The sequence below is a fragment of the Triturus cristatus genome, chromosome 8, assembly GCF_964204655.1.
Source record: "Triturus cristatus chromosome 8, aTriCri1.1, whole genome shotgun sequence".
Classification (NCBI taxonomy): Eukaryota; Metazoa; Chordata; class Amphibia; order Caudata; family Salamandridae; genus Triturus; species Triturus cristatus.
This window is the reverse complement of record NC_140591.1, coordinates 659,439,130-659,511,218: the sequence shown is the minus strand read 5'-3', so window position 1 is coordinate 659,511,218 and position 72,089 is coordinate 659,439,130. Positions and strand designations below refer to the sequence as shown.

At 42.9% G+C, this 72,089-nt stretch overlaps 1 protein-coding gene across 1 annotated transcript; it reads left to right on the top strand.

Annotated features, from left to right (window-relative positions):
- The first annotated feature begins 47,890 nt into the window (after window positions 1–47,890).
- LOC146802519 (double-strand-break repair protein rad21-like protein 1) lies at window positions 47,891–50,163 on the top strand. Its single transcript, XM_085620444.1, has one exon. The coding sequence runs from the start codon at window positions 47,936–47,938 to the stop codon at window positions 49,664–49,666; it is 1,731 nt and encodes a 576-aa protein (XP_085476570.1). The 5' UTR covers window positions 47,891–47,935; the 3' UTR covers window positions 49,667–50,163.
- The last annotated feature ends 21,926 nt before the right edge of the window (window positions 50,164–72,089 follow it).

Sequence of the window (72,089 nt, the reverse complement as noted above, 5' to 3'; positions counted from 1 at the left end):
GAGTAGTGGAAGAAGTTCCCTATAATATCTGTAACAGTCCGATTCTCCCTATTCTGAAAAAGGACACGGATGCAAAGGTCTATCGGTTCATAATTGATTTGAGGGAGGTAAACAAGATCGTGATACCTCAGTACCCGGTGGTTTCCGATATCACGACGTTGCTTACCTTGGTCCCGCCTACGGCGACCGTGTTCTCAGTGATTGATTTGAAAAATGCCTTCTTTTCTATTCCCATTCACCCTGATAGCCGATTTCTTTTTGGGTTCACACTAACCAACAGATCTTATCGTTTTTGTAGAATTCCCCAGGGCTACACAGAAAGCCCTAGTATCTATAGTCAGGCTTTGAAGCGACAGTTGGATTCCTTTGTTTTACTCGAGGGGGTCGCCCTCATTCAATATGTCGATGACATCTTGTTGGCGGCTGACACCCTGGAGTTGTGCGAGAAAAGCACGCTATCCCTACTTTCCTTTTTAGCCTCCCACAATCACAAGGTCTCTAGGAAGAAATTGCAATTCTGTAGACCAAAGGTGACTTATTTGGGTCACCTTTTGTCTAAGGAGGGGCGTGCACTCACACCAGATCGTATCCAAGTAATCTTGGACACACCGAGGCCATCCACGCAGAAGGATGTGCGTGCATTTTTGGGCCTCGTTTCTTTTTGTAGACAGTGGATACTGGGGTTTTCACACACGGCTAAGCCATTACTAGCCCTCTTGACAAAAGATACGCCTATCCCAATCCCTTGGTCAGATGAGTGTGATGCTGCTTTTCAGCAATTGCGACAGGCCCTTTGTTCAGCACCAGTGTTAGGGACCCCTGATTATGCAAAACCCTTTTCGTTGTATGTGCATGAGAAAGATGGATGTGCATTATCAGTTTTAGTACAGATGCATGGTGATAAGCAGCGCCCTTGTGCATACTTTTCGGCTGTACTTGATCCTGTCGCCCGAGCATTGCCGGGGTTTTTCGCTTGGTTGCGGCGACAGCTGTGTCAATACGGCAGAGTGAAGGAATTGTATTGTCCCATAAACTGTTGGTGTTAGTTCCCCACGCTGTTGATGCCCTGCTTAATCAAACAAAGACGCAGCATTTGACCAGTGCCCGTTTAACGGGATATGAGTTGACGCTTTTAGCTCCTCACATTACGTTAAAAAGGTGCGTGACATTAAACCCGGCCACATTGTTGCCATACCCCGAGACACAGCCTGAGGCACAGAAAGCGCATGATTGTATTCTTGTGACTGAGGAACAAACAAAGGGTCGTATTGATCTCCAGGATACGCCCTTTTCAGATGTAGATGGAGAGTTGTGGGTAGATGGATCATGCCTGAAGCTACCAGATGGTACGACTTCAGCAGCATATGCAATTACCACGTTACAGACGATAGTGGAGACAGCACGCATACCACAGAAATCAGCCCAAGCAGCGGAACTGATAGCGTTAACACGAGCGTGTGAGCTTAGTACAGGATTGTGTGTGAATGTTTACACAGACAGCCGCTATGCCTTCGGAGTAGCGCACGATTTCGGCCTACTCTGGAAGGAGAGAGGGTTTCTAACGTCACATGGGGTGCAGATAATGCATGGGGAGTTAGTCCACAATCTTTTAACTGCATTGACATACCCAAAGAAAATTGCCATTGTTAAGTGTAGTGCCCATAGGAAAGTAGTTGATAAGGTTGGAGAAGGGAATGCGTTAGCGGATCGAGTAGCACGGGAGACTGCGATGCAGCCCGGTACTACTGCCATGTATGTAGTGAAGTCACAGGTGGAGAGATGGCATGATGCGAAGGAGGAAGTGCGAGAAATACAAAAGACCGCTTCTGACAAAGAGCGGGAACAATGGGCTAGCGAAGGAGAACTGGATGACGAGGGTTGCTGGAGAAATAAGCAGATGGATAGATGGAAATTACCCACGGCTTTTGTACAACCTATGGTCCAGATGGCACATGGGCTAGCACATGTTGGAGCTTCCGCAATTGTGAAATTGCTTACCCAAGTTTGGGAGCATCCAGAGATTGCTAGCACAGCAAAGAGGGTGGTGCAGACCTGTATGATCTGTCTGAAGTATAACCCAGGGAAAGGCACGCGAACTCCAGCAGGAGGATTTGCGACGCCCACTGCACCCTTTGAGGTTCTGCAGATGGATTACATCCAGCTTGAGCGCTGTAACAATTTGAAGTATGTTCTAGTGGTGGTTTGCGCCTTCAGTAAATGGGTTGAGGCGTACCCTACGAAAGACAATACTGCAATGACCACGGCGAAGCTACTGCTAAAAGAGTTTTTCCCTCGATACGGCGTCTGTAGACTTCTGTGGAGTGATAATGGCCCTCACTTTGTAGCAGATGTTATAAAGTATGTCTTGAAGGGCCTAGGCATCACCCAGAAGTTCCACGCCGTGTTCCACCCTCAGTCTGCAGGACTAGTCGAGAAATATAATGGTACACTGAAGCTTAAGATCGCCAAAATTCAAGCTTCAACGTCTTTGACTTGGCCAGACGCTTTGCCACTGGCGTTATTGTCAATTAGGTCGGTGCCACACTCCCGAACCGGCCTTACACCCTATGAGATTGTATTTGGACGCCCAATGAACATTTGGGGTCCACCAAGGCCTAAGGCTGTGTATGATGTACCTTGTGTGATGATGAGTGATTACCTGGCACAGTTAACGGATAACTTGGTTTCTATTCATCAACAGGTCCGAGAGGCGCTCCCTGATCGGTCTACTGGCGAAGGACATGGTCTCCGGCCTGGAGATCATGTGATGATAAAGGTTTTCGACAGATCGAACAGTTTGGAGCCGAGATGGGTCGGACCTGAGCAAGTCCGTCTTGCAACGAGGACGGCTGTGCGAGTCTCGAACAGGAAGAATTGGATCCATTCCTTGCACTGTCGAAAGGTACCGCCCGGATTGGTGGAGTCTGCCGTGCTGACCGATCAACGAGACATCCTAGCAGCAGAGACAGGTCGTGCTGCAGAGCCAAACGACACTGAGGAGCTCTTTTCGGACCACACGACTTCTGGAGGAAGGCGATATCATCTGCGACCAAGGAAGTGAGGTTTCCAGTACCGGGACATACTGTCAGAACGGCCCTTGGGTTAGTGAAACGGAGAGCCGATGAGGCAAGGGGGGGGGATCAGCCCTGCATTAGTGTAGTGACACCCGTCTTGGCCCGCTGGTGAAGAAATCAACCGCTGCCCAAGGGGAAGAGTTCTGACAGACTTTTAGTTTCAGGAAGATATCAGGGTATTGTTTCCTTTGACATGGAGAAGAAGAAAATTCTTTGTGCACTGGGGTTCATGCTAACAGTAGCTATCATTGGTATAACCACATGGTTTGTGGAGGAGGCAACTCCTGCCCGAGAGACACTTGTGTTGACGACTCCAGTGCCTGCGGAGCACTACTTTTACACATTGCCATACCAAGAGTTGAAGCATCGACAATCCTATTTGAATAACACTTTCATTCAGATGCTGCATCACACCCACGTTGCTACAAATGCTACGAACTGTTGGATATGTGGGATGATGCCAGCCCATCAGAAGAAAGGAGGTACGCCATTCATACCCCTTCCTTTCTCTCACAATGGCTCTTGTAGAGCATGGTACACTCTGTTGTTTGCTACTCGGAAACCGACAGTGGGACGATTGCTTTTCAGACTTAATAAAGAATGTCATCAGGACAGAAATGGATATCCACAAGCAAATGGAACAATTTGGGAATGGGAAGAGTACCGACCGGACAATGAATCCATTCCCTATATCTTCACGAATACCAGAGACACTGTGGGGAAGGAAAAATTTGTGATCCAAGTGGCCCAAGCCCAAGCGGACCTGTGTGTCCAGAGTGTGGGTTTTATCCCTGTTGGTGTCAGTGATTGTATAACCGTATTAAACATCGATGGGCTGAACAACAGCACCTTCCTAGCATCCCATAATACCTATTTCGTATGTGGAAATAAAGGTTATTACCGTTTGCCGGCTGGGTGGTCTGGGGTATGCTATGTATCATTCCTATTACCTCCTGTATTTCTAGCACCCGCGTCATATCATAAGGATTTGAAGTTGTTGAATAATGTGACTGTAAATAGATATAAACGTACTTTATCGATTGATGATGTGGATCAAACTGATACTAGCTTGCAACAGTATATTGATTTCAACTTAGGACTGTTTTTCTTTGTTGGAGCTGCTTTGAATAGTAGGAAGATCCGGAGATTAACGAGAGTGGTAGAAGCTGTGACTAATCAGACTGCTGCTGCTCTTGGGAATCTTACGGAAGAATTACAGATAACCAGGATTGTTGCATTGCAGAATCGTATGGTATTGGATGTGATGCTAGCTGATCGAGGAGGAGCCTGTAAAATTATTGGAAGCAGCTGCTGTGTGTTTATCCCTGATCATACGCCATCTGTTTATAGCGCTATTAATAAGCTGCATAAAATAGCAGCTGAAATCCACACGGAAAACGGCACTTGGTCCTTTTCTGGATGGTTTTGGGCGTTGGTTACTGCCTGGGGATGGAAGGTCTTAACTGGTCTCTGCATTATTATAGCAATTCTGTTCTTTCTCTGTATGTGTATTCAATGTGGACCATTGTGTTGTTCCGTATGCATTTCCTTTTGCATTCCAGATAAGAAAGCTATTTCCGATGTTGCCCGCCAGAAGGGTCTAGCTAAAGAGGTTAAAGGAATGATGATAATTGACATATACGATGATTATTCTTGGAAACCGGATGTCTTCAGTAAATGCTGAAAGGGGCGTCTGTTGTAAATTAAGGCAGAATGTGATTAAGCATTCACTGAAAACATTAGTGTTTCCCTTTTATCGTGTTTTCCTCATTATGTTGGCCGAAGTCCGGACTCCATTTTGTATTGACATGCTGCCACGTGCTCACCACGAGGAGAGTCCGACCTCTGTGTTAGTTGCTCTTGTAATCTGCCTAGCAACAGTTATAAATAGCTCTCTCTTGTCCATCTGGCGCATGCCCAGACTTGACCACATCTGTTATAATTAGCTTTGCTTGACCATGTGTTTTCGCGGGCTCAAGGAGTGTGATAGCTCCGCCCATGTATTGATTCAGTATCGAGAATGACCCTAAATGGTAATGTTCTTCGACTTCATGTGGTATCCACCCACTCATGAGCCCCTCTGTTGTGTATAAAAGGGGACTGTGTACGCAAGTTCTGTGTGCTACTCCTTGCAATACTGAAGAGTGTTGTGTGGATTGTAGGACCACCCTTAAGGGTTAATAAACGTTGTTTTTGTACTTTGCAGTTTCCGTGCCAACTTCCTTATAGATTTCGTTACAGAAGAGCGAACCCTTGTCTCTTGCGGGCCTAGCTGGGGCTTGTATTCATCAAGACCCTCTAATTAGTTCCATCTGGATTTGCCCTGAACCCTGCTGAGGGCTTTATAACCTTCCACTGGTCTTACCCATCACATTTTCCAGGAGATGTGGCTCCTCCCTGACCAGTTCCCTGAAAATACTATTGTCCTGAGCCTTTCTGAGGCCATGGTGGTGTTCTGAGGTGGGAGTGTTGGCTAATTATCTTTTGCTGTGAGAGCATGGCAATGAATCATGTTCCAGGTTTCACAAAATGACTGCACAAAATGTCGTGTTTTGCTCTAGAATTAGAAAGGCTATAGAGATATCTGCACATGGTAAAATAAATTGCTCCTATGTAAGTTTTTCTGTGTTTTTTGCTACTAATCTATATATTTTATTCATTGGACTTTTCAATTATTCTGCAGTAATGCTGGGTATGGTAATACCCGACTTACTATTTCCAAGCCTGGGATTTCCAGCTCTGGAATTACTGTGCCCAGTATTACGCAAGGTAATACCAGCATAAATAGGATACCTGGTAAGTTAAATACCACTGCACTTGGGAAATATGTGTAATTCTTGCTATTGTGTATGACATTTCTGGCCAACACTGGTAAATCCAGGTCCAATATTACCACACCCTTTTGCCTCAAAACATTTAACGAGGACCTGTATTATTTAGCTGCATGTAGAGTGCACATAGACCTTGTTTCAGTGAATAGGCAACACGCAGCTTGGTATGCATGGACAGACTTCAGGGCTGTGGCATATGTGCAAACTATACAAGAAACATTTGACACATGGAAAATGAAATCTACAGAGCTTGAGCCAGGTGGAAAGTAGGAGAGAATGAGAGGAGCTTGTTAGCATAAAGAGTGTAGAGATTTATGCATACAGAAAAGCAATGTTAAGACCTTGTGGTTCAAGTGCCCGCTTATAAGACAAGTGGAGTGAAATTACAGCATGGTTTAGTGGATTCATTGTATTGTGCCCAAATACAAGTCTTTCTACATGTGATTCAACCGCAATGCAGTCTGTTACCTGATTTCATAAGGTGCTTAATTACTGTGCAATAAATCCAAGTGAAACACAACATACAGTTACATCTCATACAAAAATAAAACTCAGAGCAGGTGGTAACCATTGCAAACCACTAGAGGAACACTGACATTTCCTAAAAAGTGTGATAGCAGCTAATATTAACATACAAAAGGCAATGTCAATTTTTAAAAACAAGTGCACACAAGCATTCATGTTTGCACCTATGCCAAAGACACTGCCTTGTTGAAAACTAAAACAGCGATGTGATTAAGCATTCACTAAAGACATGAATTCTCTCCAGTTAAAGCATGTTTCTTGTCTTATGCTGACTAAAGTCTGGACTCCATTTTGTATTGTCATGTCTCCTCGTGCTTTGCACGAGAAGAGTCCTACCTTTTCGCTAGTTGCTCTTGTAATCTGCCTAGTAACAGTCTATAAATAGCTCCTTTGTCCGTCTGGCGCATGTCCAGACTTGACCACATCTGTTATCAGTTAGTCCTTGTTTGACCATGTTTTCGCGGGCTCAGGAAATTGTTAACTCCGCCCACATATTGAGTATAAAAGGGGACCACGTACGCAAGTTCTTTGTGCTACTCTATGCAATACTGAAGAGTGTTGTGTAGGTTGTAGGACCACCCTTAAGGGTTAATAAACTCTGTCTTTGTATTTGCAGTTTCCGTGCCAACTTCCTTCTAGCTTTTGTTACAGGAGAGCGAACCCTTGTATTCTGCGGGCCTAGCTGGGGCCTGTACTCATCAATTGGCGCCCGTCACGTGGGGCTCATCGGCGACTCGGATGCTCGAAGGACTGGTCGTGACGAAGGTGAGGAATTTGGCCGGGGATGTGATCACTGCCAGCGGCGTTTTTTAGTCCTGGCATCCCGAGGTTTTCTTCCTTCCCTTCCGAGCTGACCATCTGGGTGGCGCAGGTCCACGACTGAGACCTCTTCTGTCGGTTTGCCGTGTGACAGCCGTTTGGGCGAATTTTGGAACTTGGCAGTTGGAATCTGGACACTCTTGATTGGTAAGAACCGTTGTACGGTACTTGCTCCGAGTTTTGAAGCCTGGGTTGGCTATTTGAGTTTGATTTGTGATGACCGGTCATATTTTGTATTGATTATTGTGAGAATATATGCGTTGCAACACATATAGGCAGGTAATGTGGAGATATTTCTCCGGAGTTGTTTAAATTTGAACGGCGCAAAGTTTAAGTGCCATTTTTGATAATACTGCATATTTTGCATTATTTTTGAGCATGCCTGCTTTGAGCGCACTCCGTAAGTGGTGCTGCTGTTTTGGAAACCGGTTAAATCTCGAGGAATCTGCTCCAGCCCCCCCAGAGGGGACTCCTAATAGGGATATGTATGTGAAGCATGGTCTTTCCTCTATAATGTACAGCACAGTGTGGAGGAAATATACCAAAAAGGATCCTGAGTTACGATGGCCTTTGTATGGATCGTTTGATATGCGTAAGATTGAGTATGTGGAACAGTGTATGTGTAAACGGCGCTCGGCAAGATATGTTTGAATGAGTACGGTTATGGGTGAAGGAAGTGCGTGAGCGAGAGAAACGTGAGAAAGCACTGATTGATAAAGAGCAACGGAAAAATGATCATGTGAGAGCACAGGAAGTGAAGCGTCGGGAGGAAAGAGAACTGGCGGAGAGACAAGAGAAAGAGCGTAGGTTGCAAGTCTCGGGTCAATATGCTGTCCGCCAGCCACTTTATCCTGTCCTTACTAATCTCGAAGATGATTTTCATTTATTAGATCGCTCTCCGCCCCCTTATGTTGGCGCGTCTGCCCCTAGGTCACAGGATTCTGGATCGGTTTTGGATAAGGTAGACACGCGGTCCATGTTATCAACTGAGCGTATGGGTGAGCTTCGGAAAATTTCTCTTCGTGCGCTTAAGGGCAAGCTATCTCTTCCTGAATTATTGGAATTTTTGGAAAGTTGGCAGGATAGAGAAAAGTTATATTTTGTTGAAACTTTTTCTGATGAAGTGATTACTGCCTTTCGGAAATATTCTGATGTTTTTGAACCTGATGATGTAGTATCAGACTCTAAAGCACTACGTAATGGTGTCTTTTCTCCCTCTAAGGTAACCGATGCGGTCCGACGGCTGTCTGCATTGCGGGACGCGGCATTTGAACTTAAAGAGAGAGCGCGCCAAAAGACAGGGGAGAAGGAGCAATCGGATTCACACGTCGGCGGAAAACAATCATCTATCTCCCATTCAGATAAGAGAGAACTAGTGCATGCTAAACCAATGCGAGAGGCAGCACCTTTGTATGTTCCTCCTAAAGGAGCAGGAACTAGTCTAGACATGTCTTCCCCCGATGCTAAGGGATATTTTGTGTATAATTGGGTTTATACTCCCTGGCATAGGACTGATGTTATGGCATTAAAGAATGCATTGCCCGACCCCCGCAAGAATCCAGCGGCCTTTTATGAAGAGGTCGAAGGGGCTTTGAATTCTTGTACTATGACTTTGGCAGATATAGATTTGTTCTTTGGGCTTATTTTACCACCGGATATGTGGCGATCCGTGCGGAAGGTGGATGATCAAGCCACTTTTAAGGCTAAGTGGTCTGAGATTGAGGATGAGGATAGGGAGAGAAAACCCGCGCAAAAAACCGCCCCAGCTTATTTTAGATCTTCCTGCTGCTATCTTGACCAAGTTGAAAACGATTATCCCCCCTAAAAAGATTGACTGGAATATGTTAGCCTCATGTAAACAGAAGGTTGATGAATCAGTTTCAGACTTCTTTACGCGCTTTGAGGAAACATTTCATGATTTCAGTGGTCAGTCGCTTACGGATGATACGGGTCGACATCTTTTTGTTGATAAATATGTGGCGAATTTATTACCGGGAATAGCAGCTCGATTGAAGGCGAGTGAAAGTTCTTGGTCCACCTCGTCTCCAGCATCCCTCTTGACTATGGCTCAGTATTATGAGCGTCAGGAACAAGAAGCGAAGGGGAATGAGGAGAAGAAATCGAAAGATTTGAAAACTAAGGTGATGCTAGCACAAGTGTATGGTCCGCCTCGTCGGGGTGTCGAAAGAGGTAGAGGAGGATTCTATGGTCCCCCTTCGGGTCGGTCAGATATTAATAGAAATCAATGTGCGTATTGTAAACAGCTGGGTCATTGGGCCAGGGATTGTCCGGTACTATATGCACCCCGTCAGGGACGTGGTCAGGGACCGTCGAGAGGTAGAGGGGGCTTTTCGAATTTTAGGGGGAACTTCAATGATCGTGCTCGCTTTGAGCCTACCGTGCAGCAACGAGATAGACCTAATGTATTTGATCGGCAAAATCAGTATCAAATGTCTGGGAACGATCGCCCTGGGTACCATGATTCGCAGCATGCATAGGATTGCGTTGGGTGGGGGTTGGAATCAGTTGAAGTGCCGGTTGATCAGAGGGGTCCTTATGTTTCAGCAAATGTTCTGGGTTCTACTGATCAGTTCCTAGTTGATACAGGAGCTACTCGCAGTGCGCTGTCCAAACAATTGGTTCCGAGGGCTCCCCCATCTGGCTTAATGGTTACATCGGTAGGGTTTGATGGTACACTCTCTCGAAGCCCTCTATCCCGACCCCTTGCATTTCGTGTTGAACAACTTTCTGCACCTTGTCCGTTTTTGCTTGCCCCGAACACGCCTGACAACATTATGGGTCTTGATATGCTTAAGCACTTCAGAGCTACGATCTGCTGCTCCCCTACTGGAGTACGTGTGATATTAAATGATAATCACCCTATGGCAGAACGGATGTGTGTGGTTGCAGTGGATGCTGTATTAGCTTCTCTCCCTCGTACTTTGTGGGTCACTTCGGATACTGATGTGGGACAGATGGTGATTCCGCCTGTCCACATTAGTGTCCAGGAGGGTGCGGTGTTACCACGCCTCCCTCAGTATCGTATTTCCCAGGAGGGGGAGGAGGCACTCATACAGATTGTGCAGGATTTGATTAAGGTGGGAGTAGTGGAGGAAGTTCCCTACAACGTCTGCAACAGTCCTATTTTACCCATTTTGAAGAAAGATACTGATACTAGGGTTTATCGTTTTATCATTGACTTAAGGGAAGTGAATAAGATAGTGATACCTCAGTATCCAGTGGTTTCTGATATCACAACGTTACTTACTCTGGTCCCACCAACGGCGACCACATTTTCAGTTATCGATTTGAAAAATGCTTTCTTTTCAATTCCTATTCATCCTGATAGCTGATACCTTTTTGGCTTCACTTTGAATAACCGCTCTTATAGATTTTGTAGAGTCCCTCAGGGTTATACAGAGAGTCCTAGTATTTACAGTCAAGCATTGAAAAGACAATTGGATTCCTTTGTTCTGCCTGATGGTGTAGCCCTTATACAATATGTCGACGACATCTTGTTGGCGGCCGACACTCCTGAGCTGTGTGAGAAGTGCACGTTATCCTTGCTTTCCTTTTTGGCATCTCACAATCACAAAGTGTCGAGGAAGAAATTGCAATTCTGTAGACCAAAGGTGACTTATTTGGGTCACCTTTTGTCTAAGGAGGGGCGTGCACTCACACCAGATCATATTCAAGCAATTTTGGACACGCCAGTACCTTCCACACAGAAGGACGTGCGTGCATTTTTGGGTCTTGCTTCTTTTTGTAGGCAATGGATATTGGGGTTCTCACACATAGCTAAGCCATTGTTAGCACTTTTGACAAAAGATACCCCAATTCCTCTTCCCTGGTCAAATGAGTGTGAAATTGCCTTTCAGCAATTGCGACAAGCCCTTTGTTCAGCACCAGTGTTAGGGACCCCCGATTATACGAAGCCCTTTACATTGTATGTACATGAGAAAGATGGATGTGCATTATCAGTTTTAGTGCAGATGCACGGCGACAAGCAGCGCCCTTGTGCATATTTTTCGGCTGTACTTGATCCTGTTGCCCGAGCATTGCCTGGTTGTTTTCGCTCGGTTGCAGCGACAGCTGTGTCAATACGCCAAAGCGAGGGAATTGTGTTATCTCATAAGCTGTTGGTATTAGTTCCCCATGCTGTTGATGCTCTGCTTAATCAGACAAAGACGCAGCATTTGACCAGTGCTCGTTTAACGGGAAATGAGTTGACGCTTTTGGCTCCTCATATTACGTTAAAGAGGTGTGCAATGTTAAATCCAGCCACATTGTTGCCGTTTCCGGAAACTCAGTCTGAAGCACGAAAAGCACATGACTGTATTCTTGTGACTGAGGAACAGACAAAAGGTCGTATTGATCTCCAGGATACGCCCTTTACAGATGTAGATGGAGAACTGTGGGTGGACGGATCATGCCTGAAGCTACCAGATGGTACGACTTCAGCAGCGTATGCAATTACCACATTACAAACAATAGTGGAGACAGCACGCATACCGCAGAAATCAGCTCAAGCAGGGGAACTGATAGCATTAACACGAGCATGTGAGCTCAGTACAGGATTGTGTGTGAATGTTTATACAGATAGCCGCTATGCCTTCGGAGTAGCGCACGATTTTGGCCTACTCTGGAAGGAGAGAGGGTTTCTAACGTCACATGGAGCACAGATAATGTACGGGGAGTTAGTTCACAACCTTTTAACTGCATTAACATATCCAAAGAAGATTGCTATTGTTAAATGTAGTGCCCATAAAAAGGTGGTTGATAAAGTTGGAGAAGGGAATGCTTTTGTAGACCGGGTGGCACGAGAGACGGCGATGCAGCCTGGCTCTACTGCAATGTATGTTGTAAAGTCACAGGCAGAAAGATGGCACGATGCTAGGAGAGAAGTGCTGGAGATACAGAGGACCGCTTCCGATAGGGAACGGGAGCAATGGTCCAATGATGGAGAATTAGATGACGAAGGGTGTTGGAGAAGTAAGCAGATGGATAAATGGAAGTTACCCACAGCTTTTGTACAACCTATGGTTCAGATGGCACATGGACTAGCGCATGTCGGAGCGTCCGCAATTGTCAAATTACTCACACGAGTTTGGGAGCATCCGGAGATCGCTAGTACGGCAAAGAGGGTAGTGAAGACCTGCATGATTTGCCTGAGGTACAACCCAGGAAAGGGTACACGAACTCCAGCAGGAGGATTTGCAACACCCACTGCACCCTTTGAGGTTTTGCAGGTGGATTACATTCAGCTTGAGCGCTGTAACAATCTGAAGTATGTTCTAGTAGTGGTTTGTGCCTTCAGCAAATGGGTTGAGGCATACCCTACGAAAGACAATACTGCAATGACTACAGCCAAGATGCTATTGAAGGAGTTCTTCCCTCGATATGGTGTTTGTAGATTGTTGTGGAGTGATAACGGACCTCATTTTATAGCAGACGTTATCAAGTATGTCCTGAAAGGATTGGAAATTACCCAGAAATTTCATGCAGTGTTTCACCCTCAGTCTGCGGGATTGGTTGAGAAATATAACGGTACTTTGAAGCTTAAGATCGCTAAGATCCAAGCTTCGACTTCTTTGACTTGGCCAGACGCTTTACCGCTGGCATTATTGTCAATTAGATCGATACCGCATTCTCGGACCGGTCTCACACCCTATGAGATTGTGTTTGGATGCCCAATGAATATTTGGGGTCCACCGAAACCGAAGTCAGTGTATGATGTACCTTGTGTAATGATGAATGATTATCTAGCACAGTTAACGGATAATTTGGTTTCTATTCATCAACAGGTTCGAGAAGCGCTCCCTGATCGGTCCACAGGTGAAGGACATAAACTCCGGCCTGGAGACCATGTCATGATCAAGGTGTTTGAAAGGACGAACAGTCTGGAGCCGAGATGGGTTGGTCCTGAGCAAGTCTTGCTCGCAACGAGGACAGCTGTGCGAGTCTCCAATCGGAAGAACTGGATCCACTCCTTGCACTGTCGTAAAGTGCCGCCTGGATTAGTGGAGCCTGCTGTATTGACCGACCATCGAGAAATCTTGACTGCAGAGAAAGGCCGTGCTGTGGAACCGAACGACACTGAGGAGCTTTTCCCGGACCAAGCGATTTCTGGAGGAGGAAGATATCATCTCAGACCGAGGAAGTGATTTTTTTCTGTATCCAGATACGTTGTCAGAACGGCCCTTAGGTCAGTGAAACGGAGAGCCAATGAGGCAAGGGGGGGGAATCAGCCCTGCATTAGTGTAGTGACACCCGTCTTGGCCCGCTGGTGAAGAAATCAACGGCTGCCTAAGGGGAAGAGTTCTGACAACCTTTTAGTTTCAGGAAGATATTGACTTTTACTATAAAATGGAGAAGAAGAAGATTTTTTGTGCGACAAGTTTTATTATCATTGTAGCCATTGTTTGTATAACCACATGGTTTGTTGAGGATGTGACTCCTGCCCGTGAGTTGCTTGTTTTGACTACTCCAGTGCCTGAGGAGCACTACTTTTATACCCTTCCGTATCAAGAATTGAAGCATCGTCAGTCTTATTTGAATAATACTTTCATCCAGATGTTGCATCATACCCATGTTGCTACAAATGCTACGAACTGTTGGATATGTGGTATGATGCCAGCTCATCAGAAGAAAGGAGGAACGCCGTTTATACCTCTTCCTTTCTCTCATAATGGCTCTTGTAGAGCATGGTACACTTTGCTTTTTGCCACACGGAAACCTACAGTGGGACGACTACTTTTTAGACTTAATAGGGAATGTCATCAAGATAAAGAAGGCTATCCACAAGCGAATGGGACAATATGGGAGTGGGAAGAATATCGACCAGACAATGAATCAATCCCCTATATCTTCACGAACACCAGAGACACTGCTGGAAATGAACAATTTGTGATTCAAGTGGCACAAGCTCAAGCGGACCTGTGTGTTCAGAGTGTGGGTCATATTCCTGTTGGTGTTAGTGACTGTATCATTGTTTTGAATATAGATGGATTAAATAATAGTACTTTCTTAGCTTCCCATAATACATACTTCGTATGTGGGAATAAGGGTTATTATCGCTTACCAGCCGGCTGGTCCGGAGTATGTTATGTAGCGTTCTTATTATCCCCTGTATTCTTAGCGCCTGCATCCTATCATAAAGATTTGAAGTTATTGAACAATGTAACTGTAAATAGGTATAAACGTACTCTATCTATTGATGATGTTGATCAAACTGATACTAGCTTACAGCAGTATGTTGATTTTAACTTAGGATTGTTTTTCTTTGTTGGAGCTGCCCTAAATAGTAGGAAGGTTCGAAGATTAACAAGAGTTGTAGAGGCTGTAACGAATCAAGCTGCTGTTGCTCTTGGGAATCTTACGGAAGAATTACAAATCACTAGAATTGTTGCGTTACAGAATCGTATGGTATTAGATGTTATGTTAGCTGACAGAGGTGGAGCATGTAGAATTATCGGAAGTAGTTGTTGTGTATTTATTCCTGACCACACGCCATCAGTCTATAACGCCATTAGTAAATTGCATAAAATTGCAGCTGAAATCCATACAGAAAATGGCACTTGGACCTTTTCTGGATGGTTTTGGGCATTGATCACTACATGGGGATGGAAAGTTTTAACTGGTCTCTGTATTATTGTAGCAGTTCTGTTTTCCTGTTGCATCTGTGTTCAGTGTGGTCCTTTACTCTGTTCCTTATGTGTGTCATTCTGTATTCCTGATAAGAAAGCTATTGCCAATGTCACCTATCAGAAACATTTAAACAAAGAGGTGGAAGAGATGATGAAAATTGACATATATGATGATTATCCTAATAAGCCGAATGTCTTCAGTAAATGCTGAAAGGGTCGTCTGTTGAAAACTAAAACAGCGATGTGATTAAGCATTCACTAAAGACATGAATTCTCTCCAGTTAAAGCATGTTTCTTGTCTTATGCTGACTAAAGTCTGCACTCCATTTTGTATTGTCATGTCTCCACGTGCTTTGCACGAGAAGAGTCCTACCTTTTCGCTAGTTGCTCTTGTAATCTGTCTAGTAACAGTCTATAAATAGCTCCTTTGTCCGTCTGGCGCATGTCCAGACTTGACCACATCTGTTATCAGTTAGTCCTTGTTTGACCATGTTTTCGCGGGCTCAGGAAATTGTTAACTCCGCCCACATATTGATCCTGTATCGAAAATGTCCATAAATGGTAATGAATTTTGCTCTATGTTGTATCCACCCACTTATGAGCCCCTCTATTGTGTATAAAAGGGGACCACGTACGCAAGTTCTTTGTGCTACTCTATGCAATACTGAAGAGTGTTGTGTAGGTTGTAGGACCACCCTTAAGGGTTAATAAACTCTGTCTTTGTATTTGCAGTTTCCGTGCCAACTTCCTTCTAGCTTTTGTTACAGGAGAGCGAACCCTTGTATTCTGCGGGCCTAGCTGGGGCCTGTACTCATCAGCCTGAACACCTATGCAATTACATTCCACAGGTTAACCCCTATATGTGGTGTTCTGGCATCTATGACTACCCATTCATTTGGCTTTGGCGCATCACATCTTCTTCCCACTTCCCCTTTTTTCCATCATGACATTAGTGGCAGGCTGCAGAATGTGAGCAGGCGAAGTGATGGCAACAGTGACTACAGTTGGGACCCAATATTAGTAGATGTATTTCAAAACAGTGAAGTGGTGGTCAATACCATGGCCCTGGAGTCTTTAATTATTGTGAAACTGTTGCATGTTGGTGTAGTGGTCACTGAAGTAGAGGCAGACAGGCTGACTGTGGTTTGGGTGGCTGTTCCAAGGAGCTAAAAGAGAAGTGGTAGGTGGTGCAAAGCTAGAGATACCAGTGGTAATGGTTTTTTTATGACATGACACTAGCAACTCCAGATATGCAAACACTGTGAGACTATGCCATGAGTAATGTCTTGTCTAGTTCCTACAAATCTATATAGGATCTATGCTTTAGACAGCATAAGCTAAGGGATTGGTGTCTAGACGGATTCCAGACACCGTCAAAGGATATGTTAGTCAGTAGGCCAGCTAGATCACAATGCCACTATGAGCTCCTCTTACCAAGGAGCAAATAGGTTCTGGCAACTATCGAACATGACAACCCTGACCCCTCAAGGAAAGTGGAAACAGTACAGTACTTTTCGCTGAGTCACTTGTGCTTACTTTGTCTCAGAGAACTACACAGAATAAACTTTGGGGACATTTTCAATAAGCATTTATTGAACCAGTGTCATTCTAGTATAAAATATGTGTGCTGCAACAACCATTAGACATAATCAGATATATACTGTTATGAGCACCAGTAGAGTAAAGAAAAGGTAGAATTCTACCATAGTGCTTAAACAATGAATATATGCAGGCATGTTGATACATAACAGTAATAATGCCCACTTCTTAATGATGCAATCCCTAACTAGATGTACCTAACTGTACCTAGCATGTATGTAGGTGTAGCCAAGAATCCCCTTAGGATAGAGCCAATCCCATTACCTGATGTGGGAGAGCGAAGGACCCTGTCTTGGTCTCAAGATGGACATGCCACAAGGGATGTCAGACCAATGTGTGGTGGAGTGTCTGCGTGTAGGGACCTCAGCGTGTCAGCATGGATGTCTTTCTCCTCTGGTTTGCCCAGTAAAGATGTAGTGCTTATATACCCAAAAGGTACCCTCAGGGGTTCTACCTAGAAGTGTACTATGGGCATGTCGGGCAAGGATGACAACAGAGGGGACCCTTATACAGGGTTATTATGAAGAAGATGGTAATCCTGCTGTGATACTGAGAATCTTCATGCATAATACATGAGGCTAGTCAAATCAGTTATGTAGAACAATGGAAGGATAGATGAATTAAATTTTGCGTAACTACCTAGAACTATATCAGAGTACATTGTGGTTCATAACACCCACCCCTCATCCGACTGGATTACATATTACTAAATGTTAAAAAATGCACGTTTTAAAAGCATCTGAAAACATAGTATGTGTTAAAAAATGATGTGTATGTAGAAAAAGCTCTATAAGTCCTCTAAATATCAATATACAGTCAGACCAACTGAGCATGCCGAAAGCCATAGTGCTCAGTGAGAGCAGAAGTGGAAAAATAAACCAAAATCAATGTTTTTGAATTCCAGTTTTGGTTATTTTTGCAAAAGTCAGATAGTTCTCAGCACACAGAGAGACAAATGTTTATGTGTCCTGGGCGGGAGACGCAACATCACTGTTGTCTGCCTTCCCAGACGACGGTCCCTAAAACACCACTTGGATCAGGTCAGTGGAGCAAAGGTGATCTTCTCCAGTTCCTACAGCCGTCGCTGAGGAAGCTTTCGATGTCTGTAAGCCTGGTGTAGAGCCGGAATCAATTCCAACAGGAGCTGAAGCATCCAGTGGTGGCTCTAAGAATGCCAACATCAGGATAGGAATACGCTGAGGATACTGCACTACATGGGCCTTTGACAAGTCCAGTAGTACATCCACGTCCGGAAACGCAACCAATGGAAGTGTTAGGCAGATGTCCAACACGCATTGTTGTCTGCAGAATAAGCAGCGGAGTACGGCAAGACGCAGTCAACCCAGACTGATCTGAATTACTGAAACCAATGCTTGCTTAGTTCCTGAAGCCAAGTTGTGCCCAGATGGATTACCATGCTTTCAAGGCAACGTCGCTCCAAGAGCGCTTTTTCATCTCCTTGGTATTTGGGACATCCAATGCGTTGCAGACAAATTTAAACCAGGAAACCTACTACAAGTAGCAGGATCAGCAGGAGACCTCTTAAATGCTTCTAAATACGCATTGTATTAAAGATGGAATAACTCCCAAAATCGTCTGAAAGGTGCCTAATAGCCCAGAACCTATATGTGTACTATCCCACTCGTATCAGACTTGTTAAAGATAAGATGTACCATTTTCCTGAAAAGCAGCAGGAAGTTAGTTCAAACTAGAGCCTGTATCCCAGGCGAAGACCTTTCAACCTGTAGATCAACATTCTTGCAGGTCGAGGTTAAGGCAACCTCTTTCTGTAAAAGTATGGCTTCCAGTCTGCTCGGAGAATCAAACCGTATTAGGGAAACATTCACTGAATGCCATAGCGGCACCTCCTTGATTGTGTGGGTTGTGGAAACAATACCTGCAAACTTACTGTGACTAGGTATGAAATGACTGGCAGCATCCCGCAACAACCGTGATCATTCAACATCAAATAACTCCTGTTCAAGAGTAGTTTGAACACCAAAAGATTCACGGTAGCTGGGTACCCTTTCAAGTGACACCATAGGTTTACAACCAAACCGTTACAAGCTCCGTGAAGCAAATTCTCTCAGTCTGAACCACTGAGAAAGACTTCAGTGTCACTATTTCTGCATCTCAATCTGTATGGTAACTCCCAAGATTTATGTTTGTATTCCTCATCCAGCACTTCTTGCCTACCTACCTGGTGGTAGGGTAGGCGATATTGAAATTGAAATGATGTCACTGGCAATGTTATATGGCCATGGATTAACCATTCTCTGGAGTGCGATTCAGCCACGCTGAAAGGTAACTGGTCCAATTTTTCAATGTGCAACATTGTATATTTTGCATCTGTTTTTGCCATTGTAGTCTGCCTTTTCATTAGATTATAAGCAGGAAACAGAGACGTACTGTTGATATATCGCTGGAGCACGTGGCCGGAGCGCAATTAATGTAACATCAAGCTTAGTAACAGAATTGACTGTATCTATGATTGCCTATGTCGAAGAATGGACATATCCTGTTCCAAGATATCTATAGCAGAAGATACAATGGGCCCGATTCTCATGGGTAAACTGAGACAAAAGTCTAACTTTATGACTTTCGGTATTCACAAAGGGCATTTAGGAGTAGTAATGTTTACCTTTGTGAATCGGGCCTAATGTTGCCCAGTGAATAAACCCTTGATGTTAGTGTGGTGATGCCATTGTAGACCACTGCCAAAACCTTTTCTAGGTTAGCCCTTTCAATTTCACGTAATCTCTCCGCAGCCTCCTGTTGAGAGATCCTCCATACTTCGTAGTGAATAGCATATGAGAAGTATTTTCCACATAGATTTTGTGGACCTAACAAAAAATCCCATAGATCCATTTCATCTGAAAGTAAGGATAAGTGTTGTTTCACCTGGGACAGTGCTAAGGTCCTTATCCAATCTAGGTGTTATCTTCCCAACACTGTATGATGTTACCACCCCAGGATGTTCTGTTGCACATAGTGTTGATCAGGCCTATGGATTCTAAACCCTTTGTTTGTACCCCTGAATATTGACTGACACCTATTTGTGTTTTAGACCATACCAACCATCCCTTCCAATTGGCATCTGATGAATTGTACGAACCATCATGTATAATGTTGTTAGAAATGGGGGTCTCTAGTTGGCAAGGGCTTGCACCTTTGTCCAAATAGGGGCCCTTCTTCCTAGTCAGGATGAGGGAGTTACTCTCCTAAAATAACCCATGCTCACCCCCATGGTAGCTTGGCACGAGAACTCAGGCTTATCCTAGAGGCAGTGTGTAAAGCATTTGCACATAACCAACAGTAATACAGTGTAAGCACTACAAAAGGACACCACACCAGTTTACAAAAAAATCCAATATTTTTATATACTTTAAACAAGACCAAAACGATAAAAATCCACAATACAGTACTTAAAATTTTTAGTTATCAAAATAACCTTGTAAAACAGTTCCTTGATGTCAATAGCTCCGTCCAGGGCTATCAGGGCATCGTGAGCAAACAAATCCAAACAGTTCTGGCTGACCGCGACGTCGCGGACCAGCTACGGTGTCGGGACAACCCGCAAACAGTACCTTTCAGAAATGCAGGGCGTCGATGACCTCTCATTGAGCTTCTGAAATCACGCCGTCTGCAGGCGTCGGTTCCGGAGGTCGGTGCAGGAGTCGTCCGGAACCTCACAGGCACACACGTTGCAGATTGAACTCCTCCTTTTTGAAATCAGGAGCGCTGGTGTCAGCAGGCATCCTATGCTGCAGTGCGGCGTGCCATGCCCTCAGATCACGGTGTGAGCAGCGGTTCGGTGGCGGCATCAGATGGTGTCATCGGTGAGACCAGGGTCGCGTTGTGAGATGAAAGCGGTGCATGTCACGGTACTGGCTGGTCACGGTGCAAGCAGCGGCATCATTATTGCTGAAGCGCTGTCGTCGGCTGATGAACTGGAGTCAATGGCACCATCGTCGGTAGGCCAAGGCTGCGGTGCGGGATGAGGGCGGTGCGTTGTGTAACTTTACGAGCAGTGCCCTCGAACCATGGTGCAAGCAGCGGCGTCAATTCCGGCATGGAGCGGCGTCGTCGGGGATACCAAGGTGTCGTCGTGAAGCGAGGCGGTGCGGAGTGTGGTGCCCACAGGTCACGGTGCGAGTAGCAGCTCGGTGGCGGTATCAGCAGGCGTCGTCGGTGAGACCAGGGTCACGGTGCGGCATTGCGGCGGTGCCCTCTGCGGTGCTGTCAGGTCACAGAGTTGGCAGCGTCGTCGTCGACGTTGTCAGGTGGCTTTTCTTCTGTTGCAGCACAAAACACAAAGTTCCCAGTGCTGAGGGCAGAAGAGGTTGAAGTCTTTGCTGTTCCTGAGACTTCTTGAACACGTGGCAATCTCTACCTCAAGCCTAGGAGAAACTCACAAAAGTAGATTGCAGAAAGTTCAGTCCAGTCCTTTCACTGCCCAAGATAGAAGCAGCCACTGCAGGCCATCACAGCAAAGCACACAGCAAAGTGGTAGTTCCTCCTTACAGCTTTTCCAGCTCTTCTTCTTGGCAGTCTTCTTGATCCAAAAGAGTTCTAAAGTTCTGGGGTTTGGGCCCCAATATTTATACCACCAAATCCTTTTTTCTCTGAAGGCAGAGAGTTTCGGTACCTAGTCCAAACCAGCTCTGGGTGCATTCTACCAGTGCACAACTTCTTCCTTTGTCAGTGTGGGCCAGGGTCTTTAGACCTACCACAGGAGGTGGAGCCAGCATTGTGGAAGGCAACCACAGCCCTACTCAGGTCCTGGTGCTACTCCTCCCTCAACTCCTCATGCAGGTAGGTCTATTCAGCATTGTGCTGACTCACCGTGTCTCCTGGAGCCACCCCTGCCCCTGTCACTCACAAACCAGACATGCAATACACAACCTAGCAGAGGCAGGCTAGATGGTTAGGCAAGAAAATACCTACTCTCTAAAAGTGGTATTTTCAAACACAGAATATGAAAAACAACTTCACTAAAAGATGTATTTTACCATTCAGAGTTCAGGCATACTAAATTCGTTTTTGTACCATGTTACCTGGGTCAGTTAGGATTATAAGATGTTATAATCAAACCGCCCATTCTGGCTTATGGGAACAAGGTAACCTTGCAATAGTGAAAAACAAAATTGGCTGTAATTCACTATACGGACATGCCACACACACCAGGGCATTTCCTACCATTCACATACAATGCACCCTGCCCACAGGGGTACCTTTGGCCTACCTTAGGGGTGACCAACATGTAGCAAAGGAAAGGTTTAGGGACTGGCAAGTGGGTGCACTTGCCAAGTCGACATGGCAGTCCCAGACTACACACAGGCTCTGCAATGGCAGGCCAGAGTTGCACTTTACGGGCTGTTTGCGTGGGTGGCACAATCCAGTGCTACAGCCCACCAACAGCATTTGATTTATGGGCCCTGGCATGCTCAGTGCACTTTACTAGGGACTGACACATAAATCAAATAGGCCAATCATGGAATCAGCAATCCATAACACATTTTACACAGAGAGCATATGCACTTTAGCACTGATCAGTAGTGGTAAAGTGCCCTGAGTCCTAAAACCAACAACAGCAGGTCAGAAAAAAATAGGAGGAAGAAGCAGCAAGTTTAGGGATAACCCTGCAAAAAGGGCCATCTCCAACTCCAGCTTATCCTCACTATGCTGTGTATAATTTGGCAGTCCTCAAAGTGTGAAAGCGAAGGAATTTGAGATGTGTTCAAGTCCTTAATCTTGGCTAGTCCAAGACAGGAAATGTGCTGCACTGTATTGTTCAGGAAAATAATCTGTTGTGGTATGAGACATGCTCTAAATAATGCCTCGGTTCCCTGAACTTGCCAATCTTTAGTCCCCCTGACAGAATTCGTGTCTATAGTGTTCCTTTGAACCCTTGAAAGACAGCTGGGAAATAAAGGAATCAGAGTATATCAGTTTCAGGTTAGTAAGCATATTTTTCCTTGCAGGTGTAGGTGCAACATTGTAATAATATGAGGTCGGGTCTAAAGTGTTAAACCCAGAAAAATAGGCAAACTTTTGTGCAAACACCTGTGAACTACCTCTAGGTGGTGTCCGGCAATGTTCCCGCTCCCATTGATGGTAAGTAAACACGTTACGTGGGACACTTGTTTTGTGCAAAAATTGATGACCATAATGTTGCAATACATGGTGTCAGAATCCGATGTATCACCATACAATTCATTTTTTGAAAAAGCAGCGCTTTGCTCTAAATCAGACAGCATGCTATTCACAGTTTCAAAGTCCCAATCATCAGAGATTGTACTGGAGGTGATGAGATCATTCAAAGAGATTTTATATACATGTGGCATTATCAAAAGTTCAGTAGGACCAAATACATCATATGAAACCCTATCATAAACGATTCCTTCAGGAATCGGAACTGCTGTAATGTTCACAAAGGACAGGTCTCTTCGTTCACGATGAGATGATGTATGTGGTTTCAGGATCATGTTCACATGTGGTACTACAGAGCGTACTGGGAGATAATGTCCATTCAGAAGCAAGAAAAAGACAGTCACTACACCTATCCAGAGGACTAGGGACAGTATACCAATTGCAATCCAGAGCTGTAGCCAGGGAGAAACAAACTAAGCAATTGTCAGCCAAAGGTAGAGAATATAAACATTTTCTTTTTGTGAAACAGGAGCTAGCGGTGACTCAGGTTCACTTGGATCCAGAGAGAAGGTGTCAAAATTGAAGAAGTACCCAGATGCTGTATGATCTATCTTTTGTAGCTCAGCAGGTTTATTTGAACTGGCAGTTGACTCATTTTGAGGCATATTCACATAGTTATCAGTATTTGGCTGAATTGAGATCTGTGTTCAATTTGAATTTTGTTGTTGTTCAATTTAAACAGGTACGAGTTCCATTCCATTGTTGGTAACTCTGTTACTTCGTAAAGTAGAATCTTCAAATGTTATTAGCCTTTCTGTCTGAAATTCCTGTATGGTAGCAAGACGAGATCGGCAGCTACCCTGAAGCCCACCCGGTCTGCTATTCAGTATCGGCCACATAATGTGGTTTGATCAGATCAATGGAAACAAGTCTCTTTTCTTTCTTGCCGGCAAGAGGTTGAAGGAATACTGTTCTTGTTCCTTTGACTGCCAGGACAGGAACAGGCATTTTAGAAGATGGCCCAAATTCTTTTTGTCCACAATCTTTTCTCTGACCAGGTCCATGATCTTTTGGGACCAAGGCAGGTCTTGACGGAACAGCTTTCACTTCCCCAGTGGCAGTGCGTTTTACTTTTTTGTTGCTTTGTAATGCCCGGAATTCATTGAGTTCCTGTAAAACAGCCAAACAATCATTAATGACAAATGCTTTTTCATCTACCACTGTGCTGCCACAATTGAGTTTGGGTACCCACATTCTTGTCCCAAACAGGACCTTGTAAGGAGTATGGCCTTTCAGGGAGCTTCTTGGCATGTTATTAAGTGCCCTATGGACTCCATATATGTGATTGACCCAACTACTACCCAAAACTAATACCCTTGCTGTTAAGGATTGGTTTAATTCCCTGTTTTTCCTTTCCACAATCGAATTTCCTTCTGGATGATACGGAGAAGAGTACCGCTACGCTACACCCAAACTTCCCATAGCTTCTTTGTAAGTCCGAGAGCTAAACGCAGGTCCACGGTCAGAATGTAATGTGCCAGTTTCGTATGCCGCTATGAAGACTTGCAAAAAACAGTCCCGGTGTCAGCCAAGCGCTAGGACCAGACCCACAGGAATCTAGAGCATGAATCCACTGCCATCAAAATTAATTGTAAGCCCCATCAGATTGTCCAAATAGACACATGTGAGTGGTCTGTCTGATATCAGTAAAGGTGTCTGTGGTGGAAGTGCTGCAGTTGAATCCTTAATCTGCTGGCAGATGTCGCACTTAAGGACAAAACCTTTGGTCTGTTTGGTAAGATTAAGCCACCAATGACAGTGTTTCAGTAATGAAACTGTTGCAGTAATACCTCTGTGAGCTGAGCCCAGACTCTCGTGTGCAGCTATTATTAAATCTAACCTGCAATCCATGTTTGCTATTACTCTATCCCCCACTCCAGGAATTTGAGTATACAGTATATATTGTGTATCTAACTTGTAGGAGTACTTGAGTGGAAAACCTTTTGGCAAAGCTGAGCTATTTTGCGTGAAGTGATGAGAGCTACTATCATATCTCCGTCTACTCTTGTGCGAGAATAAGTGATTGCAGCAACTGCAGCAGTTCTCACTGTCGCTTTGGCAGCTTCGTCAGCCAAAAAAATCCCTTCAGCGTGAACGTCAACATGTTGATGGCTCAGCGTATGAATCACTTAAGCCCGCTGCAAGCCTTTTTTCAGATCTACCACTTATTCCCAAAGGAATTTATGCTTTATTAAGCAACCTTTTGAATCTTTAAACCCATTCTGGCCCCAATAGTGAAGATTTTCATTGTATGACTGAAAACAGTGAAACAAATTGCACACAATGAGTGTGGGGAATTCTCGATCCGTATTTCTTAGTGCCAGTACCACAGCTTTTATTTCTGCCAGTTTAGCCATGTAATCCCCATATGGACTGTCTCTGCGTATTGCAAAGATGGAACTTACCATCCCGCATACATCCTTTCAGAATCTCACAAGCTGTGCTGTATTCTTGTTTACTTCCTTTGGCAGGCTAAGCAGAACCGTCAGTGTAAATAATATATTCATACTGATCTAGAGGCATTATTTCAATTGGGAGAGAATATTCCTGTTCGCACTGCAGAAATGCTTCTGTTTTCATTGTAGAGTCAAATTTGTAGTCTACATCTGTTGCAGTGAGAGAATTAGCCCATTGTATCCATATTGCATACAATGCTTTTGCATTTGGAACACTTGCTTTTGTACCAGCCTCTAAGGATGGTACTGGAGTAATGACAATTCTTCGTTTCCCCTGAGCCAGTGCTCTTTTTCTCACTACAGCAGTCTGTACTGCTGTTGAAAAAAATTCAGTTAATGAAAAACGCATTTCAGTGTTTGTGTACAAAGGAGATTTGTATGCAATCTGTACTGTTTCGCCTTCATTGACTACACGGATCACCAAATTCGTAGTCTTTACATGTGTGTGTAAATGTTCAGAAGCTATCATGTCAGCTTGTAGGGAACATAGTATTTCTGTGTGTTCCTGTGTCCAATGATAAACTGAGAAATCAGGTCTGATTAAATCGTAGAAAAGTTTTATTCTTTCTGCATGATCCCAAAAGTAGGTTCTGCCAAAATGTAGGAATCCTAAAATGGATTGTAAACTTTTCAGAGTTTTTGGATGTTGGAGCAGAGCAAATTTTTCCCAAAATATTGGTTGGTAGGCATTTCCCATCACTAGAGAGCTCATATCCCCAAAATAGGACATTGAGGGTGGCAATTTTTGATTTTCTAAAGTTACATTTGTAGCCCTCCGAGGCAAACCCCAGAATTATGGTGTTCACTCTGTTCAAATGATCCAATAATTAACATTCTATCAGATAAATATCATTTACGTAGGACAATGCCTCCTCATCAAATATTTTAAGCAACTCTCTTACTCTTGCTGAGAACAGCCCGGGGCTAATCTAATACTCTTTGGGCAGTTGACAGAATTGACGATTAGAGCTCAGGGCTGAAAATGCTGTCAAATATCTGCCTTCATGTGCTATATTCAGGCAGAGGAATCCATTTGAGGTATCTAGTGCTGTTTTGCATTTCTTCCGCACAAAGTTATTCATTATTGTGGCTCTGTGTGCATTTTGTACTGCAAATGTCTTTGTGCAAGTGTTCAAAATGCCTGCAGTCCAAAACTAGACAATATGAATTATCGGGTTTCATCATGGGAAACAAAGGTTTATTCATGGAAGAGGTACAATTTTCCATTACACATTGATATTCAAGTTGATCTAAGATCTCCTGACTTTTTTTTCCTATCATATTTTATTGGGTACGGTCTCTGTGGAGTTGGTGTAGTTTTTCCTGGGTTTACATGGTGAGGTGACTCAGCATCCCTCCCTAAATGACTGCGGTATAATGCAGGAGCTAGTGCTACCTTCCACTCCTGCACATATAAATGGTTCAGTGATTCTGGAACTAGGTCAGAGAATGCTGGGAAAATTACTGTTTCTCTTTTTAGGCAATCCATGACAAATTCAGGTGGCCAATCTTTTTCTTAAAATAATATTCTGTCTAAATGACAGGTTCTCCCAAAAGAGACCTTTAATCTAGACTTTTAATCTTCCTAGGTATGTCCCCCTCCAAATGGAGTGTTATTTCATATAACCTAGTATCAGGTGTTTCCACCGTGATATGTTCAATCAATACCACTTTCACTAGAAATTCCATCAGGATCTGGTGAGCTATTTACTTCTGCTGTGCTGTCTAGCATTGTCAGAGCCCATTCCCCGTTCAGAAGCTGAGTCCCCAGTAGCATGGGCATGTCTTATTTTAAGCCCTGCTATCCTCTTCTTTTTAAATTGAGATTTTGATTTTGGCATATCTTCTTTTTTTATATGAAAGTCTGACCTGTGATACGTGTCTCTGGACTTTGTTCTCTATTCTGATCTGTGTTCTGACTGTCCTTCCCTCTCTGAGTTTTTTGATGGACCCTAAAAGGAACGAGAGGAACCTGTACCAGTATCCTGATACCTGTCAGGTTTTTTAATGTTATCATGATTTCTAAGGTTATACTTCCTTTCGGAGGGCTCCTGCTGAGGGGACCCACCCCTTGTTTGTGATCTATTCTCTCAATTTTTTTTATTTTTTTTATACCATTTCTTGTTTGACGAATCACGTACTTGCTTAGTGTTATCCTTTTTAGGACTACCCATTACTTGTGGTTTCATAGATCTGGCTCCCAAATTATCTCTACCGAATTCAGCGTATGTATCTTGTGCATTCCTGCAAACCTTGGTGTATAGCCACAGCTGCTGCTCCCCCTTTCATGTTTGCTAACACAATTGTAGATACCTGGGAAAAATTGCTTAATAATTTCATTCCTAAATTCAGAGCAGGTTCTGCTCCTTACTCATTCTGTATTTGTCTTAATAATTCTGGTATCACTGCTATTGAAGGGAAACCATGAATTCTGGTAGATGGCAGCAAAAACTGTACCCCAAGTGGTACAATCCTCCACAGGAGGAGCTATCCCCATTGGCAAGCAGATTGTCAGTATTCTGTGTTTTTCTTGTGGGTCTGTGTGTGGGAACAGTGTGCTATTTGCTTATGTTTAGTGGGTATTCTTCCCATAATTGCGTTCAGTGTTTGTGGGGTAATTTTAGTTGCAGTTCCTTGTAGTTGACCTGCTGAGGTAATTTTAGTTGGTTGAAGTGTGAGTGTTTTATTACTTATTTGTGAAGTGGACATAGATCTACTATTTGCAATGTGTCAATATCTGGATGCTGTGTGTAAACTGCTAGGACCGGCCAAGTCGTTCCGTCTCTGGTGAGCAGACCCAGTGTCACTTTGTCTGTGGTGTGTGGGAGAGCACCTTTAAACCAGTTTAAACCAATTTATATGCTCCTGGTAACTGAGCCAAACTTTAATGCCCTTGTATGGACAATATTCTTCCTGGGTTTCATCCGGGGTGTATGAACGAAGTGTATTTGTGCATGCATATGAAGGTGGGGGATTTAACCCAAGAATAAAATGCCTCCATCCTGAATGATTTGTGTGCCTTAATCACAAGTGTAACAGTCCCACCTAATGCTGAGACTCCAAACTCTGCTAATTTTAAAGTAAGTGCATTTCTGACATTTTCTGAAATGTTTAGAGCACTTTCCTGCTCTCCTTCCCCGGCTGCATTCGCATGTGATGCCCGCGCACAGCATTTTCTTCTACAGACATTGTTGAAAGAGCGTCTAGGGAAGTGAGATAAGGTTGTATGCACAATGTAGGGAACTACAATCCTTCAAGCTTGAAAATACATACAGTTAATACATAGGATATACCTACTCAGCTGTGGTGGAATTTACCCTTCCCACTCCAGATGTCTCTGGGTAAATGTGAGTGGGGTCTCTGAGAAAGGACGACTGAACTACTCAGATTTGACCATTAAATAAGAACCAAACCAAGGTTGGCGGCACCATGATGTGTAGTTCCTACAAATCTTTATAGGATCTACATGTTTAGACAACATAAACTAAGGGATTGGTATCCAAACTGATTCCATACACATGTTAGTCTGTAGACCAGCTAGCTCACAGTGCCACTATGAGCTCCTCTTACCAAGGAGTGAACAGTTTCTGGAAACTATCAAACATGACAACATTGAGCCGTGGCTCGTCTTTTACAATCTGCAACTGAGGCTACTCCAATTGAACTTTCTTATGCAGTCAGAGACCATGGTAGACAGCTGGCTGATTTGCAGGAGTGGGTGTTGTTAGACCTGGCATCCTTGGTTTGGTTTCCCTTGTATTTTTGCTTCGGCCTCCTGTATTTTACGACTGTACGCTGAACTCCGTTTTGCTGGTTTTTGAACTCTGGCACTTTACCACTGTTGATCGGAGCTAAAGTGCAAGTGCTTCCTGTGTAAATTGTGATTATGATTGGTTATCCATGATTGGCATTTTTGATTTGCTGGCAAGTCCCTAGTAAAGTGCACTATGTGAGTCCAAGGAACTGAATCAGATGCTAGCAGTGGCCCTGCAGCACTGATTGTGTCACCCACGTGAGTAGCCCTGTAAACATGTCTCAGGCCTGCCTCTGCAGTGTCTGTTAGTACAATTTTAAAATGCCATGTCACATTCCATTTTTCTACATGTAAGGCACCTCTAAGGTTGGCCCAAGGTAGCCCCACGGGCAGGGAAGACATGTGCCGGTGTGTTGTACACGTCCTAATAGTGAAATACTGCCAATTTTGTTACCATTATTGCAAGGACTATCTCTCCCATACGTTATCATTGGAGCTGCCTTGTAACATCTTACAAGTGTAACTTTCATTTGGAAAGAGTTAGAGATTTGGAGTTTGGGCTACCTGAACTCAGAATTTAAAAATACATAGTTTAGTTAAGTTGGTTTTTAAATTGTGTGTTGAAAATGCCACTTTTAGAAAGTTGATATTTTTTTCCTTTACCATCCTGTGCATCTGCCTGGGGAATCCACATCTGGTTTAGACTGACAGTTGGTTTGCTTGAGCATTCACTCTAGACAGTCCCACAAAGGGAGCTGAGGTGTGCCTTGCATATCCTGACTGCCCATCACCAGGCTGATGGGTCTTCCTGAGCTAGAGTGGCGTGAGGAATTGTCACTGAAGCCTGTATAGGGCTGTGCCTGTCCCAACACAAAGCTGGCTCCAGTCCCTGGAGTGTGTTTGGAGCCAGGTCAGGAAAAGGCAGGGTCTTGTGCACTACAAAGTCTTTCCTTTTGTAGTATGCTTACTTCAAAGGCAGAAATTGGCATACATACTGGAGCTGTGACCCCCAGAACTTTGGAATACTTCTGGACTAAGAGGAGATTCTGCCAAGAAGAAGAGCTGGAGAAACTGTAGGAGGGAAATTACCACTCGCTGGTTGCTATGTTGTGCTGGCCTTCTGCTTGCTGCTTGTGTCTTGGAGGCTGAAAGGACAGGACTCTGTTATTATCATCCTGCGTACCAAAGTTCTCCAAGGGCTTGCTTGTGCTTGCATTCTGTTAAGAAGTCTCAGGGCCATTAAAGACTACACCTGCGGCTCCTGATTTCCTCTGCATGGAGGTGTGCTGCAAGAAAGAAAGAAAAGCCACACACCGGTCTTCGGTGCCTGTTTTTCCAGCCACAGGCTTGCTGTGCAGTTGAAAAACCAATGCATCGTGACGATGTGGCCAAGCAATCGACACAGCACTTGTTGTGTGGCTCCAAGATTGCCGGAGCCTGAATTCCAAACACCATGTCTCTGACATCCGAGACACCCGCTCTGACTCCAATGCAGGCTCTGCTGTGCGGCTGAAGATTCAATGCATCACTGGGAGAATTGAGGCTGCACCTGGTTTGCCGCCGCCACTTCGACTCTAGTGCACTTGGGTTTTCCATGCAATGCACCTGTCCGCTAAATCTTCATTGACACTGGGATTCAGCAAGGAATTGATGCCATGTGCCCGGAGAAATGGCTCCTCACTTCTCCTCGCTGAAATAAATTGATGTATCACCTCCTCTAACAGTAAGGAACCGACACATCACTTTTCCAGACTAGCAGTAAGGAACAGACACATCACCTACCATGGAACAAGAAGCCAACGCATCACCATCCCTGTGAATAATGAACAGATGTATCACCTTCCCTGAGAGTAAGGAACCAACGCATCACTTTGCTTTTCCCGTGCCTCACATCCTCTGCACCTATTTTTGTGTTTGATTTTCACGCATCCCAGGTTCTTTGTGCTAAAAGTGACACATCCATACTTTTCTATGATTGAACTATCTTGAACCTTTTCAAAGTTATATCTTTGCCTACATATGTTTGATTTTTGTCGTGGTGGTCTTGTTTTATTTAAATAAAGATTTTCTATTTTTCTAAACTGGTGTACTGTCCATTTGTAGAGTTTTCACTGTGTTACTGTGTGTTTACGTGCAACTGCTTCACACATTGCCTCAGAGATAGGCCTGACTGCTTATGCCAGACTACGAAGGGGGTGAGCAGGGGTTAGCTTAGCGGTGTAATCCCCTTACCCTGACTAGAAGGAAGGGTCCTTATTTGGACAGGGTGCAAGCCACTGCCAACTAGAGACCCCATTTCTAACACTGGTGGTCAGCGGTGAGGATAGGACGTGTATTTGTGCCTGACATACAGTGATTGGTGTACACTTCTACCATATCGCAGACGACTAGTGACCACGTATTGTTTTTCCTTCGATCTTCTAGCTTTTTTTAGTTTTTTATGCAACTCTTTGAACTTTCCACATCATCATGCTTGGGTCTAGAGCCTCTTCAATTGCATCTTTCGAGTTGGTGCTTGAGGAGGAAAGGCTTGACATCTGCAATGTGCAGCAATTGAAATCCATCTGCAATAATTTTAAAATCTCAGTTAAAGGCCTTACCAAGAAAGAGGAGCAACAAAAAGTGCTGAGGGCCTGAGTAGCAGCCAGGAATGTGAGTTGGCATTCAGAGGATCCTATGGAAGAGGTGGGGGAGCTACATCTGCATCAGGATGTATTATTGGCTCTGGACCTGCCTGGAGGAGAGGTACCCCCAGGGCAGGCAGGCAGCAGTGTCTCTTCAAAAGTTTTGTCTCTAGAGGAGCTGAAAGACAGACAAAGGGCCGCAGAGCATGAGCCGGAGCTCAGGAAGCTCAAATTTAAAAGTGATAGCAGGAGATTGGAGAGTGAAAGGAAGGAAAATGATAAGACCCTAGCTCTGGAAAAAAATAAATAGCTTTTTGCTCATGAGCTAAGTTTGAAGGAGCTAGACGTCAAGCTCAAACAGGCACAGTTCAGTGCAAATGGTGGCAGTGCAAGTCCACTGCAGTCTGAGGGGAGGATGACATACACAAGTAGTTTCGGGGGTATAAGATATACACTGGACGGTGGGGCTCTAGAAGCACTTTGAGGTAGCGGGGAGGGATACTTTGACAGCCCTGGAGCCACCCCAGGGTCTCACCTACTCTGCCATGAAGGATTCCCTGATCACTAGATATGGTCCCACCCCACAGCAGTACAAGGTAAAGTGTAGGATATACATGAAGCCTGATTCCTAACTTTGGCTTGAATGTGTAGATTCTTTTTGTAGAGCGCTGGAGGTTTGGGTGCAGGGCAGTAAGGTAATGGACTACGTGGGCCTGTACAATTTGATTGCATTGGAGCACTTGTATAGTGTTTGTTTTCCAGAGCTGCACCAGCACCTGATTGACAGCAAACTGACTGACCCTAGGTTGCTCAGGTGGCGTACCGCTGGATGAACACCAGGACCACAAGAGGTATGAAGTAAACTCAACCAAGGATGGCAGGGTCACCATCAGAAGAGTGGGGAGACAAGGGTAAACATAGGGAGTCCTGTAAAGGGCCCCAATCTAGTTCCCAGGGTTAGGAGTCACACCCCCAATTGATAAGAAACCATTGAACTCTACAAGGAACCCGCAGCGAGGGGATCCCGAAGGTGCTATGCATGTAATCAGGAGGGTCACATGAAAGGGGATCCCAAGTGCTCCAAGCGGGCTTAGCCACCCACAGGTGGGGAGTCACATGTGTTGGCCAGTGTAGCACTTGGGGAGAACTTGATTCCAGGAGAAGGGTGGAAGCCAGCTGAGATGACCTTTGTCTCACAGTGAGATGGTCCATAGAACCCTTGTGCCTAAAAAACACTAAGAAGTACAGGCAGAGGGTGACCATCAATGTGCGGAAGGTGCAGGCTCTGAGAGACACAGGAACTAGCTTCACTACTGTCAGGTGTCCCCTTGTGTCTGAAGAGCAGGTGGTCCCTAATGTGTTTCAACAAATAGTTGCAGTGGACAACCCTGAGCACCAGTGTAAGGTGTTGCAGGTTCCCTTTGAATGGTGGGGTCTCAGGTTCCTTGAGGGTAGCTGTGAGTCCATCCATGCCTGCTGATTGCATACTAGGTAATGACCTGGAGAATTGCCTTTGGAGTGAGGTTGAACGCAGGTCACACTTGGAGACAGTGTGTCTACCTGAGTGACCACTCGGTTAATTGGAGGCAGTCAGGGAGATCAGATGGACCTTGAGCCTGAAAGCGTGGCCCGAGTGCCTGCATGGGGCTGTGACTGTCTCCACACAAAGCTGTCTCCCCCCTGTAGTGTGTTTGGAGTCAGGTAAGGGAAAGGCAGGATCTTGTGCACTGCAAAGACTTTGACTTTGAAGTATACCTACTTCAAGGGCAGTAGTACTGGTGCTGTGACCCCCAGAACTTAAGAACACTTCTGGGCTAAGGAGAGATTCTGTCAAGAAGAAGAACTACAGAAGCAGTAAGAGGGGAACTGCCACTCTGCTCTGTTGTGCTGGACTGCTGCTTGCTGCTTCTGTCTTGGAGAGTGAAAGGACTGGGTTCTGTTTTCATCATCCTGCTTACCAAGGTCCTCCAAGGCCTTGTGTGTGCTTGCCTCCTATTAAGAACACAAAAACAAGCTTGCAGGAGACAGTAAAAGTTATGGAGGACTGAGTATAGTGAAAGTGAAAAAATAAATATAAATATTGTCTAACAGTCTATAAGGCCTTAATTAGGAAAGAGAAGACATCATCCTATACCAAAAATATAGATGAAGCAAACATTTCCACAAAATAACTATTCAAGACTGCCACTAGACTTACAACAGTAAAAAATAGACGGAGGGTAACCAGTCAATCCTTCTGTGATACGCTGGCTGACTTCTTTTTACAGAAAGTAGAAATGATGCACAAGGGATTTACCTCAGTTACGTCATCTACATTCTCAGATCCTGTCTCTCAATTTCAACCAACATCACTGGAAACTTTCAGTGAGTTTATTCCACCTAGTAATGAGGGGGTCGCTAACTCTCTTTATTGCTCAAAGTCCAATTCCTGGCATGATCCATGCCCACCCAGAGTGGTAAAGATAGTGGCGGACACTATTGCTCCCAGAGTGGTAAAGATAGTGGCGGACACTATTGCTCTAGTCCTTACCTCGATTTTTCAACTTATGTCCAGCCTAGGTACTTTTCCTACTTCCTGGAAAAAAAACTTCAATGCTCTTACTTCTGAATAAGGCTACACTGTATCCCAAAGATCATAATAGCTATTGCCCAATTTCGCGCCTCAACCTTCCAGCAAAAATAATTGAAAAAATAATGAATTCCCACCTCATGGAATACATCCAACAGATTAATTTTCTAGATCCCACTCAATTTGGTTTCCATAATGGACACAGCACAGAATCAGCTCTAATCAAGGTGAAGAGATCAGAATGGCAGTGGACCAGGGAAAGGGAGAGGCTCTGGTCCTGCTTGACCTCTTAGCCACCTTCAATACCATTAATCACGGACTGCTGTTGGATCGTCTTGCTAAACTAGGGATCACGGGCACAGCTTAGACAGTAATGAAAACATTGCTCGAGGATCCTGAGCAGAAGGTCAATTGGGACCCTTTTTCTTTAAACCCTTTCTCACTTCTGTGTGGGGTCCCACAGGGCTCTGCGCTTAGCCCAACCCTTTTATAATGTATATGTCTTCCCACTGGCTGACTTCATAAAATGTTTCGGAATTTCCCTAATGTCATATGCAGAAGACATGCAGATTGTTGTCTCGATGGCAAAAGTCGATCACGACACAGGCCTTAGGTTCAGTAGCTGCATGCAGGCTGTCAAACTATGGATGGATAAGAACTATCTGAAGCTTAACTCCGCAAGGACGGAAGTATTACTGTTCGGAGGCCACATCTCCTTTTGGACCCCATTATGTTGGCCACAGGACCTTGGCCCTCTACCATCGCCAGAAAAGAAGGCTCGCAATCTGGGGGTCTGGATGGATAATAAGCTATCCTTTTCTGGTCACATTAGCTAAGTGATGTCATCAACTTTTTATACCTTGAGGACCATTAAGAAGTTACTACCTTTCTTTCCATGTCATCCTCAAAAAACTCTTATGACATCCCTGATCATGACAAAATTGGACTACTGTAATGGTATATTTTCTTTGCCAACCAAGTTAATAAATAGACTACAAACTCTTCAGAATGCAGCTGCTCGGCTTCTGTTTAAAATCCCCAATTATCATTCAGCCTCAAAGGCTATAAGACAATTACATTGACTCCCTGTCAGACCTAGAATGACTTTTAAAGTACTTTGCATCGCCTACAAAGCACTACATGGTCAGGGCCGTCTTTTGTTCAACAGAGCTTTGCACGATATACCCCTGGCTGGACTTTACGTTCAGCCACAGCGAAATCAGCGATGCCCTCCAGGTTTAGGCGGGCAACCTGGGGAGGCTAGCCCATTGTATTGGGAGCCACAAAAGCCTGGAACAACCTCCCCCTGTATATCAAGGAAGACCCCAATATGCTGACCTTTACGAAAATTGTTAAAGACCTGGCTATAAAAATGCCTGTACATTCTTCTCTCTGAGAGCCACATCCTGCACCTGTAATTTTACAGGACAGCGCCAAGACGCCTCTGGGTATTTGAGCACTTTAGAAAACAAATATAACCAGCCGAAGAATCGATGCTGCACCTGTCGTGTGGCTCCAAGGCTTCTGTTGTCCAAGTCCCGAGCACCATGTCTCCAATGTCCGAGACACCCGCTCTGACTCCAACGCAGGCCCATCTGTGTGGCTGAAGCGTAGATGCATCACAGCTGAGAAAATCAACACAGCTCCTGTCTCACCACCACTCCATTGACCCTAGAACACCTGGATTTTCCACACAACTCACCTGTGTGCCAAGTCTGCATTAATTAAATGAAATGAAAAGAATGTTTGTAAAGCGTGGTAGCTGCCCTGAGGCGACCTAGCGCTGCAGACAAACGCAGGCAAGGAAGTTGCTAGGGTCTATAAAGGTTTGTTGAAAAGGAAAGTTTTTAGGAGTTTGAAGAAAGGCAGTAGGTTGTGCTCTGCTCGCAGGTGGAGGGGAAGAGAGTTCCACAGTTTTGCTGAGTAATAGGAAAAGGAGCGGCCACCGCATCTTGGTCTCTTGATTTTGGGGACGAGGGCAACGAAGGAGGAGGCTGATCGGAGCTGTCTGGTAGGTTAGTAAGGGGTGATCAGTGATTGGCTGATGGCCGGGCCAGTCTTCCAGAACGCCCTGTGAGCAATGCAGAGGGCCTTGAATTGAATTCGTTCCCTGAATGCAGGCTCTTTAATCCTGGATTGGTAGAGTGCCAGCGGGGAATTTGAAGGAGTGTGCGTGCTGCACAGTTTTGGATAATCTGGAGTTTGCAGGTAGTAGATTGAGGGGCCCCTAAGTAAAGGGCATTCCCATAATTCAGGCGTGATATAATAAGGCCCTGGACCATGATTTGTCTTGCCTGAAATGGGAGCTGGGGAAGGATTTTCCATAGTAGCCTGAGTAGACCATAACAGGAGGCTGATAGCTTCGCTGCTTGATGGTTGAAATTGAGGGAGTGGTCCAGCCAGACGCCCAAGCCTTTTATTGTGTTTTTTTGGAGCTGGGGTGGGGCCGAGACAGATAGGCCACAGTAAGATTGCATTGAACCAGAGAGTGTGTCCTAAGAGCATGAGCTCAGTTTTTTCTCCATTCAATTTTAAACAGGAAAGTGTCATCCAGTTTGCCACCTCCTCTAGACAGCTACTCAGATTGGATGGGGAGAAGTTCGGGTGGTTAAGGGCCACCACTAGCTGAGTGTCATCGGCATAAGTGATGATTTTTATGCCGAAAGGACAGACAAGCTCAGCTAGAGGGCTCATATATACATTGAATAGTGTGGGGCTCAGGAAGGAGCCCTTAGGCACGCCACAACTAAGCGGCAGGCTAGAAGAGGCATAATCGCCCTCGAAAACATGGAAGGAGCGGTCAGCTAAGAAGGATCTAAACCAGGTGATGACATTTCCTGACACACCTAAGTTGGTAAGTCGGTGTATCAATATGTTGTGGTTTACAGTGTCGAACACGGCACTTAAATCGAGGGTGATAATTGCCATGGAGCCTCCCTGATCGAGGATTAGCCTGGCCTCCTCGGTTCCATGCATAGGACGAAACCCTGTCTGGGAGAGATCAAGTCGGTGATTACTTTCCAGGAATTCAACCAGTACCGATTTAACATGTTTCTTCAAGATCTTGCTCAGCCATGGTAGAAGGGAGATTGGCAGATAATTGCTGGGATTATCTTGGTTAAGGTTGGGCTTCTGTAGGATAGCCTTGACCATAGCACACTTCCAAGGTGGGGGAACAATGCCAGAGGAGATGGAGGCATTGAGCAGGTCAAGGGTAGTTGAAAGAATGTTTCTTATGGCCGGCAGCAGGACGTGTGGGGGTGCCGGGTCAAGGGGGGAGACAGATTTCACCTTGTGCATGATAGAGTTTAGTATAATGGGATCAAGAAGAGGGAGAAAATCCAGAGTGGCTTAGGGTTCCGGTCCTGAGCTTACGATAGTGGCCAGGAGGTATATATTTTTTGTATTTGTATTTTCTGTAGAAATAATTCTGCCAGATTGTTACAGCGGGTTTTGGCATCAATTGGGTTAGGAGGTTTCTGGGGAAGTTTGAGGAGAGTTTTAGCAATTCGATAAATTTCCTTGGGGGAAGAAGCAGCTTCCTTAATTTTTTCTTCATAGAAGATTGCTTGAGAGGCTTTAATTTAATCTTTATAGGTTTTTATTGCTTCCCTATACACGGTTTTGCTGGTAGGGGAGTAATCGCCATTTTCTCTCTAGCTTTTTACAATATCGTTTTAGTTCCTGCAATTTGGGAAAATACCATGGGGGGGTTGTGCCACTACGTTTTGTTTCAGAGCATTTCAGGGGGAGCACAGCGTCTAAGGAGTTATGGATCCAGCTATTGTATTCCTCATTAGCTACGATGGGATTGGGGTTACTAGAAGGTCTGGAAGCTTCCAGGGCCGGCATCAGAGTTCCAGGGGACGTTTTGACCAGTTACGATCCTTGCGAGTAATCCTGTTGGTGGGAAAGTGGAAATCGGGGTTGGCCCAGAAGAGAGGGATCAGGAAGTGATCAGTCCAAGGGAGCGGGGAGGGGATTCACTTTGTGAGTTGTGCACAATACCTAAAAACAGGGTTGAGTAAGTGGCCTTTGATGTGGGTGGGTTCGAATAGCAACTGTTTAAGTTGTAGTGCAGAGAAGCTCATAGTCAGTTCCTTGGTGGTGTGGTCGGAGGCATCATCAAGATGGATATTAAGATCCCCTAATAGTGAAAAGTTAGATGGTACACATGCCAGATACGCTATGATAGAGGGGAGGGCATTGAGAAAATGTCCCAGGGTCCCGGCTGGGCGATAGATGAGTAGCCCAGAGAAGGTACTGGTGGGGGAGAAATCCATGGCGAAAGATAAACTTTCGCAGTCTGGTACCAGGTTAGGGAGACAGCGGCAACTGAAGAGGTCCTTCAACATAATCGCTAGGCCTCCTCCTCTACCCATTTTGCGGTCCTCTCTGTGGATGTGATATCCGTGAGGGAGGGCTTGGATAAGATCTGGTTCAGATTCTGCGTTGAGCCAGGTCTCTGTCAAAAAGAGAGCATCTGGTTTAAGTTTTTCTAGGAGCAGGGCAATTTCGGTGGAGTGTTTGGGGAGTGATCTACAGTTTAAAAGGTACATGCTTTGCTCAATGTTCTTAGTGTGGGGCTCAGGTTCAGTGATTTTAGTTTGGAAGTGGAACCCACAGCGTAGGTAAGTGTTGTGTTTGGCAGCTACATTCCAAGAATGCTGGCAGCTTGCAACTTGCAGCTGTTCGTCCTTTAAGGTTAAGGAGGGATTGAAGGCTGTAGCTTCTAAGATGTGGATGTGTGCGAGGCAAATGGCATCCTAATTAAGTAGGTGGGGAGGGTCAGCTGCTGGTCAGCTGACTTGCCTGGGTGTGCTAGAAGTAGCAATCAGTTCCTCTTGTGCCTAAAATTCCCTCCACTCAGCGGTGGACCGGGGAAATGCACATAGGTTAGGATGCGGTAAGTGCTGAATATTTGAGGTGACAAGCATACAGTTGTGTGGGAACAAATAAAAGTGAGCGCGTTTTAAAAGCATTTTAAAAGTAGATTAGTAAAAGCAGTGCAAGTGCGGGTTGAGGAGCCCTGTACTAGGCACTCCTGATCTAACAATGAAGAGTTCTTTCTCACTGCTGCACGCGTCCGCTGCGCAAGACGAATGGCATCCCAATTAAGTAGGTGATGCTGGGCTTTAGTAAGGAACCGAGCCCATGAGTCGAGAGAACCAACACATCACATCCCTTGCAGTAACAAACTGACCCATCACCTCCCCTCGGAGTAAGAAACCTACACATCACCTTCTCTCACAGTAAGGAACCGATGCATCACCTCCCCTGCCTAGCATTAAGGAACCGACACATCACCTCCCCTGGAGCACAGAACTGATGAATGACCTTCCCCATGAATAACAAACCTACATATCACCTTCCCTGAGAGTGAGGAACCAACACATTGCTTTGCTTTTCCGGCAAATCACCTCCCCAGCACCTGATTTCCTCTTTGGTTTTCATTCTTCCCAGGTACTTTGTGCTAAAAGTGATACACCAATAGTTTTCTACCAGTGAACTATCATTAACCTATTAAAAGTGATATCTTTGCTTATGTTTGTTGAATTTTTTTCGTTTTTGTCTTGTTTTATTTAGAAAAAGATTGTTTTTTTTCTAAACTGGTATTGTGTCCATTTGTAGTGTTTTACTGTGTTACTGTGTGTTTATGTACAACTGCTTAACACATTGCCTCTGAGATAAGCATAAAAGCTAGTGCCAAGCTACCAAGAGGGTGAGCAGGGGTTATTTTAGCTGTGTAATCCCCTTACTTTGACTAGAAGGAAGGATCAATACTTGGACAGTATGTCTTTTTAAATGAGGAATTGAAACGGATTCATCCAGTATAGTGTTTATATGAATCAGTCATAGAATCTGACAGTAAGCAAAAATTACATATTTCCTGTCTTGTTGAGTAGTTTCCTGGTAGCATGGTGTCTCCATGCATGTGGTATTTCGGCATGTAATCTAGACCCATAATGCAAGTTATTAAATATCAGCTATGATAATACTGTTCAGTGTTTTTGATCCTGTTTGACTAGGAAAAAAATCATAATTTTGGGCTAGTTCCTGGATTTAATGGGCCAAGTTGGAAATATCATTGCCTCTAGATCCGATTCTACTGGTAGTTTTTTCCTGGAATTTCTCTCAGTGTTTTCTGCTACTCGTTGCGGCAGGGCTTACAAGGTCAATGGATTTACCATGGACCTTAAAATTTCGACTTTTCAGGTGGTCAAACTGGCATACCCCAGGAGTTTTTTTTTTCTTTAGAGAATGCCTTCTTAAAATCAAGAGACATATCCCCAATAATTCATTATTTATTTGAAGAGTTTGCTACAATGTACTTGAATAAATACATGGAAATACAAAATGCCCATATATTCCGCGCTCGCAAAAGATACACAATAGATGGATGGAATGCAGAACAAATCAAAACATTCAACCCCAGTCAAGAGACCTGGGTAAAATCCATCATTATTCTGCTCACCATGCCACCCCAGTTTAGACCTGGCCATATGAAAATCAGTCTTGACCCTGTGCCTCATGGGAACAGTCCAGCCCGAATTGCCAAGCCAGGTCCTCCCTGGACCGAAAACAAGCATAATAGGACCGATTTCCAGGTTTCACCCCTCTTCAGCCAGGATAGCTTGAATCCAGTGGTACAGTGAGCCTGGAACCCACGACTGGGCATACCTGGCGAGAAAGCAAAAGACACACACAATAGATGGATGGAATGCAGAACAAATCAAAACATTCACCCCCAGTCAAGAGATCTGGGTTAAATCCATCATCATTCTGCTCACCATGCCACCCCAGTTTAGACCTGGCCATATGCAAATCAGTCTTGACCCTGTACCCCACGGGAACAGTCCAGCCAGAATTGCCAAACCAGGGCTTTCTCGCCTTAAGCGCTCCTGGTATGTCCAGACGTGGGTCCTGGGCTCTCTGTGCCACTGGATTCAAGCTTTTCTGGCTGATGAGGGGTGAAACCCCTAAACCGGTCCTAGTATACTTGTTTCCCATCCAGGGAGGACCTGGCTTGGGGGTTTGGGCTGGACTGTTCCCATGAGGCACAGGGTCAAGACTGATTTGCATATGGCTGGGTCTAACCTGGGATGGCGTGGTGAGCAAAAGAATGATGGATTTAACCCAGATCCCTTGACCGGTGGTGAATGTTTTGATTTGTTCTGCATCCCGTCCATCAACTGTTTGCTTTTGCATAGAAACTGAGCAGGCATACAAACCGACCTTACCTCCTGCATTGAAAAAATGGCCAAATGTGTTGGAATTTAAAAACATGATAATGTCTTTTGGTATAAATACATTCTTAGCAATCCGACCCGATTAATTTATGACTGCCATTGTTTGAATGATTGTGACCCTGGAGATTTCCAAAGTTGGAGTATTAGGAAACATATATAAATGCATAAATATGGCAGTATGATTATTTAAAAGGTCAAAAAGAGTTGTATATGAATCCAGTATGATCGTTCTATTAAACCAGAGGCTTATAAAATCAAATAGATGATTCCAAAAGAAACAAAGAGAGGCGCAGGAGAAAAAGACATGTAACAACCATCCTTCAAATCGCCCTTGGATCTAAAACAATGACTGGGAATAGATGGAAGAGCACTGTGTAACCAAGGCACCCATACCCATAATTGACTGAAGGAGTAGTTGCCATTGCTAAAAAAATATACCCGAATGGTACGAAGTGACATAAATCCTTAGATCCCGAATGGGACCAGTGGTAGAAAATCGCTCCTTTAAGGAGGAGATCAGCAGAAGATTGATTGAATAGGACAATGTCAGACTTGATTGATCTTATAGCCAACAATTAAAGTAAATTCATAAATGTTTTGAAATGCTCTTTGAATACTAAATTCCTCTGCTACGAAATAAAGGGGCATATTCACAAGCCCCTATCGCCACCACAACGTCACTTTCAGTGACGTGGTGGCGATAGGGGCCTCGCCTTATTCACAAGGCAGCGTTAAGCCACTTAGCGTGGCTTAACACTGCCTTGTGAATAGACCCCTTTCACGCTGTGTTTAGTGTGAAAGGGGCGTGCAGTGGGTGTTGTGGTGGGCATTCCACCGCAACACTGATGGATATTTACGTTGCCCTCTATTCACAAGGGCAGCGTAAATAGGAGCTAATGCCAAACTTAAGAAGAGGAAAACCTTGGTCTTAAGTTGATGGTATGAGGGGAAGTGCTTTATTTCTCCTCGTTTTTGCATTTTCCATGCGTGCTGCCTTGTGCAGCACACATGAAAAATGCAAATGCCATGGTTTGTTTATGTGCAGGAAAGTATCTGTACCTGTGCATAAACCAACCTTTTTTTTAAAAATGCCGTTTTGTGCTGCGTGAAGCAGCACACATGTAAGTTACAAACTGGCATTTTTTGCTTGTTTATGTGCAGGAAGGGACACCTTCCTGTACATAAACAAACCTCCCTGCTTGCAGACACCCTTGCACTCTGGTGCAAGGGTGCCTGCTTTGGCGCTAAGTTGTGAAACTTAGCACCATCACAGGGGGAAAAGCAAGGCTGCACCATGTCCTTGTGAATATGGTGCAGCCTTGCTTTTCTGAAGTGGCAGAGAGAGGCGTTAAGCCAAGAAGGTTAACGTCTCTCTCCGCCACTTCCTTGTGAATATCCCCGATAGTATTATATCGTCAGCAAACAGTTTTCAGTTTGGACATACCGAAAAGGGGAGGTAAAATGAGAGCCATGAATTGAAATAGCTAATGAAAATCAAAAACAAAATAGGAGACATTTGGCAATACTGTTGGGTTCCCCAAGAGATTCTGTTTGTCCCACTTCTTTTGAATCTATTATAATTGCAGCACAAGAATAGGGAAATCAAACCCTTAAAAACATGAAAAAGTGACGTACAGTTTACTAGGTTGAAGGATTTCTCTGTATCCATCATAACGACTGCAGCTTAATGATTGTTAACCCAAAAAATCATCAATTACCTGAATCAAAAACTTGTATTAATGAATATGGACCTATATTGAAAAAAGCCATTCTGAACACAATTGATGACGTTTTGAGAAAAAGGAGTGACACAGTTGACCATTAATTCGGTAAAAAGCTTGTAATCAGCATTGAGTAAACTAATGTGTCTGTAAGAATTAGGATAAAGCAATAGCTTCCCTTTAAAAAAAAAAACTTACAACAATGGCTTCCGAAATTAAAACAGATTTTTTTGTCCTCTCAATGATTGAGAATAAAGTTCAAGAAAAATAACTTTATGTTGAGGAAAAACTCCTTAGAAGCCTCAATCGGTATCCTATCACTGGTGCCTGCTTTAGAGTTTGCTATACTCTCAAGAACTTTCTTAATCTCAGATGCGGTAAAATAAATGACCAATGTTTCTTGTTAATCATGCAACAATTTTGAAAGACATATTTTTTCAATGTGTTAATAATATCTTCTTGAGAGGTCATTTCAGAGGACTAATGAACAGATTTATAGTGATTGAAGAACACCTCTGGATGAGATTACTTTGAGGGGCAAAAATAATAAGCTTAGTGTCTAGGATTTATGTTATTGTGTTGTTCTTAGGTTTCGTTTTTTTTGGTAATCCAGGGCAAAATCTTACCTACATGCTGGCTTTCTTCGGAACATTTTTGTTGTGTTTGAAAGTTGCTCAGCGGGAAAAAATATCAGATTTTGTCTAGTCTGGGATAGCACCAAAGTATAATAGGGCTGATATGATATGGCAATAGCATGAGTTGCTCTACCAAGTGCTTCTTGTTGTTAAATTATCCTCTTTTTATTGACATTAGCATTGTAAGAGATTACCTCTCTCCTGAAACATCCTTTAAATGTCTTCCAGACTACAAAAAGCATGCCCGTAGTAGATTGTTTTAAAAAATGTAGTTTATAAACACCCAATCTGCCTCTTTAAACTTTGAGTCCAAAAGAAGGGTTGTATTGAAAATCATTCTAGAGGTTAAACTCAGATTATAATCAACCTGGAGTTCTAACATCACAAGAGCATGATCTGAAAAACCATTCACAGTTATAGATAGACGTCCTCTGCACAGCGATTGGGAGATGAAAATAAAATCTAGACTTGAGGCCGAATTGAACATTCATGGCACTTGACAGGCAGGCCTGAATGTGTGGCACCAAACAGAAGAGCAAAGGTTTCTGGGATATTGACAACCAAATGAATGGGACAGGACTCCTCCCACTCATAAAGCATTCATGCTCCCAGCTCCCCTGCTCTCCTCTTAGATTCCCCTGAATTTGCCCTGAGGAATGAGAATGGCTGCAGAAGTAATGTGGCAAGAGCAAACAAGTCATGTACTGCTGGGTAGCTCACTTCAACACTGAGAGTACTCCATTGAATCCTGCAGCTGCCACCCTGAGCTTGGACTCTTACTGTCCCCAGACTGTGCATTCCTTTTACCAGCCATTGAGAAAGGCATACAGTACAAGACCAGCTGTGCAATGGGTCATTTCAGCTGGGCTTAAGGGCTGACCCAGACAACAGTGGCTGCTACTGATCAGGAGTGGTGGGGCGAGGGGGCTTTAAGCAAATGAAAAAAAAAAACTTACCTGAGATGGCCGGCTGCCCCCTCTTCTCCGTTTTATTCTTCCAGTCAGTTGTGATTGGTCTGAGTTCCCTGGTTCAGCACTCAGACAGGGACTGGGAGGCTTTGCATGTTCCTCACCAGGCTGTGTGAAGCAAGCCTGGTGGGGAAGATGCAAAGTGTGAAAGACTGTTTGGCCGGCCCAAGAGGGTTATGGCCACTTAAGGAGTGCAAACCACTCCTCTCCCTGCTCTGGCCAGCCCTGCTGCGCCCCAGGAGCCACTGACTTCAATAGGAAAAATAAAATGATAATAATGATAGGTTATCATTTTATTTTTATTTTGAGCCGTGGGGTGATGCTCCTCCACCTTAGCGGAGGAACTGCCACTGGACACAGGGATGGAAAAAAGCAGAGCAGTGGTGTTTTTTACTAACAGGCAAGGGACAGTCTCTTCTGAAGCTGGATACGCGATGTTGTGGTAGACAAAGTGGGCACATCTTGACAACCACAAAAGCACATTTTCAGTGCAGATATTCATTTTTTTACCGCCTTCTGCAGTTCCCAAAAATCTGGGTAAATGAACATAAACATGTGCTCACCCTACCCACAATTTGAATAATTCACATTACTGTACTTGTATGAACATCTGGAGAAATGGGCCAGAAATAATTTTTTTCAATATATATAGAAATTTTAAACATCGCTAAAATCGCCATGGCCTGATTCAAAAAGTGATGGACAACACATTGAACCAATTCTGAGAAAGAGGCTCACCCAAACAAGCAAATCGTTGAAGAAGGCTGTTCCAAATTCGCTGTCTGTATGTGATATGTGTGTGTGTTAAATCTGTTGTGTGGTCTGTAGCCAGACCTAAAACATCAGATGTTTATTGTAGAAATTGTGGGATTCTCAGCATCACTTTATCAGGGGGGCCCTTGAAACGTGGGGCGCTGTGAAATTGCCAACTTTGCCCAAGCCTTAAAACAGCTCTTTCAAGAGAGCCATAAACCTATCTCATGGTTCATTTGAGTGTCCAAATCTTAAGTTTCCAGATTAAAGCCATAGCTGTCACACTGTCATTACTTGCTGTACAAGACATCTGTCACCCACTTGCTACTCAGTAAAGGCTCTGACATGCATTGTAGCAGCACAGAATTTCGAGGGGTGCCTAAGACATGCAGGGACCTAAAGTATTTTGTAGGTCTATACTCTCTGCAGTTGCAAACACCAGGGTTGCGAACACCAAGACTATCTAGACCGGATTCCATAACTCATGCCTTTCTGTCCCACCATTCTACCATTCGGGAATCATTATCTCACTTTTGCAGGTTCTTTTTCACAAGATCTCTCTTCATTCGTTATGTTTTTTGATGTGTGTCTTTCTCTTTCGTTCTCCCTTTTCTGACGTTCTCGCTCTTGCACTAGGTCAGACTCTCATTATGAGAAATAATTATTGATCCCAAAAATAAGCTCCGGTGCCCCCTACCGGCAATGTCTGTCTCCCAGCAGATTAATTCTTTAAATGACAGGGCGTGGCTTGAGCACCGAATCAAGATGGTGGCGTTGTTCTCAGCTCCGTTCTAATCAGTGCTGCTTTCCTTGGTTTCGGCCATATTTAGAACTTCCTTGAAGCTTAAAAGGAGGTTCCCTGACGCCTAATGTTCACAGCATACTGCTGAAAAAGATTGGGACCCAAGGAGCCCTAATTTCACCTTCTTTTGTCGCAATGTCGGATCTCCTCACTCGCCGGCAAACGCCATTTTGAGTTGCGCTCCGTGAGAGTCTCGACTCCATGTCCTCAAGCGGCAGATAAGGTGAATTTTTAGGCATCTTTCGAATTTTATTAACTCTTTCTCAAAGCTGAAAGGGAAAGAAGCAGCAGCCTAGAGGTCAAAACCATGAATATGTTGAGTTCAGCTGCCTATCCTTTTCTGCTTAGCTAAACACAAGGCCAGTAAATTCTCAGGCACTTGAATAGTGTTGGCGATGGAAAAACAAATGAACGATGGAAAGGGTCTTGAACTGAGATCTATTATTGACCAGAAGCCTGTACCTACATGTGATACTATCTAATCAACTCAGGCTAAATATGAGACAATTGATTTGATTTCCAGTCCTTTGGAGCGGGTTGGGGAACTTCTTTGAGGGCCTTCAATCAAACCCGTTAACAATGAACCAAGCAAGAAGGCACTTGGGGGGCATGGCTTGAGCGCCGAATCGAGATGGCGGCATTGTTCTGAGCTCTGTTCTACACAGAGCTGCTTTCCTCACTTTCAGCCACATTTAGACCTTCATTGAAGCTTACAAGGTGGGTCCCTGATGCCTAATGTTCACCGTGTACTGCTGAAAAAGATTGGGACCCACGGAGCCCTGCTTTCACCTTCTTTTGCCGTGATGTCGAATCTTCTCACACGCGGGCGGCCGCCATTTTGAGTGGCCATCCGTGAGAGTCTCAACTCTGTGTCTTCAAGCTGCTAATTATCTTTAAGTGAACTTATTTTGTGATATTACCTCATCATTTTCTGCAACCTTGTCCTCAATCATGGCTTATTCTTCTAACCTGAGTTGTGGAGCCCATTTACCTTGACTTTGACAACGTACCTGCACCAGTTGGTTCTTAAGGTATTTTTGCCACAATACTAATGAGAAAAGAGTTTGATACCTATTATGTTTTACTCCTCCTGGAATTGTATTCATATGGTGCACTCAGTTTATGTGACCTGGGACATATTTTGGTCAGAAACTGTCACTGAGTCAAGTCTAATTACACCTTTTATGATGGTTTTTGAGGAAGAGTGTACCTGATACACGCGCTGTGTGGTGCCTTTCACAGCTTTCTTACTCAGGTGATTCCCTTCTACGCCTTTTCACCTCTTAGTGGTGCCTGTACTATTAGTCGTATTTATACTTTCCTATCATTCATTGTATGAGCAGGCTTATTACCATCAAAAAGATCTCTTCACACCAGTCACATTCACTCAAAATGTCTATTGACTTGTTTAATTCTTCCAAAGCATCTGTCTCTGGCACTAAACCTCAAAGGGCTAAAAATGATCCTCTATCTCCTGTTCACTCACCTTCAAATCTTGTCCTGGATGCAATCTTGGACGAACTACGTGCCCTCAAACCTTTCGTAAATGCCAGCAACAAAAAACTTCAATTAATTGAGGATAGATGGATTAATATGGAAGGCAACGCACACCGGAAGCGCCTCTCCAGAGGAGCGTGAGGGAAAACCGGAGGGCTGTTAAAAAGAGTTGCTTGCAGCCGTATAGAAAACCGTCAAGATGTTTTATGCCCATTTGCTTATGAGTAAGCGTGGCCCCTTGGCTAAAATATGGCTGGCCGCTCACTGGGATAAGAAGCTCACCAAAGCTCACGTGTTCGAATGCAATTTAGAGACTACTATTGAAAAGATACTCTCACCAAAGGTCACTATTGCTCTGCGTACATCTGGACACCTGCTACTAGGAGTTGTAAGAATCTACCACAGAAAAGCAAAATACCTTTTGGCTGATTGTAGTGAAGCGTTTCTGAAAATGAAGATGGCTTTTCGTCCAGGTGTAGTTGATCTTCCTGGAGATAATCTGGAAGCCACCTACAATGCCATAACCCTGCCTGAAGAGTTTCATGAATTTGAAATGAAGCTTCCTGACGTAAATGCCATTGATGTTGCCGAACACTTTGCATTGAATCAGAGCAAAGTTGAAGATATCACACTTAGAGAAGCTTATGGTGGAGACATTCTGCATGATGGTAGCTTTGGTGACGAGACGGAAATATTGAGACACAACAATATATTTGATGACAGCCTAAGCATGAGTGCAGCTAGTCTTTTTCCTGAGAACAGTTCTGCAAGCCTTGCAGGCGATAAAGAAGTTACGGATAATGACAGAGAAGTATTTAATCTGGATGGATTTGGAGATGAAGGGGTAGCTGTCGACATGCTTGATAAATTGCTGAATGCTGAACAAGATACACTTATGGAAGGCGTTATGGATATGAGCAAAGAGATTCCTTTACCACCTGTACCTATTGAGGATGACAACAATGCCATGGAATCAGAAGTCCTTGCACCTGCTGCTTCAGCAAAAAAAACAACAATGTTAAACGAAACAACTCTGCTTCCAAATGAAGAAGATGGATTTGCACTTGAGCCTATTAATACTACTGTTCCAGTAGAAAAGAAAAAAAACAAGAGAAAGAGGAAGCTTCTTGTTGATACGGTGAAAGAACTTAGTAGCAATACAATGAAAAAGCAGCTGACTGATTACCTTGACACAATCACCAATGTGGATATTGCACCCCCTACAAGGAAATTGATGATCTGGAAAGAGATTGGAGGCGTGGAAAGCCTTTTGTCCAGGCCGTCACAGAGTCTGATTCATGCCAAGCTTCAAACGTTATTTACTCGATGTCTGATACCACATAGTCTCAAAGAGCATAACAGAGGAGAAGAACTGGAACCCGAAAGAGAACATTTAAGAAAACAGGATTTGCCAGATATGCCAATTTTAGAAGAGTCAAGCCGTCTTCAGGAATCTAAACTGTCAGAAACTTGCAAGACAAGTGTAGCTGAATCACCAATATTGCAAGTCCAGACAGACGAAGCTCATGAATTGAATAATGCTGGTGAAATGCTACAACCCGTTGACACTGGGATATCTGACACCTCTTTATTAATCAGCTCAGCAGAACAAGAAAAGGAGAAGCACTTTGCTGAATCAGCTCCAACACTTGGCATTTATGAGGATGCCATGGAGTGTGAACAGGACAACGAGGAAAGAAGGTGGAACAAAAGAACAAGTCAAATATTAAGCATGTTACGTGATATGAACAAAAAAGGAGTGACATCGTTCAGTTTGCTGAAGCTCTGCGAGGGCCATAACCGTAAGCAAGCTTCCGCCACCTTCTACAGCTTCCTAGTCCTCAAGAAACGTCTGGCCCTGGAGCTAGAGCAGCGTGCTCCCTACGCTGATATCATTGCCACACCAGGACCAAGATTCAGCACTGTCTGATGAGCGTGGAGAAAGAGTAACACTTTCAACGTACAGGATTGTCATAAATATAAACCTACATACACTGCATCACCTTTTTTACGTACCTTTTGTGCATTATTCATCTATTGAGCCTTCACTGAAGTAAGATTGGTCTTATCCTCGTTTTAAAGGTTTGATTTACTTTTATATAAAGCTCTGCCTTCAGAGCGTGATAAGAACTGCTGCTATTCCAGTCCCTCACCCATAGCGAGTAAAAGGTATGTTAAAGAGCTTGTAATTCCAGCTGTCTATAAATGTCCCCCAGTAGTAGTACCGCCATACTGCATGTATACATCTAATTTTGAAACCTGCAAAGAGCGTGTAAAAGCCGAAAACAACTAATGACACTTTGTATGTTAGCTGATGATGTAGACACTTGTAATACATAAAACTGTCCCATTCTCATAATTTACATTTAATGTCGATGCTAACTTCAGCATTCACAAAACCTTACAGTTGGCTTATTTCTGATTTAGTATGACCAACAGCCCGTGGCAAGACATGAAACGTATTATAATTATATTGAACAAAAAGAGACGAAGCACTGTAATGGTTTCATTTGCTAGGTTTGATTTTCATTTAGATGTGGCATCTTTCAAAAAAGCAAGTGACCATCTTGTGCTTTTTTTTTTATATTTGTCTTGGGACAACATTGTCAGTGTTGAGTCAACTTTACTGAAACGTTAAAATGTAACTTGCATCATTCTTTTTTTATTCAACTCCAAAATATAAATAGTGTACATTTGTGTTTAGCATTAAATTATATATTAAATTATATGTATAAAATACTAAAAAAAAAAAAAAGAAAAAAAAAAATATATATATATATGGAAGGCAACATAACTGAAATGGAACAACATGTGGGCCAAATTCAGGACGTAGCACTCAAAATTCCTCTGCTGGAGCAAGAAATACAAAAGCTTAAACTCCACACAGAGGACCTGGAAAATCATAATAGGAGGAATAAACTACGTCTTTATGGTTTACCAGAGAACATTGAAGGCACTGACTTACTCTCATTTTCAAAGAAATATTTGCCTAACCTTCTGAATCTTCAGTCCTTTACAACTTTAAACATCCAACAAGCACATCGTCTTGGTCGCCCTCAACTTCACTCTACTAGACCACGTGGCATCATAATGCTATTTTTAGAATTCACAAATCTAATGCATGTTTTGAAGTGTGCTAGAGAGAAATGTTGTCTTGTTTGGTCTGGACATAATATCGATATATCTCAGGACCTTTCAAATGTTACCAATGCTAGACATAAGGAATTTCTATCACTTCGTCCTCAAATGAGATCCCTGAATATTCGTTATGGCATTCTTCATCCTTATCTCTGTAAGATTACTTATGAAGGTGCTTCCCGCTCATTTGATAATCTGACTAAGTTAAGATTGTTCTTACAATCCATTACTGGAACACATATGGGCACAAATACTCACTCTTCTTAATGCCGTAATATTACTGTTTCTTTTACATGGCCTGTTGTTGTTTGCTATTTTTTATTTCCCAGTTTTGCTTAACAAACATGGGCTTTGTGGCCGAATTACTTCTATTATATAATTGTTCCTTTTTTTTCCGCTGTTGCTCTTGTTTCTAAGTACCGACATTACCGTTTCTCATCTTATTTTTGTTTTGCTTCAGATCTGGCTTTTTGTTCTTGATCTGTCTCTTTTTCTTTCTATTTGTCCCATTTTTCGTGTGTTCCCTTTTTGGTTACCCCTTTCTTTCCTCTTCCTTTTATCACTTTATTTATTTTCTTTCTCTTTTTACAACTTTACATGGGTTTTTTCTCTTCATCCTTTAATGTTCTTTATCATTCTTTTGTGTTACCTTGTTCTTGACAAATGGTGTCTTTTTATTTCCATTGTTGTTTCTACAGTGTGTCATCATTGTTCCTGTACCATTATCTTTAAAGTGATAGATGCTTAATGTTGTGTCGTGGAACGTTCGTGGTCAGGGTCACCCTGTCAAAGGTCAGAAGTTACTCTCTCATTTATCGAAGGTAAATTGTCAAACTCATTTTTTGCAGGAAACCCACTGTAATGATATTTAATCTCTTAAACTTAAACGCCAATGTGTGGGGCAGGTTGTTTTTTCACCTGCGGGCAACCGTAAGGGGGGGGTGCCAATCTATTGTCACAAATCTCTAAAAATTCAAATTTGATCTACTGAATGTGACACAGATGGACGATGGGCAATACTTCATGCCAAGATTCATAATAAAACAATCACTTTTTAAAATATTTATGGACCAGTTAAACCTGACCCTGATTTTTGGAATATAATCAAATTAAAAGTATCCTCCATTTCCAATCCCAACACTATTGTTGCTGGAGACTTTAACAATTGGCTAGATCCTTTTTTGGAAAGAAAATCAAAATGCAAATTCAAACCTGATAAGTCTCATAAAGTATTCCAGTCTGCTATTGCCTCTCGTCGACTTTTTGATGTATGGAAGACCTGCAAACCTGATAGATATGAATTTACATTGTTCTCAAATGTTCACCATACTATGTCGCGCATTGATTATATTTTGGTTTCAAAGTCCCTACTACCCTCTGTTCAATCTTCAGAAATTGGATCCATTTTTATTTCTGACCATGCCCCTGTCTCTTCATCATTTCATCTACCCCTTACCAACTCCAAACATGACTGGTGGAGATTTAACAACTCACTCCTATCTGACCAATCCTATATATCTGAGGCTCCTTCTTTCATAAATGAGTTTTCTCTGTTCAATAAATCTAGCGATACTTCTATCCACAACAACTGTTACGCCTTTAAGGCATCATTTAGAGCTTTCACCATTGTCTACATGGCCAAAAATAAGAAAATATTGAACTCCCAGTATCTCTCTACCCTCAAATATATTAAAACTCTTGAACACTCTTTCTTTACAGCTACTTGTCCCACACATCTCCGAGACCTTATTAAGGCAAAATCAGACCTAAATAAAGTAGCTACAATTGATGCTTGCTATATTCTACTCAAAATAAAATCCAAATATCACAGGGGTCAAAATAAAGCAGGTAAAATGTTGGCCAACTATTTAAAAATCAAAACAGAAAAGAAAATCATTGGTCCTATTTGTAACACTGCCATTAATAACCTACTTTATTCTGATTCAGATATTCTTAATGCTTTCAAATACTATTATCACTCTCTACATATGGATGATACACATCCCTCTGATTGTGACACTCAGTCTTTCTTTGATGATCTTCCCTCTAGCCCTCTGTCCCGGATGCTATGACTCTCCTTGAAAAGTATATATCTCTTCAAGAGATCCTTGATGCCATTAAATCTTTGAGGAGGGCCAGGGCTCCTGGTCCAGACGGTTTTTCTATTGAACTAATTTCTTCTTTCTCTTCTAGTTTTTACTCCTCATCTACTTGAACTTTTGAATTCCTTCTTAGCTAAATCAAAACCTCAAGGATCGTTTTTAGATGCTCTTATTGTAATCATCCGTAAACCAGACTAATATCATACCCTATGCCAAAATTATTGTCCAATCTCATTGATTAATTATGGTTGTAAAACTTTTGCGAAAATTCTTGCCTTTAGATTTGATGATATGATACCCCTACTAATCAAACCTGACCAATCCGGCTTTATCAGAGGTCGACTTACTTCTGATAATGCTAGGATGTTCTCTAATATTCATTAGTTGGGGAAAAAGTATCCTGATCCTCTAGCTGCATTATCCCTTGATGCAGAAAAAGCATTTGATCGTATAAATTGGCCATTCATGTTCAAAACTCTTCATTGGTTTGGTTTTGATTCCAAATATATTTCATTTATCAAATTATTATACTCAGAACCTCGAGCATCTGTTTCTGTTAATGGTCTTTTGTTCCCATATTTTAATTTGCATAGAGATACTAGACAAGGTTGTCCACTTTCCCCTCTTTTATTTATTTTCGGCCTTGAACCTTTTCTTGAATGCATCTGTCACGACCCCTTAATAACTGGTTTTCAACACAAATCCCACAAAATCAAATTATCTGCTTATGTAGGTGATATCTTGATCTATCTATCAGATTATTTTTTCCCTTACCAACTCAGAATCTTCATCCCCCTCTGTGCTGAAACTAGGCCTCCAGGAAATCTTCAGCTGGATGTCCACGAACCAGCTAAAGTTAAATGGGGAGAAGACAGAGATTCTTCTCCTGGGGAAAAATAAAGATCTGTGGCAGGACACCCACTGGCCAACATCTTTGGGCGCCTTCCCCACCCCGGCTACCCAAGCTAGAAATTTGGGGGTGTGCATTGATGATTCATTATCAATGAAACAGCAGGCCAACAAAGTCGCTGGTGTCTGCTTCACGATCCTTAAATGGCTGAGGAAGATTATCTGGATGCTGCCTGAGGATACCCAGAAGACCGTAGTCAATGCACTAATTACATCTAGGCTTGACTACGGTAACATCTTATACCTGGGTTCCAATCTAGCCGTGATCAGGAGATTGCAGCTGGTCCAGAACTCCGCAGCCAGGTTGCTGTGCAAGATTCCTAGGACAGCAAGGATCTTGAAGCATCTGAGGAACCTGCATTGGTTGAGGGTAGAGAACCGAGTTCGGTTCAAAGCCCTGACATACATGTTTAAGATCAGGGCAGGAACTGCACCAAAATACCTGCAAAAATTGGTTAGGCCTCATGTTCCTGCACGCAATCTCCGTTCTTTAAATGGAGCAACTTTCGTGGTTCCCAGATTCAAACTGGCCCGAATGGGGGGGAAATCTTTCTCCCATCTGGGACCAGTTCTTTGGAATTCCCTCCCCTTAGCCTTACGGAAGGAGGAGAATTTTGCCAGTTTTAAGAAAAACGTTAAAACTTGGCTTTTTAATAAATAATTGTGGCCCTTGAAAGTTACTGCCTCTATGTTTTGCCCTCTTAGCCCTGGCGCCGGGAAACCCTTTGTGGGTATCTGTGCGCATTACAAATGCAAAAAATAAATAAATAAATAAAATAAATATCTCTCTAAACCTTCTTCCTCTCTGCCTTCTTTCTTACAGGAAATTGATTTATACTCTTAAGTATCTGGCTATAATTTAAATGTTTCTAAAACTGAGATCTTACCTTTAAACCCTATATGCTATCAATTCATGTTTTCTGACACCAATTTCAAATGGTGTCCCTCTAAAAATAAATATCTGGGTGTAGGGTTTTCCCCTACTATCCCTCACACTCTTCTACACATTTTTAATGCACTACAACTTAAGATTCAAAATTCATTTAATTCTTGGTCCCCTCTTTTTCTATCTTGGTGGGGTATATTTGACACTATTAAAATGATGATTGTTCCTCTCATTCTTTTTTTGCTTTCTATGTTGCCCTTTAAAATTCCCAATTACTATTGTAAACAGCTTCACTCTCTCTGTATTAAATTCCTGCGGAATAATAAACCATCCTGTATTGCCTTATCTAAATTAATTAAACCAAAAACTGATGGGGGTGTGCAATTCCCTAACTTTAAATTATATCATACAGCTTTTTTAGATGGACAACTTTATGCTCTAAATATGCAGTATCAAGATTCACCTTTACCTAGGTGGATTACTTTTGAGCGTTCTTTACTACATGAATTCTCCTTTTCCGACATTTGCTCAATGTCCAATTGTAACTTCATTTCTCAATACCCCATTTTAAAATATTCCCATAATTTGATACATTTACTGTTTACAGATGGTGCTACCTTTCAGCAATCATTTCTTACCCCTTCCATTTGATACAATAAATTCATTAAGTTTCGATACAAATCCTTTTACTTCAAACATTGGAAAGAAAAGGGTATTTTTTATGTTCATCAATTAGTATCCCATAACTCAGTCATACCCTTCACTACATTACAAGAACTTTATAGTTTACCTCTATCTTATTTTCCCCAATACTCACAAATATCAAATGCTCTACAGTCCTTCTTGTTATCCTAAGAATTTCCTGATGACTCCACTTCACTTGTATCCCTGACCCCTTTGAACACAATTCTCCCTAACTCTACTCCCAAAGCTTCTGTTATATGCAAGCTTCTGCCTATTCCTATATTTGAAAGACCAAAATCCTCCATAGAATTAGCTTGCGAACAAGACCTTTCAATATCCATTTCCACTAACAAATGGAACAAACTATGGCATTAAATTTTCACTACCTCAAGAGTTGCTAACATTACTCAGTCTCTATTTTTCCTCTACAACAGAGCGGTTTGCACTCCGGTTCATATTTATAAGACTAATCCCTCTTCCTCTCCCTTTTGTTGGTCCAGTCTTTCCTCGGATGGCACACTGTTACACTTAATATATTATTGTCCCAATGTCTGTAAATTATGGAAGTCCATTTGGTCTACATCCTCTAAGATATTTCATTATCATATCCCATTATCAATTCAAAATGTATTTCTTGGAACCTTGTCCGATGATTTTTCCGACACCTCACCAAAGATGAAATTGTTTGATCTTTTTATTTCTCTTGCATTTAAAGCTTTTTTAACTTGTTGGAAGGATAACTCTAATATATATACCTTAATGTGGTGGAACCTTATCTGGAATGAACATAGAATCTCTACTGTCTCGTCATCAACGTTATCTCAGAAAATCAAATCTGACTTATTTTGTATTCGATTTACTACTTTCCTATCCTCACACCCATCTTTACCTTACATCTTACTTCTCCCACTTCCCTTTCTCCTCTGCATGTTTTCTTTCCCTCTTTTGCTATTCTTCTTTCTTTTTCTTTCTTATTCATAAATATTTATCTCACTATCACTTGATTTAATTTGTAACCTTGACTCCTCTTACTTATTTTCCTCCAGAAGATGGGTTCTTTACCCCTTTTTATTATTATCACTATTACAGATTGTTTCTTACTATAATATATTTTAATATTATATTTTTTATTATTTCACTGTTTCATCTTATGCTTCACTGTAACTTTGGTACGTTATTGTTCTATTAATAGAAATTATTTAAAACAAAAAAATTCTACAAATGACCTCTCCCTCAACTAATATTTGGGTTAAGCTTTGCAGCATGTACCATATGAAACGCTCTTTACTTTGAAGTTCCCGCAGTTATCGGTCTCCTGAACTTGTTTACAGTGAAAACAGTCTCCAGTTATGTTACTGCTGAACAGGTCAGCAAAGTTTTTGATCCACTCTGGGAAATTAAAGTTCAGGTTCAACTCATGATTTAAGTCTGTTACACTCACTTATTTTTCATGATCAACATCAAGAAATCCTCTATTCTGCATACAAGCTGTTAAAAAATCAAATAAGATACATATATCACAAAAACATAAACAAGTATGCATTTAAAAGGCAGATAATAAAGTGCATTCTGATTTTGGAATTAATAAAGCGTATTTCATCAGAGCAGCAGAATATTAGAAGGTTGTACCATCTTAACAAGATTAACCTTATGTGTAGTCATCAAATTAATATTCTCATATAGTGTTGAATAAAAGTGACAATTGAAGACATACTTTTTGTGGAAAGTTCTTTCAAACAGGGGAACGTGGTTCTGTGGTATCTACAATTTGCCCATACTCAATAAAGTTAATAAAAAGAGTTATCTTGGAGCCTTACACTAATAACAAAAATACAATAAAATGAACTGTTGATTGCACTGGGCAATTATCACAAGGAGGTGAGTCCTCCTTCCATAGCCCCTTTTCCGGAAAGGTCAGTGAAACATGTACACTATGAAGCCTGAATCTTGTTCAAAGAAATCTGCGTGGCACATTAATTACAGGTTGTAACATAAGAGCACATATTTTGTTTACTGACCTCATGTGAAATCCTTGGCCTATCAATTTTTTTTTCAAAAATAACTAATTGAGCGTATCAACTATTAATTGAATCGGCTGAATAAAAAACTTCTATCCCTCACATCCGATCAAGCTCTTCCTTTACATAATTCAGTCAGGAAATATTATCTTAGTGCTCCAGGGCTAGACAATTTGAAATTATCGTATGATTGAGTATTGGTTCTTGTTTTGATCAAATCGAAAGCCAGGCGACTAATGTGCAGCACGTAATATAGTCCTCCTGATAACTAATCCCTAATTCCGCATAAAATAAAGATAAAAGCGCTTTTGGGAACAGATAGAAGCCTTTATAGGAAGGCACTCTTTAGTAAATGTGGTCCGTTCAAAGCTGTGTAGGCCCAAATGTACGCCCCATAACCTATGGGAGCAACATATCTACTTTAATAAATTGCTATCATCTTTTTAGTGGTTTCAAACCCAATCTGCTAGAAAACTTAAAACAGCTCCAATCGATCTTTCAAACTGGTGAGTTCTAGACATTTGTGAATGGCCCCATATGAGGGCAGAATCCAAGTAAAACTCAAATACCGAAACATTTTAGTTTATGTCCAGTGGTACCAGGCTCAAATTGAGCCTATGTTTTAAGAGACTGTGAGCGACAGGCCATCACAAGTTCACAACACATTTAGTAAGCTTTGTCTGTAAGTGCATCTCGTCCATAAAATGTGCAAATGATTCTAAAAGTGTTTGTAACCCATTAGCCATAAGTACCATAATCACGGCTTCATCAGCATAGAGAGAAGTACAGGGACCATGTGTGAACCTTTTTGGAGTATATCCAGACACCTTAACCTTAAAAAGCCTTCCAGCATATTAATATACAAGGCAAAGATACATGGCATGCACATGCGGTAGTATTAGAGTGTAGCTTTAAAAAAAATATACAGTTGGAGAATCTTCCCCCAGGAAAAAAATTTTTTGCAAAAGTTTCAAGCAGATAACTCCATCAAATCCACAGGTCAAATCGACGAATGCCCTTTGCATTGCACCACCTTTGGCATCTGTTTATATATAGGAAGTAACAAATACAAGTTGAAGCACTGCTCAGTGATATCAAGCGTTTGACAGAAACCAAATTGAACACCTGAAAGAATACCGTTTTGTAATGGGTCTAATTGTCAAGCTTTTCCAACAAGACCCTTCCTGCAACTTTCACTATGGAATGTAATAGTTAAATTGGTCTGTAACATGCAGGATCAACTTTGTTCCCTTTACTGAACATTGGTACTATGACTAATTTGGGCCAGTATATTGAGGGTTGGGTTGCAGTGGCAGCCATGAGGACATTGGTCACCGTTGGGACCCATACATCGGTAATGTGTTTGAAAAGATCCACTGGGAATCCATCAAGCCCGAAAAATTTCCTTTAGAGCTTCTCAGAATAGTGACCTTAACCTCTGCCACACTAAATTCAATTTATAATTACATTCCATAGCTCTTTTCTATACAAACTTTAAAGCTGTTGTTAATAGGTGTGGGGTCACAGAGTTATGCCCACTCCATGTTCCACGTAGAGTGCGGAGTTCCGAAAACTTAATGAAACGTTACGGAGCTGAGTTTTTCCTCTTACGCGGCTCACCACATGAGCAACGAAAATCATACACTAGACCATCTCCCAGAGAGATTTCTCAATTCGAGTGATTGCAGCAGGTTGCAGGAAGCTGCTGCTCTAGCAGAACAGCTACTCGAGTGGCAGAATGAAGCAGCACCCTCTTTGGCTGCATGTTGTGCCGTTCATGCTGATTTTACAGTGCATGACTGACTCCGGGCACTGGATATCAGTGCAAGCAGCGTGTCTTACTGCATTCTTCTGCTTGCGGAACTCTGCGGAGTGCGGCAGAGTTTTTTCTGCACTTCGTTAAGTTAGGCGTAGCAGAACTCCACGAACTATGTCTAGGCCTAGTTGTTACCTTGATACCTAAATGTGGTTGCTAAAATGCAATACCCACAGTCATTAAGGAAAGGCCTGAAACTGCTCTAAAATAGTGGTCATTTACTACCATCCAGAAAATATTACTATCACTTAACTCATTAACAGGCTGTTGTGAGGTCCACGCTTCTCCCTTAATTGTGAACTTCCTAGCTTGCAGGGCCTTTTTATATTCTAGTCCACGTACCTGTATATTTAACCGGTTGCAAATTTTTTTTCTTTAACACAGATTTGGCGGTGAAACACAATGCCGAATCAACATGTAACTTTTAATTTTTTTGAGTTTTATATAGCGCGAACTAGACCCGAGACATTGGGTATCAGAGCGCTTTACATGAGCACCAGTTTAGTTACAGAAGGACACATTCATTTTTGTTAGGCACAGGGAGATTAAGGGATTTGCCAAGAATCACAGGATGTTGAGAATTGTTGCAGAGACTCGAAACCGACTCTCCAGCACTGAGGTCAACCGCTCTGGCCATAAGCCTACATCCTCTCCCCTTCTCTTTAGTACAACTAATTAGCCTGTTGGTAGTATGACGTTAGTCCTTACTTGCACCTAAAATTGTCATGGGATTACTTTGGTTATTTGAGCATACCTAAAATTCAGAACTAGCACGTGGGATTTTTATGGGACTAATTTAAGATCTTTTCACTAAAACCCTTTCTGGTGTCTGCCTTCCTCTAAAGCATGATAGGAGCTAAATCTAAGGGCCAAAACAAGCGGACTATGGTCACTCGCACAGTGCAGGGCCGCCATAAATTCCAAAAGAAGTTGGTCAGATCCTTTTTCAATGCAATGAAACAACAGTAGGGGAATCACCTCAACCTGTGAAAGTTGGATCCCTGACAGAGGGAGATTTGCAGAGGTCCATGGCAAAAAAGAGATTGTTTTTCAACTAGCTAGAGTGTGGCCTCTGTATAACTTGATGAACGTCCTCAACACATTCACAACCAGGGTGCTCCTTATGTCTAAGGGTTATTTTGAAGCAAATTGAAGGGTTACTTTCCATAGCGGGTGCAAACCTAAAATGTGAGTGTCACTCCATTCTGGTTGGAATGTGGCACAGGTCATGTATTCTTCTAGCTGGCCAAAAGCATGTGCCCTCACAGACTGTGTTCACAAGTGGAATTCCTTCCTTTCACTGCCAAAAGTATGCCATAAATGAACTGAAACACATCCAACACTCATCCGTACACCACCCACCGCCAGTCTAAAATGCACTGATCCCACTCTTATGAGCAACCTCAAACTCCATGGCCAAGGGAGAATCTGGTAAATATTGATCATTTTGCAGTCAAGTCTGTTCCTGTTTGTGGAGAGCAGAAAAGATCACACACTGAAGATGCATACACATGTCATTGCCATTCATGCCATTAATATAATGGGTCGTTTGGCCGTATTATGAACCAGATGCTTAAGTCCTCCCAGTTGTATTCGACAAAATATTCACATTCTTTGATTTTCAATAGATTCATGAACATCAGTGCTTAATTTGAAATGATGGTTGTCAGATGAGCCTACTCAAACTCATTCAGGGCTGAATTTGAGTTGGGGCTTTCCGTTCCACGGCAGCAGCACTTAATCGCTAACACCAGCACATACAACAGTCTGCCACATGGTGACGTTCTTTGTTTTGTTCAGAGATGAGCAAAACAGCATTTTTTAATATTTCAATATACGAAAAAAAAGAAAAACTAATGCCTGCCACCAAATCCATTTTTATAGCTTTGGGGTTTGGAATAGTCCAAAGTGTCATAGATAGTAGATCTGTTTGTCATTGGCAGCAATGACAGGGGCAATGTGTGGTGCAAGCTACAGTAGCCTTCTGATGTGGGTCCTAGCACCTATTTGTTTTGCAAATTAAGCACTGCACTCATTTATGTGGATGGCACAGATTTTTCCTTAATGGATAGTGACAGTGTGCAGGAGAGAAAAAAAACACACAAACGTCAAAGGAAGAGAAAGACAAAAAGTCACAAAGTTCGAAAGCAGGGACCAGCAAAAGTGAGAAAAAAGGGCAGCATTGCCTTGGTAGTCAATTAAAGAGATCAGTACACTCAGGGCCCTAGAGTCTGGTGAGGTGCGGAATTGCAAAAAACTGGAATTGCCTCAAAGGGGGTTTCCCTTATAAGGACGGTTTCCCTCACTATACAATGGTGGCATGCTTCATCATCGGGAATCCTTCTTGCACCTTGAATCCTAGTCAAGGTGCAGGCTACAACCCCCTCGCTTCGAGGGAGGAGCTCAGGGATGTTTTAATGGAGGGGTTATTACTAAAACCCAACATGAGCTACTGGGGTGTCGTGAGGTGTGCAGTGCAAGTGTAAAGGTGGATTAAAACTAACTAAAAGGTTCCCCTTCTAAACCTTTTTCTGGCTGACCTCTGCTAGGATTAAAAACACAAATGTATGCCTGAAATCATTAGATTCAATCGTACCGATTAGTACTCAACATGTTTCAGCCAATAACCTGACCAGTGTTGTGGCTTTCTTCAGGATCAATAAATAGCTACAGCCGTGAAAAAAGTGATTAGACAAGTGAAATAAAAAAACATTGGTTGTGTTAGCTTTCAATACAAAACCAGTGATCTTGGGAAATCAGGAGGGCAGATTCACTGGTACGACCTGTGTGGGGGAACATAAACAACATACCATGCATATGAAACAATTTCTGATTGTTATAACAGCCCATAGTTGGCAGTTCAACATTGTACCAGATCAAGACACTCTAAGCCTTGGTCCGATTTTAATAAACTTATGCAGTGTCGTATGTTGTTAAAGTGTAATTATACATTAGCTCTAGTGGGGACCTCTCACCTGCAATAGTCAGGCATTGTGGCCCATCTATCCCAGGCGATTTGCCTAAGGTTCAAACACAGCTCCGACCTGTTAGGTAAAGGTTGTGGCAGACCCTCCATAGTGGTAAGGGTTTGGCCTTGAGGAATGCATGTATGTGAGGATTCAACATCAAATGATATTAATAAATCAGTCTCCATATCAAAACTGATGTCTTACAATAGGCACAGTACATCTTTGGTGTCCTGTAAATATGTGGGATCTGTTGTACTATCGGTTTCATAAAAAAGTCAGCACATTTTGACAGCAGTTCAAGGACCGAACCAATTCCAGAGATGAATGGCCTACCTGGTGGTGGTCTTTGATTTTTATGGATTTGGGAAGTATGTAGAAATACGGGGTCACTGGCTCCTTCATTTTCAGAAAGTCTGCTTCTTTGGAAGTAATCAAGTCATAGTCCATAGCTTCATCCACTATAGAGGATATGACAGCACTTGGTCTTATAGTAGGATCAATCTGTAAAGGATGGTATGATGTACCAACCCCTAGTTGTCTCAGACACTAAGTCCTGTATAAGGTTGTGTCCATGATGACTGTGGCCCCTCCTTCATCAACTGATTTGCTTGTGATGGTGTTGTCTTCACTTAAGGTACGGAAAGCCAGTTCTTCTCTCTTTGGTAGGTTGTGGTAGACTGGAGGTAGTATCGTCAATTTTGTTCTGATCTCATTCGGGACAGACTTCTCAAAAGTATATATGAGTCAATTAAAGAGGCCTTGAAAGCCGTGGTATTCCGTGCGCCGAATTTTAATAGCAACACCGAAGGTGAGCTTTGGGCATTCATTCTTTTACAAATTAAATGCTGATAAACATACACGTGCATGCGTTTTTATTAGATGTTCTGCATGATGTCCTAGGCCCTAATATTGGTGCTAAACTACAGAAATTAGATGATTATATTATTACCATCATATTAAATATACTAAAATGCTAGGCCTAGGGTTGTGGCCGCTCGTGTTTTCTTGACAACTGGGGATAGCCTGTAGGCTTTTACAGTTGCAAGTAAATTGATGCAATGTTTTGCATCGCTTTGCCCCACGGGAGCACCCACACAAAACTTTAATAAATACAAATAACCCCTTCTGTGTGCAAAATAATGGAGACACGAATTGCATTGTCAATTGTAGAGACATCTATAAACATATATAGGCTTTGTCTTAATAACACATCTGAATCCACTCCCCCCCACTCACAAGAGACTTTTCTTGGGTGCCGGAGAAACAAAGAGTTAGGTTCTATTTCAATTTTCAATTACAGGGTAACTCATTTGACGTCACAGTAATGCTATGAGTCAATAAATATTATGAAGTATAGATTTATTGCACATTCAAAGCCAAAATAATATAAATCAGTCTCAGGAACATAGAATAGCAATATACAATTGCCAACTTGTAGCCAAATCGGCACAGTTTATCCTCAATACCAAGAAGCGAATGAGGAATTCTGTAACTATAGTGCAAAGTATAAGAAAAACTGCTTGATAATTAGAGTCAGTGCTTTGGGCCGCCTGCCTATAATGCATGAGGGATTCTAATCTGACTTAATTAACCTACACTAATGAATGCTAAGTGAAACCCTAACTAGATCAAATGAAGTAGAAAGGTGGCAGCATAGTAGAACTTCAGTAGCAGTTCTCTAAAGGAAATATCTCATAACATAAAGCCACACAATGAAAATAGGACATAAAGGTCGGTATCTCTCCTAGCCTGAAAGAAATCTGAACAAAGCTGAAGAGTACTGCCTAGTTATACCCAGAGATGGAACCTTCTAGAATCCCCTATCAAAGGTCCCATTAGTGTATACCTTCAAACAATACTCTGTGGCAGCCACACTTGTAATTCTCGTTTTTGATCCACATATTCGGATCGACCTAGGATTCCATCTCCTCATTCCACACAGACAGTAGTCCTCCCCTTACTTGTACAGTTTATCATCCTCGCCTAGAGTACTACCATTGAGCTTCCCTACCTCATTTACACAATGTGCCTTTCTCCATTCCTTTGGTCACACATATGGCACCTTCAGAAGAAAAAAAACATTGCACCCAAAGAAAACACTCACATTGAAGGTTAAACGTTGCAGAATCCAAATGCTTAAGGCCTTTGGTCAATTTTGTATAGCACAGAATCCAATACACATTGTAACTCCATGATTACACATACGTAGACAGTCACATTAAAAGTGGAGAATGTGATTCTAATAGATACATGTCCCATTATACAATTATACAATGCAAAATATTATTAAATGTGTATGTAAATACATGAAGATTAACAATGTTATCCAAACCACACTCATGTAAATATATATAAGAACTACAATTCTTTTGGATTTGTAAGAAAAGCGTTGATATACACACATATAGAATGTTGAGGTTATATGGTAAATGCACTTTGTTAGAAATGGGATTTCTGGTTGGCTAAGGCTTGCGCCAAAGCCAGGCAAAAACCACCAATCTAGTCAGGGTGAGGGAGTTACACGCTGAAGATAACCCCTGCTCACCCCCTTGGTAGCTTGGCACGAGCAGTCAGGCTTATCCCAGAGCCAATCTGTAAAGTGTTTGCGCAACACACACACACAGCAGCAATACCATAGGCACACTACAAAAGGAACTCCACACAAGGTTATATCAAAAATAGGCTTAGTATTATCATAAACACATTAGAATAGTAATCACACAATATACACTGTGCCAACAGGCACTAGGCAGCATTTACAGGAGATTATATACATGTGACAGGGCCAATTGGGCCACTGTCAGAACCATCACAAGCACAAATAGTAAATGTAGAACACAACCAGTAATTACTGGCAAAACACTGTACTCAGCATTATATCCTGCAACACAAATCATATTATGCAATCAACATCACATTAGGCGTGAAATACATTATGCACCAACCTCATAAGCCTAAACATATTAGACCATAACCTCCTAATCATAAATCACATTAGAGACATAAATCACTGTGCATAAATCACAGTACAGGAATCACATTCCTTAACACAACATAAATCACATTAGGGTCTGGCGCCCTATCAACCTAACACAGTCCCCCTTACCAATTGGCCTTTTCAAAGGGGCTCAAATGTCCTATGTCCAAAATGTCAGGGCTTGGGCTGCCAATGCAGCAGAATCAAAAAGCGCACAATTGTGCAGACCTAAATGTTGCAGCTGTCACTAATTGCTGTGCAGCTGGGAAATCAAATGTGGGCATGGGCACTCACTGTGCCCTCTGGGTGGGTCCCCACTGGGACTCTCTAAAACAAATATGGGCAAAACGTTGCAGCTGCCCGTGCCTGTGCAGTGCAGCTGGAAACAAGAAAATCAGCCCTGGCACCACTGTGCCACCTGAGCCCCTCTCTGGGACTCTCTTAATCAAACTGCCCCCATCGTTGCAGCTGCCCTCTCGCAGGTGGGGCAGCTGGGAAAGCCACACATACACTCACTGGGCCCTCCGAGCGGCCACGGAGGGCGGGCATCGACACTGTGCCGCGACGCCCTCCACCCATCAGGGACTCTAAGAAATAATCGCCCCCAACGTTGGAGCGGCCCACAACGTCAGGACCGCTCATGCATCAACAGTGTGCCCATGGAGCCCCTACTCACCGGGATTCTCTGGGCGCTGTTCTTCAGGTCAGGGTTAGAAAGGTGGGGGGAGATTCAATGTGGTGTATCAGAGGCTGGAATCTGGACTAACTGTTTACAACATACATTTTGCCTCTGACACCATTGATTACACCGTTTGTTTTATCAGCTAGTCTGTTTAATGACTGCGATCTGCAAAACAATTTTTTTCTTTACCAACTTTTTGGTTCGATGAACACTACTCGTTAGACAAACACTTATTAAATACAACAGACAGTGACAAATATATTTACATTTGTACAGTGACTTCAAAAATGTGACAAAATATACATGACAAAAAATATATATACCATATAGGCTATCGAATAGATCTATTTTACATAATCATAGTTCATTGTCCGAAACAGTTTGATTTGGCACACAAGCAGAGATCGCGAACACCATATGTAGAAGACTAAGCGAGAACCAGCTCCTCTACACAAGCAAACGCAAATGCATAGAAAGACCACAACTTGCATTTTTGTTTAAAGTATTTATAGACACAAGTACCCGACTCTGCTTAGGACCGCAATAACAGCTATAACTATAGGAGCCAACCGCACAAAGTTTCACAAATCAAACTGTTTCGGACAATGAACTATGGTTATGTAAAATAGATCTATTCGATAGCCTATATGGTATATATATTTTTTGTCATGTATATTTTGTCACATTTTTGAAGTCACTGTACAAATGTAAATATATTTGTCACTGTCTGTTGTATTTAATAAGTGTTTGTCTAACGAGTAGTGTTCATCGAACCAAAAAGTTGATAAAGAAAAAAATTGTTTTGCAGATCGCAGTCATTAAACAGATTAGCTGATAAAACAAACGGTGTAATCAATGGTGTCAGAGGCAAAATGTATGCTGTAAACAGTTCTTCAGGTCAGGACATCCACTTTGGCACCGGGGTTCCCAACAGCTCACGGGAGCCCCGCTTCTATCTGCACTGGTCCTGTCCTCCTGAGGAGCCCGTGAGGCTTCAGACGGCTTCCCTGGCAGGCAGGACTTCCTCTCCCTGTTCGCCGGATGTGATGTAAACCCGCCCATAGTCAGGCAAGGCCGCCTGGCTTCCTGGATGCGGCAGCGGTGCTTTTTCTCAGCGGGGTAATGCGGGCTTGGCAACCACTTGGAATAGGACATGAAGCGGCGTGGGCACCCACCTAAAGAGGCACCAATGCGGGGTGGGCACCCGCTCGGAAACACACAATTGCGGGGTGGGCACCCACTCGGAATATCCATAAAGCGGGGTGGGCACCCGCTCCACGGCATCACGGGGGAATCCCTACGATGGGTATTCCCTCTCAAAGGGCTGCAGCTCAGCGTTGCGCAGCCCACTCTCTTCCTCTTGGGAAGATTAAAAGAAATTGCACATAAGGCACCAGTCCTGCATCAAAAAGAATAAGTCCCAGCAAAAGTTCTTCTAATTCCATGGGACATAGCTGGGCCCAGCGAGGCCAGCACACAGGGCCCTCTAGCAGGGAGGTAAGCCCCCATGGCGGTTCCTCCTGGGCCCCATCAGCAGCAAGCTTCATGGGGTTACAGCCCCTATACTTATACTACTTCTCTCGTTTGTCTGCTGCGCAGGGCTTGGGGGAACAAGATGCAATTGGTTCAGGGGGGAATTGCAGCACTTTGTTTACCAAGCTCCTCTTCCCCTTTGTCAGGTGGGGCCTCGGTGATCAGACACACCACAGGGGGCGGAGCCAGCATTGTCCAGGCTAGGCACAGACCTATTCAGGGTCAGGGGATTACTCTTCCCACTACTCCCAGTGCAGATGTCCCATTCACCCTAGCGCTGACTCACCCTACCCCTCCTGGAGCCACACACCTCTCAGCCCCTGTCACTCACAAGCCAGACATGCAATTCACATCAGGCAGGCAGACACATAGCACACAGAAAGGCCAACTTCTAAAAGTGGTATTTCTAAAATAGTTATAATAAATCTGCGCACACCATTACGCAGCATTTATTATGATCATTCCAAACATACTAAAATTGACCAAGCTGCGCCTCTCATATCAGGAATTACCACTGAAACACTTATCAGGGAATCCCCAATGCATTCCTATGGGAGGGCAGCCCCAGAGTAGTGAGAAACATAAATAGCTGTTGGACATGTCCCATACTTAAGGTACATGTCCTATCTTTTACCTACAATGCACCCTGCCCATAGGGCTAGCTAGGGCCTACCTTAAGGGTGACTGACATGTAGGAAAAGGGGGGTCACAGACATGGCACTCACTTTAGGTGCCACGTCACAGCGGCAGTGACACTGCGCGCACAGGCCCTGTGGTGGCAGAGGCCGGAGATAGGTTTGAAAGGCTACTTTGGTGGGTGGCGCAATCAGCGCTGCAAGCCCTCCAGTAGTATTTAATTTACCAGCCCTGGGTATATGAGCTACCACTTTACAAGGGATTGACAGGTAAATTAAATATGCCAAACAGGTGTAGACCATTCTTACCACAGAGAGCGCACACACTTTACACTGGACAGCAGTGCTAAAGTGCCCAGAGGCCTAAAACCACCAACACCATATCAGAGAAAAGGCTAGGAGAAAGGCAAAAGGTTTAGGGATGACCCTGCAAAAAGGGCCAAGTCCAATACACGTTTTATGTTTTTTCAAGTGCACTTTACTTTATTAGATCACAAGAATACAAAAGAACCTACCGTTAACCAATATGTGTCCTAATTAATCGTAAAAGGGTGATGCTCCACTCTTAAAACATATTTTTCATTAAATAATACATTAGGTTTTATAGTAAAATCCTAAATATATTTTTAATTTCAGAGCAATTACTTTTTTTGTGCATTAAAACCAAAATCACACATTTATTTGCCATCAACATCTGCCCCTTCCAGGGAATAAAATAGTCGAGGGCATTTTTGCAGCTATTTACAATATTTCAAATAGACGATCTCTATTCCAAGCCAAAAATAGTTGCTGCATGACCTGTCACTGTAATATAGAAGCATTGGATGTTTATCTTTTATCATCACTGCAGCAAATGCGAGGTTTCCATGTAGCCCCCTTCTTTATTGAAGGTTTATGTTCGGTCTTGCAATTCGTATGCCATAAGATGATGTATTGGTGCCGCAGGAATATTGATAAATTGTGAAAATTAAAATAAAATATTGATGTGGTTGACATTTCCTTAAAATAGAGGACATAGCTGGGCAGGGTTTTAAAGCTGCAGCAGATGCACTAGTAAAGCTGAGCAAAACTAATTCACAGAAAGCAATTGCTTTATGTTTTTTTTTCTCTGCAATTCTCTCATACACCTCAGCAGTCTTTGGAAGGGGGACAGGGGTTCCCATATGCCCAGAGGACCCAGCTAGATAGTCCCCGTGGACGTATCTGTATCCCTTCAAAGACTCGACTGTACACTTGCAATGAAATAGTGTTGTGGTTTAAAACCTCCAGTTGTTCTTTAAGGGTTTTGCTGTCTTCAGTCCAGACTCAATGCGGACGGAGTTTTTGTAATCAAGAGCATTGTTTCTGTCTGTGCCAGATATACCAATAAAGGTGCAGACCGGACTGTACAACCTTTTTCGTTAATTTCCACTGTGTGTTTAATCAAAGTGAACATGTGGTTATGTTAAAGCTCAGAACCAATTATAGGTTTAGTAATGAAACCTATTGCTGTCTGTAGTTTCCTACCAGCGTTATCACTCACTAATAAGTACGGCACAAATGGAGGGTAAATTTACACATCTTTATTCTGATGAATGTAAGTCAAAGCTCATCATTTTCTAAGTGTGCCTTTAACTCAACCCTTCAGCACTTATGTCACAGGCCAATGGTATACAGTGGGAACCAAAATAATTCCAGCGTACTTTTATTACAAAGCAATATATCTCCTGCGTTGATAAATAAAAGTCACAACTTAAAAAAAAAGATAAATAAATAAATGCACAAATAAATATATCAATGGATACATGCATAAATACATAGATACAAAAGCAATTACAATTCTTCAATTAAGCATTGTGGTGCCTGAATGACACGTCCTGATCAGGTTCTTTGAAACCAGGAACTGCTGAAGTGTCAGTGAGCTGCACAGGTGGGTTGGAGTTATCAGCAGATACCTAGTCATCAACTATGTGTCTAGGCCCAGTCTCTAGATTGACATCGATGTTTGTTGAGTGATGGGCCATGTGTCTAAAATTAGAGGAATCTCTAGTAAGGGACTTCCAAGGATGCTGGGTAGTCATCATGTGTCCTTTGGTGTTAGTCAGAGTAAAGAGTTCAACCTCAAAAGGATCATCAGATTTCCATCATCTGTATTGTCTAACAAGCACCTGATCTCCTCTTGCAAGAGTGATGTCCTTTGCATGGCATCGTTGGTCAGCATACATTTTCATCTTCTGTTTGTGACCAAAGTCCACAGTGTGAATGTCTCCCTTATTCTTCGGTCTGAGGATGGTCCACTGGACTAGCTTATTCGTCATGTCTCTTCCAAACATTAGCGTTGCAGGGCTTCCCCTATTGTTGAGTGAGGGGTTGAATGGTAAGCTCAAAGAGTAGTGCTTAAGACAGCTTTGAGGTCGAGCTTCTCCAATGCAGCATGCTGAACAGCTTTCTTTAGAGTACTCATAAACCATTGCTCCAGGCCAATGGCCTGGGGCAAAAGAGGAGTGCTTTTTTGATGCTCTGTTTTGAGGTGATTTAGAAAATCTTTAAATTCTTCACTATTGAAAGGTGGGCCATTGTCACACTTTAGTAGTGCAGGTACACCCCGTGTTGAGAAGATGCCATCTGTTTTCTGAATGAGCTTTTCATGCCTAGTGGATAAAAGGTCTGCTACCAATAGAAAACAGGAGTATTCAACAACAATTACTAGAAGATGATATCCATTCTCAAGAGGACCAAAGAAATCAATAACATTTCTCTCCCAAGCATGATGTGACAGGGCTGACATGTTCAAAGGGTACAGAATGACTTGAGATGAAAGACAGTTGCATATATGACAAGTCTTAAAAACAATGTGACCCCTTCTTTAAGATACGGAATTCAGACTCGGTCAAAGAGCAAAGACTCCTCGATGTCCCTCATGATCGATATCCATTACTTGTGGTTGTAAACTCTCAGAAATAACAATTGTGTACCTCGGAAAATGAGGCGTTCTTGATTGACAAGCGATAATTAATTTTAATATTAACATGTCACTATCTTAGCTCATGACAATGACAATTTGTTCCGAAGACATGGCAGTTGGTGTGCTCGATTTCACAATTCAAATGATGTAGGCATTCTCTGTCTTAGATGGGGTACCAGGGCACTGTAAATGCACTCTTGAAAAATGATCTGCTGTATTCTGATCTTTCACTAGATGATGAATACTGTATAGTTATATTCTTTGACCCTCAAACCCCAACGTTCAATTAGAGGAGGCCTTTTGGCTTTGGGATTGCAAGATATCGTCAACCGTGCTTGATAATCTGTCACTAGAGTGAAAGGGTTTCTGTGTAAGAAGACATCAACATATTCACAAGTCCAGACCACTGGCAAGCTTTCTTTCTCAGGTTGTGAGTAAGCACATTCTATTTGTGACAGGCTCTTACTGGCTTATGCCACTATATGTCACCAGGCATTTGGCAGTCTGCTGTGCTATGCAAGGATTGTACTCAACCCAACAGGGCTATCGTCAAACAACTACAACCTCTGTATGCAGTTTGGGATAAAAGTAGGCCATTTGAGTGGCACTCTCAATGGCTTGCTTGATGTGGTGGAATCTCTTCTCACATTTTTGTGACCAATGAAAAGATACACTCTTTTTTGCGAGTTATTGTAATGATGCACTGACAGTAGCAAATTATTGTCTTTATCTCAAACAGTAACTGGCCAGTCCAAGAAAGAATCGTAACATAGAAATGTCTTGTGGGGAATTTGCAGTAGACAATGCTTGCACTTTTATGATCTTTGTCATGTTCTTTCTGTGTGGCTCCAAAAACTAATATTCCTTTACTATAGTTAAATGTATTTACTACAGGCTATATGATAAGTCAAATGATGACTTGGAAAAGCTCTAAAGCAGAGGATACACCAAAACACAAATGCTTATAGCTAAACAGACCAATCGGCATAGAAATGGTTTTACTGTACTTGGATTTTTCTTCAAGCTCCAATTGGTGATATCCTTTATTAAAGTTGAGTTG

Excerpts from the sequence above, each read along its gene's own strand:
- LOC146802519 (XM_085620444.1), top strand. The coding sequence starts at position 47,936 with ATGTTTTATGCCCATTTGCTTATGAGTAAGCGTGGCCCCTTGGCTAAA.